The following is a 72,089-nucleotide window of genomic DNA, read 5'->3' as shown; positions in this document are numbered from 1 at the left end:
TATTTACAAATTGGCAGTTGCCAGATGCACAATGGCCTGCCCGCCCTGTGCTTCCAGCCTGCCCCTTCTCCTCGGGGGTGGGCCTATGCTGCACCACACAGTGCTCCCCCCCTGCCCAGCACCCCCCAACTCCCTATGGCCAGAGGCCCCCCGGACCCACTATGTCCAGTGCTCCCCAGAGCCACCCACAGCTGCCCAGCACCCCCCACAGAACCCCCCACTCCCTAGTGCCCCAGCGCACACACAGATCCTCCCTGCCTCTTCACAGCCCAGCACCCCCCCATACTCCCCACAGACCCACTCCCTCAAGCCCTGCCTCCTGGGAATCGCTCCGTCCCCTTGGGAGTGGTGTGATCGGCCAGGACAGGACCTGCCCCGGCCAGGGTCCCTCCAGACGCACTTGCCTGGAGGGGCCCAGCCAAGCCCTCCACACTGTTCCCTGCCACACACACCCGGCTGAGACTGGCCAGGCTTGTGTATCCGCTGCGGGGAGACAGGTGGGGCCCCACAGGTGGTGGGAAGCAGAGACTGCCCAGAGCTGGAGATGCCCTGGGGTCCAGCCAGGGGGCTGAGAGGAGCAGGGGGTGGGGCCAGGGGGTGAAGAGGAGCCCTCAGCCAGTCTTCGGGCTGGCCAAGAGGAGCAAGTGGTGGGCGGGGGGAGCCAGTGCGCTGGCGGGGGTCTCAGAGCACAGTGCAAGTGGAGCAGGCCGGGGCCCCTTCAGAGCATGGGCCCGGCTCCATGAAGCCACTGGCACCATTGTAAACCTGGCACTGCATGCTGAAGTCCATGCTACCACCCCTTCACTGCTTCAGTAACCGAGCTACCTAGCTTGGATACGTCTGCTCAAGCTGCAGTCACACCCTGCGATTGCAGACTAGACATAACCTTAGGTAAATGCACACCGCAGCTGAGAACCTGCTCCCCAGCTCAGGTAGACAGACACCCATTCACTCTGCTCGAGCTGGCCTGCTGAAAATAGCCATGTAACCGGGGTAGCATGGGTGGCAGTTTGGGTTAGTCACCCAAGTACGTACCCAGAGGGTCTGGGTGGGTTTTTGCACAGGCAGGTAGCCCGACCTACTGCCTGTGCTACCCTCTGCTACCTTTAGCATTCTAGCTCAAGCAGATCTAGTGTGCATCTGTTTAGCCAAGCTGGGAAGCCTGCGCACAGTGACATCATAGCAGTATCCTTAGCAAGATTACCACTGAGTTCAGTCCCCATTCCACGGTCACCATTCAGATTGCCACTTCCTGTGCGGCTGGTTTTTGAGGTATGGACACTTGGCCACTGAGATCCCTCAAGAGCCTTTGGTCACTGCCTACATGAGCTGAATTTGCAGTCGCAACTAGAGCCAGGGGACGTTTTTCGACTGAAACTTTCTTTGGTGAAAAATGCGGCGTGAGTGGCACTGAAATATTTTGCAAGTATAAGTCAATGTTGCCAAATTGTTTCAAAATAATTTCCTCCGCAATTTGGCCCCAAATGGTTTTTTTCCTCAAGTTTTCATCGTTATCAGTGAACCACAAAAGCCATCATTCACACAGCTCTAGTAGCAATCTTGGGGTGAAAGCCTGATAGCCCATTACCAATCCCCTGAGCTGGCCTTTGTGGAGACCACACGCAGGAAAAAAATTTTTTAGTCTAATCTATGCATTCGTTGAGAACAGCAGCACAGACATTGTTCAGTGGCCATTAACCTTGATGGGGGAGACAGACTTACACCCGTCCATATCAAGAGGAGCAGCACATGTAATTGGCAACCTCCTGAAGTTAACAAGAGGTCTGAGCATAGATCAAATATAAGCTCAGAGGTATGCCTCAGTCTTGCAAATCTTTACTCGTGTAAGTAATCTCATTACATCAGGATTGGATCAAATCCTTCTCTCAGTCGCCATCCCATTTAAATCAGTCAAGTTGGGCTGATATAACTGAGAACAGAATTTTTATTGGGTAGAAAAAATTGCGAAGGAAAGATCAGCCAATGGTTAAGGCACCAGCCTGAAATGTGGAAGACCTGGGTTAAATTCCCTTCTCTGCCCACGACTTCCTGTGTGACCTTGGGCAAGTCATTTAGCCTCTTAGTTTCCCATCTGTGCAATGGGGGTAATAATGCTTCCCTAACTCAGAGGACCACTTGTGAGGATTAAATACATTAAAGACTGTGGAATAGCTTTGCAACCTATGATAAAAAAGTTCTATATAAGATAGAGACACTATTATTTTATTCACAGAATGAAATGCTGTGTCTGAGACAGTGGGAGAACTGTAAGTGACAATACATTTTGGCCCACAGTCTGCCTTCAGTAACTTAATTAACTAAAGAAACCTTAGCTGACTTCAGTGAGACTGTACACGTGTAAGACGGAGAAGAATTTGGCCCCTGCTTTGTTGTTTGGGGAATTTAGAATGTAATGAATGTTCCTGGAGTAAGGACAAATAGGTCCAGTGTCGATTAGAGGTGAGAGGTCAGGAAAGCAGTGTGCCGTTTTGTATCAAGAGCACTGCTCTGGTTACTGTTAAAATACAGAGGGCCACGTTCATCCCTGGTGTAATTCTGCTGAACCAGTAGAGTTCCACCAAAGATGAGTTTAGCTCGTAGTTTGGAAAGGAACTTAGCTAAGATCTCTGGAGTATAAAGCCACAAGGTGCACTAGCAGAGGCTATAAAGAACCCCGCAGGAGACTTGATTACTGAAAACTCTCTAAAATAGAACAATATAATGTGAGAATATTGGGAGTTTAACATGGGATCCTCCCACTGAACAGAAGGGCTTAATGTGCTGTGTCTTCTCGCATCTATTGCAAAACCAACAACACAGGAATAAAGCTTCAGCTTTGTTGCATGTACGTAAGTGTATATATATTTATTTCCATTGTTTAATTGCTATACTTTCCTACAGTATGTATGTGCACACAAACACACATACTTTCACGCACATGCATATGTACCATAATAATAACTTTTAGCAATACACTTCAGCAGCTGGAGAAGAGAACCATTTCCCATTGCTACTGACACGGAGTGACCAAGCTTTGGATGTAGAAGTCCCCTGGGTTTGAAACTTACAATCCCCCTTGACATAGTCTATCTCAGACTAGCCCTCTCCATTAACTCCATTAAGGTATTTTATATTTTGGCTCGTGGCTTTATTTTGTATCTATTAATCTGAGTGATTTTAAGGGGTCGTACAGCATCCCAGTTGTTTAGCAGGTCTGATTAAGCAACAAATGTACACTAGACATGGATCCACACTGCAAAACTGAGCGTGAGAGCTGGATTTCAAGAACACTGATGTTTGGAGGTTTTCAGATCCAAGGTTTGAAACAGCTAAAAAAACCAAACTAAATCAATCTATTCCCCTGTGTTCTTTCCCAGCCTGAGCCAGTAGACCAGAAACCAATACAGAGACATTCTAAAAGGACCTCAAAACTACTATCCACCCACCAAAAATTTTTCATAGACCCAACCAAGACCATCATTTATTTCTACTACAGGCCAGAGACACCAGAATCTCACTTATCCTCCATATATATACTAAGGATTTGATTCTACCCAATTCCAACTTCCTACTGGGCAACAAAAATGATTAGGGGGCTGGAGCACATGACTTATGAGGAGAGGCTGAGGGAACTGGGATTATTTAAGTCTGCAGAAGAGAAGAATGAGGGAGGATTTGATAGCTGCTTTCAACTACCTGAAAGGGGGTTCCAAAGAGGATGGATCTAGACTGTTCTCAGTGGTAGCAGAGGACAGAACAAGGAGTAATGGTCTCAAGTTGCAGTGGGGAGTTTTAGGTTGGATATTAGGAAAAACTTTTTCACTAGGAAGGTGGTGAAGCACTGGAATGGGTTACCTAGGGAGGTGGTAGAATCTCCTTCCTTAGAGGTTTTTAAGGTCAGGCTTGACAAAGCCCTGGATGGGATGATTTAGTTGGGGATTGGTCCTGCTTTGAGCAGGGGGTTGGACTAGATACCTCCTGAGGTCCCTTGCAACCCTGATCTTCTATGATTCTGCACTTCTATGATGCTGCACCACCCTCCTAGTGAAAAAGTTTTTCCTAATAGCCAATCTAAACCTCCCCCACTGCAACTTGAGACCATTACTCCTTGTTCTGTCCTCTGCTACCACTGAGAACAGTCTAGATCCATCCTCTTTGGAACCCCCTTTCAGGTAGCTGAAAGCAGCTATCAAATCCCCCCTCATTCTTCTCTTCTGCAGACTAAACAATCCCAGTTCCCTCAGCCTCTCCTCATAAGTCATGAGCTCCAGCCCCCTAATCATTTTTGCTGTCCTCCGCTGGACTCTTTCCAATTTTTCCACATCCTTCTTGTAGTGTGGGGCCCAAAACTGGACACAGTACTCCAGATGAGGCCTCACCAATGTCGAATAGAGGGAAATGATCACATCCCTCGATCTGCTGGCTACTTATCTACTTATACAGCCCAAAATGACATTAGCCTTCCTGGCAACAAGGACACACTGTTGACTGTTCTGTTCTGCTCCTTCCGCCCAGTGGGACTGAGAGCAAGTCAGCCTGTCTGGGGCATCAGACGAAGGCTAACTTAAACATTATGACTTTCCAAAGGGCAAAAGGCGGTTGCTGGGATCACTGCCCAGAGAAACCAGTCCACAGCAGTGGAGCAGAGTCATGGATAGCTCTTCCTCCTGATGTCTGATGGGGAAACTGTCCGTAATCCATCAACCATTCCTTATAAAGTGCATGCAGGGGAGTGAAAACAACTATCTAGCTCAGGAAGCCGGGGAGGGGCTACATAGGCAATAACTTTAGTGACCAATATGATTTTTTTTAAGCTGGACCTGAAATAGTAGCAGAAACCAAAGCATGCAGAAAATGATTCAATGAACGTAATTATTATAACCCCCAGCATGCGTTATCAGTGGGGTTTGAACCTCAGAACTTCAGCAAAGTGCAGACCTCTGATTCAGCTAAAAGAATAACACTATTAGCTGGCAGAAGTAGTAGGTTGTTATCCTCCATGAACATCAGTAACTAGAAGGGGACACACTACGCATCATGCAAGCTTGCTACATAACCAGAGCCCTAACCCATTACAAAACTCAGCTGTGTGCAAGAAAACAGGGATACATATATGCAGACAAGCCCACCACACACATTTGTGTTCCTGGCATAGTGACACAAAGGAGGGTGATTTGTGATTTATAAAGAGGATAGAAATTCCTGCCTCTGAACCTTTTTCATATCAATAAACCCATTTCTGAGGGCTAAAAAACTTAGGCTCACAAAGTTCATCAATCGAGAATTTGATCGCTGACAGCTCCTTTCAACATTTTATACTGTAATCAGAAGGACGGAGACCACATTTGAGGACCCTGTTTGTTCAAGCAAATAGACCAGGAAATGTTTGAATCAGAGAGTAGAATGATATTACATACAAAAGCACCTGGAAACTACTGATGGTGGCATCAAATCACATTGATATTATATAAGATCCATTTGGAAAGGAAGGAGGTGAACCACTGAAGCAGCTTATCTTCCACTTTGACCTAAGGTGAAAAATCAATGGCTCACAAACACTCATGAAGATTTTCCACAAAGTGGCTTGCCCACAGTCACATTGGAGGGCAGAAAATTCAGCTCAGTCCCCCCACTTTCTAGGCTAGTGCCTTAACCACTGTACCATCCTTCCTTTAGGAGGGTAGGGGTGCATTAAGGAGCCACTTGTGACTCTAAAAAGTCTGCCATCATGAATCTAGTGGTGTTGAAGCCATGTTGCTCTCAGGATATTAGACAGACAAGGCGGGTGAGGGGATATATTTTACTGAACTAACTGCTGCTGGTGAGAGAGACAAGCTTTTGACCTTACATGGAGCTCATCTTCAGGTCAGACCTAACACGTGCTCTGTGGAAGCTCAAAATCTTGATTCTCTCACCAATAAAAGAGCTCACCTCACCCACCTCCTCTCTGGAATTGAGAATGGCCACCTTTACCAAAACACCAGTAAAGTTATACCACAGAACAGTGCGCCCTGACTAGAAGAGCTGCAGAAAGCAGGACCTTCTGTGGCCCATGCAGAGTAGGTGTTCTCTCATCGGCAAGTTTTAAAACAGATGAGAAAAGAAAAACTTGGCACCGTTTTTCGGTTGAGTCTGGTCCTTGATGCAAAAAGCTGATATTTCAGATGGCTTTGATCTTGGCAAGGCAAAGCAGCATTAACAGGAGGCTACAATGCACGCTGTGTGACCCATGCCAGACCAGCGGCTGAAGGCCGAAAGTGCTCCAGCACGGTGCAGACGTGTTTAAGCTATATTTGATCATGTGCAGCGGAGGGCGGACTGGGGAACGGTTGAAACCGGTTCGCTTCTCTTTGACATCATCGCTCGTCGGAATGAATAGAAAATATTGTTCACTTACCACTTCAATATTGCTCTTGAACATTGTTCAAGAAAGGAAAAGGGCAGCGGGAGGGGCCGGGAGACAGCACTCGCCAGGCCTAGCCCAGGAATTCTGTCAGTGCTGAGAGGATGTCGACAATGATCGCCTTGTGGCTTTTATTTATTTATTTATCTAACCAAAGTAGGCTGACGGGAGGAGGCGGGAGGCCGGGGAATCACAAGTGGGACAAATACAGAAGCCGGCTAACGAGCTGACGTCTCTCACCAGCGTCTAGCTTTGGGCCCCATCCTGCTCCCTGGCAGAGATCCCATTGACTTCAGTGGGAGCAGGATCAGACCCTCCTCGCTAGCAGCCGTGGTATTGCCTTCTCAGGTGGCCCACATCCATTATTTTTAGTACAGCAGAACCTAGACGCTCCCCTCTCCCACACTTAGCAGGAGATAGGCCCTGCCCTGAAACTAGATCAGCCAGACACAGAGGGTTGCAGGGTTTGCAGAGGCACAGAGAGAGGAAGTGTCATAACCAAGGTCAGTGAGAGCAGGGAATAAAACCCAGCTCTTCTGAGTCCCACTCCAGTGGCCTGACTGTACTGCCTCCCAACGACGACAGCTAGCGTTTTTATAGCCCTTTCAACACAGTCACTAATTCATTTTCCCAACCCCCACATGAGGTAGGTAATTACCGTTATCCCCATTTTATAGATGGAAAACTGAGGCAGGAAGGCCACATCCTGGAAGGTGCTGAGGCCCAGATCTTCAAAGGTATTTACACACTGAACTCCCATTGAAATCAAGGGGAGCTAGGCGCCAAACTACCACTGAGGAGTTGGGCCTGAGAACCTAATCTCTATATAAGGACCCAGTGCTTCAGCCTTACTCCACAAGTTCTCCCTTTGACGCCAGGAGGAGCCTTTTGATACTTGCAGCCATTGATTTAGGTGATTAAAGGTGCATTTCAGAGCCTAAATTTAGGAACTTGTTTTTGAAAATGTCAGCCAAACTTTTCAAACGTGGGCCCCTAAAGTGAGGCACTTAAAAGCCATATGGAAACCTTTACATAAGCAGCTTGGTGTTCAGAGGCACGGAGCAGCTATGGCTTCCACTCACTTCTTTTTACCCGAGCCCCCAACATTTTGGAGATGGGAGGGAGAGGGGTTTGGACAAACACTTTTGGTGCCTCTGACCGATGAGCATCTGTCGTGTGCTATTCCTCACTTAACCAAGACTTATGCACCTCCACAAACCTCACCGCTTTGTGTTGCCAGGGCAAGGTCCACTTCTATCTATCTGTTTTAGGGACTTAGATGACCCCCATCACAATAATATCTGAGCTCCTCATGATCCTGGACATATTTCTCCTTGAAACAGCCCTGTGAGGTAGGGAATTGCTATTAAAGCCCCATTTTACAGACGGGGAACTGAGGTGCAGAGAGACTAAGGCCTAGATTCACAAAGGCACTTAGGTGCGGCGATGCTGAGTGTCACATAGAAAACCACAGGCACACACTGTGATTCACAAAGCCTGAAATTCAGGGCCTAGGCTCCCTATACAATGAATGAGGACAGATGTCATCTTAGACTGCGATGCACAAAAGCCAGCGTGCTAGGTGGGAAGCCAGCTCAGATAGCCTATGGGAGACGCCAACAAGGGGGTATGTGCTAAGCCCTCCCCCTGACATAGGTGCCTAAAGCTGAGGTGCAGGGGCGGCTCCAGGCCCCAGCACACCAAGCGCGTGCTTGGGGCAGCAAGCCACTGGGGGCGCTCTGCCAGTCACCGCGAGGGCGGCAGGCAGGCTGCCTTCGGCGGCTTGCCTGCGGATGATCCGCTGGTCCCGCGGCTTCGGTGGACCTCCCGCAGGCGTGCCGCAGGACCAGCGGCCCCTGCGCAGGCAAGCCGCCGAAGGCAGCCAGCCTGCCGTGCTTGGGGCGGCAAAATGCCTAGAGCCGCCCCTGCTGAGGTGCCTATCTCTACTAGCGATTCACAGCCACTTTCTTTGGAGTCAGACACCCTGGTCAAATCCCTTCTCATCAGCTGAAGGGAGGACATGAACTGGGGGTTAGGGGTAGGGTTGGGTGAGTGGCCTAACCATGGGGCTAAAAGTTATAGGGGAACTGATGCTGCTGCCCTACCAGACCGGGCCCCGCACATGACTGAGGCACACAAACATAACTTCCCCTGGCTTGTGAATTGCTCTGGGGCTTAGGCAGGAAACAGATGCCTGGACAGCAGGAGGGAGGCAGCATCACACACACCCAGACGCACAAACATAAGTGTTTAGGGAACTTTTGCTGCAAAAATGTAGCCGCTGAGTGAGTTTAGGCGCTTACAGGGTTCTGTGGGAGTTTTGTGAATGGCAGCGTGGCCTAAAATTGGGATTTAGGCACCTAAATTGGGGGTTTAGGCTCCTAGCACTTTTGTGAACCTTGCCCTGTGTGATTTGCACAAGGTCACCCAGGACGTCTGTGGAAGAGCAGAGCCTTAAACCCAGCTGTCCCAGGCAGGTGCCACTGAATCATCCTTCCTTTCATTTCTCCAGCCTTCCCTTTACTAATGTAATCAAATACCAATAATACCTAGTTCTTCTATAGTGCTTACCGCTAGCAGATCTCAGAACACTCGTAAACACCCAGAACAGCGTGCCTAGAATATCGTTAATCAAACAATCCCCAGACAACCGTCTGCAGCGGAGAGGAAGACCAACCCACATGTGACAGATGCTGGCCATATCACTACGACACAGGAAGGCGCTCAGACACTACAGGCGTGCGCACGCGTGTGTGTGTGTGTGTGTGTGTGTGTGTGTGTGTGTGTGTGAGAACTTGACTAAAGGAGTTATGTAAATAGCTGATGATGAGTGGCTGTTGCACTGTGTTTCTGCCACTTATCAGGCCATTCATAAAGCCAGCACATAAATCTGAAAAATTATTTGTTTCCATGTTAACAAATCTATTATCTACTTTATAATAACGTGATAACCGCTCAGCTAGGATGACTTAAGACTTCTGGCTCCACCTCTTGCTGCACAACAACCCCTGAGTGGGCAGTTATCACGTTACAACCCCACACCCTAGAGTGCCTTATAGGCTTAAATTGAGTGCAGTTAATTTTTTACCAGGTACAGTCATTATGGCCTGTCTTTTACTGCAGTGCGCAGATTGAACTGACTGACCTTGCGTGGAATACATGTATTTTAATAGGAAAAATCTGTTTAGTATTAGAGCTTTTTCAGGCCTTGAGAAGATTATTTTTAACAGATGAAACATGACTTTTAAACCAAAGATTCATATTTGTAGAAAACAAACTGAGGCCGAAAGATCTGACTTGAGGGGAGGAAAATGGACTTGACTTGGGAAAGAGGAAAATATGTACATTCAAATTATATTTAGGCCCATAGGCTTTCATTCCATATGTGCAATTCTTATGCACATCAGCGGGAGTTCCATATGTAAGCTAAGAGCTGTCTGATACCCATGGGGCCAGATCATACTCTCAATTACATGGGTGCACATCAGGGACACCCGGGGGGGGGGCAAGAGGGGCAATTTGCCCCCACAAGAGTTTTTCAGGGCCCTGGAGCAGGGTCCTTCACTTGCTCCGGCGGCCCCAGAAAACTCTCGCAGGGCCCAGGCCCCCAGAGCTTCTTCCGCTCCGGGTCTTCGGCGGCAATTCTGCGGCCGGGGGTCCTTCTGCTCCGGGACCCACCGCCGAAGTGCCCCGCAGACCCGCAGTGGGGAGTCCTTTCGCCCCGGGACCCGCTGCCGAAGTGCCAGGACTTTGGCAGCAATTTGACCGTGGGGGCCCCCTCACTGCCAAAGACCCCAGGCCCCCTGAATCCTCTGGGCAGCCCTGGTGCACAGCCTCTTCTGACGTCAATGGCAATTGCACCGATGTAACTGAGATGAGAATTTGGGCCCTCGATCTGTAAATTACATTGCAACTTTCAGGGTGGAAAAAAAAAAGAGAGAGAGATTATATGAAATATGCAAACCAAAGCGTCAAAAGATAGGCAGGTCCCCTAGGCATTGAATTCAGAAGGGCAGCCTGTGCAGAACAGAAGTCCTATGGCAACTTATTTGACCATGATTAGCTGAAAAGTGAAATGTCAGTTTCATGAAAACATAATGTTCTCTGACTAGCTTACGCTGTACACAGTTAACACAAACAATGGGCTAGTTAGATGCTTGGCTGGTGGAATTTGGCCTGGCTCCAAGGAAGTCAATGGCGCTATGCTGATCTATACCAGCTGAGGCTCTGACCTTAAAGCTCAGTGTGTTTTGACATTGGCGATACTACCTATTTTCCCCTCCCTTTCTTCTCAGAAATGGGTGATGAGCTGTTTTTATAAAACTTTCCAAAGAAAGTTCAGCCTGAGGCAGAGACCCAGCATGGAAAATTAAAACCCGAATAGTTAAAGTTTGGCAAAATTATGAGCAACTGAAAATAGGGTTTATAATGGAAAGTGTGTTCAGCAGCCTTAATTATAGGTGGCACTACAGGCTCCATCTGTAATCCTGATGGGACAATCTCAAGGAGTCAGGCTTGAGTTCACAAAAGGTCAGATGCTTATTGTAACCCACACACCTTCTGGGTGTGGTGGTCTGTCCCATCTAGTGGCACCGAGACCACTTAGAGAAAGAGAGAAAATGAGTCTGCTCTACAGCCCTAGCTAACATCTCGCTGGCTTTTAGCATATGCTGTAGAGGCTCATGCACTAAGCTCCAGAGATCCCAGGTTCAATCCCGCCCGCCGACAACCAGCGTCTGTTGGTGTTACACTTATTAGGAGCTTGTTATCCTTTTCCCAAGTGTCCAAACTTCTCAAGACGCCAAACCCAGGCTGGAAATCTGAGGAGCAACAAGCTGCATCGCAAGATTTCAGGGACTTTTCTGTTTCTGGCAGGGCCAGTAGTATGGCAGGATCGGCCTTTCTTTGGGTATTTTGGCCCTTTTTGCTACCCGTCTTGGCTAGCACTGGAAGTGCAGAACCCTGTGAAGATGACAAACAGTGTTTTTTTAACGGGCAGTTAATTGACTGTTTGTGAAGGGTTTGAGGATTACGTCCTGGATAAGTTGGGGGTGAAAGTTCAAAAGGTTCTTAACTGAGTGGAACTGTTTGGTTTGATTTCCACCCGTACTCACTGCTTTTCCGATTAACATAACCGACATTTCTAAAATCCTGATCTCCTGGCCTGATTCGCCTTTCGCTCATGAACTATTGCGGGGAAATCAGTGGCATCACCCGAGTTTAAAACTGGGGCGGACAGATGAGTCGAGCTTCAGCATGCCCCTGTGAATCAACAGCAGAGACACCAGTGCTGGAAAGAGGATGCACGCTCTATGTAAATGAGTGGCAATATGCTGCTTTTACTGACAGGAGCCACGCTGGGCAGAAGCAGATTGGTAGCAGCAGCACCTTAAGTAAAAGAGCCTTCTTAGCAGCGTGAGGCAGAGTGGCTCAAGCTGGCCAGCTGCATGGGGCAATGGATTCCCCTTTCTTTGAAAAGGAGCAGAGGGAGATTCCAGCTGCAGATGGCAGTATACTTGCTGACCGGCTGTTGTGGTGGACATGCCTCCAGCTGATGGACCATGCCCTCATGAAGCTGTGGACCAAGGCAGCATCTCATGACTTTCCCTTGAGCACAGGTCAGGATTCCCTGTGTGGAGAGGATACTGTTGGGAACCCGGGATAACTGAGAGCAGAGACTACCTAGGAGGGGTTCTACCCTGGGACTCTCAAGATCTAGGTTCAATTCCCATCTTCTGCCACAGACTATGGTCTTCCTCCTCCAATTAGTCTTTCTGTGCCCCTGTTACATGGGGCTAGCAATCTTTCCCTCTAGGGTGGTCAGGGGCAGCTCTAGCTTTTTTGCCACCCCAAGCAAGGCAGGCAGGCTGCCTTCGGTGGCTTGCCTTGGGGAGGTCCCTGGTCATGCAGATTCGGTGGCATACCTGCAGGAGGTCCGCCAGTCCCGCTGCTTCAGCGTACCCGCTACCGAATCCGCGGGACCCGCAGACCTCCTGCAGGCTCGCCGCCAAAGGCGGCCTGACTGCCGCCCTCACAGGGACTGGCAGGGCGCCCCCCACAGCTTGCCACCCCAGGCATGTGCTTGCTGCGCCGGTGCCTGGAGCCGCCACCGAGGGTGGTGTGAAGAGACAGATGGTGAGGCACTCAGATGCTACAGCAATGGAGGCCACTGAAGTACCTTAGATAGACCTATACCAATAGGGGAGTCGTGAGGATAACCATAGATGCCGACTTCCTCTGTTCCCTGGGGGTGCTTGACCCCCACTCTGCCCCAGGCCCCACCCCCACTCCACCCTTGTCCCCAAATCCCCACCCCTGCCCCACCTCTTCCTTCCCCAGCGCCTCCTGCATGCCTCTGAACAGCTGATCGTGGCAGGTGGGAGGCACGGGGGGAGGGGGAGATGCCGACCTGGGGGGCTGCTGGTGAGTGCTGAGCACCCACTGTTTTTTTTCCATGGGTGCTCCAGCCCCAGAGCCGCCGCCTATGAAGATAACGATGTCGAGGTACTTAGATTCTCCAGTAGAGGAGGCTGTATAGATACCACGTGGTACCTTAGACACAGACACCCTTTGCACCAGTCAGTTTACCCACTCAGCACAGATGAGGTAAACTTACATCTGCAGTCTGAAAATTACATTTTTCAAAAGTCTGGCACAGGACCTGCAGCACTGCAAAGGCAGACAAAAGAGCTGGACTTCTTTTTGTTATTATCTCTGCAAACCAGCCGGAATAAATTATTCCAGCTGAGTGTTTGAGTTTTCATATAGCTTTCTGACAGCTGTTCGGCTTGGCGTACGGGCTGATTCCTCTGGCGATGCTTTGGGAGCTTTCCGCCAGACACCAGGCCCCTTTACTTTGCCATTTACACACACACACACAAATGGTCTCCCTTTATTATCCGTTTATTTCGTGCCTCTTAACCTGCAGGAAGGCTCAGATGTGGGACAAAGACCCAAATGAAGGTGATAAACATCTCACAGTGCATCAGGCTTAAAATGAGGTGGCATTAATTGATTTAATAAAATGAAATGTAATAATAGTTTGCAACAATACAACCACATTGATCCAAGGGTCTCCAGACACTTTGCCAACTGAGCCTCATATTTCTGTCCCTGCTGCAGTAAAGTGACATTATATACCTTGTACTGATGGCCAACCAATGGCACAATGTAATCAAGTGACTTATCCAAGGCCTCCCAGCAACTCATGGAAGGCCAGGACAAGAACCCAGCAGCCCCATCTTATAATCATTTGCTTTCTAGACTACACTGTCTTCGTCATTTCCTCTACCCAGGATAGCAAGCCCCAATCATTCAAAAATGATGAACCAGGCCCCTCAAAAATCATGAGATGGGCTTAAAAGTCATGCAAATTAATATATTTTGGGTTCTTTTTATCTGACTCCTTGGTTTCTGAGCCCTTAGGTTACCTTCAGATCACATTTTCAGGGTTTTCTCTGCAACCATGAGGGCTAGACACTTACTTTAAAAAAAAAATGAAAGTTGAGATTTGCATCTCCTGGAACAGTGACATTAAAATAAAAATAATAATTACATATTAAAAGCCTCATGATAAAGTCACGCGAGCTGGCGACACTGTATATCTTACGTTTCAAAAGCCAGTGTTTTGCTCTTGTTAATGTACACTATCTTGCACGACATGCAGTAACATTTAATTTGGATGGGAGAGAAAGAAATAGGAGTTTAAAATGAGAGTGTTTTCCCTTCAGAGGCGCCGTCCTTTTTATTTTCCCTGCAAAGTTCTTTGCCAGTTCTCCTCTCCTGCCTTAATTAGGGTCCTTTAACAAGCTTTGGATCAGGTCCTTGTTCCCTATCCGCTTCTGTCACATCTTTATTAAGAATGACAGGGGTTGCTAACTAAGCACAGGTTCCTTCTCTGTTTGCTGTGCACAAACTTTACTCTCCAGCGCTGAGTCTCAGATCGACCCACCAGCTCCTTCCCCTAGTGGAAGGATGTAGCTGAAGCCTTTGGAGGGCAACAGCCACATGCTTGCAAAGAACAGCCATTTACTTTCAGGCTTGATGATGTGGTTAGATTATGGGCAACAACTAAACAAGAAAGAACAAAAGTAAAGTTTCCATGAGCGAGCACAGTGTGATTTACATCAGCTGAGGTTCTGGCCCTGTAATGCTGAGGTGAATGTTTCATATTTTGGTTATTATCCTCAACCTCTTTCCTCCTTGCTCCCTAAAACCACCAAGGATCTCAGGAAAAAAATGTTTTTGCTATTGATGAAAAAGGATATTATTTTCTGTAGGCGCAGTATATAAGAAAACACTTTGCTCCCCTGGGTAATAATAATAAAAAAATTCTATACCATTTCCTCAGTGATATTATAGCATCAAGCAAGTATCAATGAGACTCCATGGATTCATCAATGGACAACATCTTTACATCATGAAAGTTTCATGGATCCATTCCAGCTTCATGTACAATCCCAGCTACCACAGAGATATTGGCACTGGGCCCACCTGAGGTTTGACTAGGGAAGTTAATTAAGAAAACTTTAAAAAAAAATCTTCCTTGTTACAACTTTCTGTGCATCAAATAATCCCCGCCCCTCCACCACCAGTTTCTGTGCCTTGTTGAGCATAGAAGGTGTTTGCCAGCTGGGGGATAAGTAGCTGATCAATGTACATTCTCATTACTTGAAGGAATGTTTCTTTGTACAATGAGAGTCCCTAATATGTTGCATGTGGTTTCCATTCAGGGCTTTGTGGGATCTCTTCCAGGAAGTTTCAGGTCATTACCTCAAGCCTTCCTCAGCTGAAAAAGGATTGAGGTAATAACCCACAATATCCTGGAGGAGGAGGGGGAAAAGAAGTTCTATAAAGCATTGAAGACAAGAGAATGAAAATTGCATGCAGGGTAGATAGATGGAATGTGCCCTTTGACCCTGTAGGAAAGGTGTAATAAAACGAGCGGTATTGAAGCAATATGTCAAATTCCGAGAGATCGGGTGAGGAGAGCAGCCTGCTCAAAATTGAAACCATTGGTTCCCTCGCCAACTGATGGGCCTGATCTGGTGAGCGGCTGAGCACCTACCCAGGGCCCTCACTTCTCATTGGCTCTCACATACTTCAAAGGGACTCAGCATCTCACAGGGCCAGGCGCTGATTGGGTACGATGTTTCCTGTAAGGTAATGGCTGGCTGCTTAACAAGGAGGGGGACAAGAAAGTGCTGTGTGCTAACAAGCTTCTTCAAAAGCTTACGGCATGACCGAGGTAGCTTGCAGGATAATAAAGATCATAAGGAATCGCTGTAGAGGGAAAGGGTTCTTCGCTAAAGAAGGTCAGATTTAAGTGTAAATCTTATCCCACTTATTGTCAGTGTCAGTTGCCACTATCCTTCACTCCATTATGTTCTCCCATTTCCTCTCTCCCCATCGGAACACTCCTTCCCTGTGACAGAAGTTACCATATACAGACGCTCGATGTTTTCTGGTCACAAGCCAGTTTTCTACTGAGCAAGCTATTTGCCCCATGCCTGAGCCAAGACTCCCCAGGGCTTGCAGCCCATTTCAAAGCAGGGAAGGATTGCCTTCGAGCTGAAGAACAAACCAGGGAATCAGAGCTGGGTTGTCTCCGCAGCTCTGCTACAGACCAGGGGCAAGTCACTTAAGGGGTGATTGTTCAGAAGTGCTGAGGACTCACAGCTCCAATTAACTTCCCTTGTAGTAACAGGTGCTCAGCACTTCTGAAAAGCAGTGGCTTTACTTACTCTGTGACCCAGTTAAAAGCAGGTGTTTTATGGCGCTTTAACAAAAGACGAGATGAGCTAGCTTTCTAAAAGGCGTTCTTTAATCAGGCTTCTGGGAGAAATTCTACAGCCAGGCAGGGAGGGGGAAGAGGAGGAGCTGGGCTGGATGGTTGTAATGACCCCTTCTGACCTTGGAGATTGTGAATCCATTGATTCCCCCGATCATCCCCGTCCTTCCTGGGCCTTGGGGAGAAAAGGATTGCCTGCATTGCCCTCAGCAAGCTCATAACACTGGCAGCTCTGCATGAAGACAATGGTTATAAACAAATCTCATGCTTCAAGGCTTCAGTCGGTCACCTTCAGGGGTCAGGAAGGATTCCCCCCCGCCCCCCGATGCAAAATTGACCAGATAGATCCTCTTATTCCCCACCCCTCCTTTCTCTGAAGCTTAATCTGGAGACAGCACACTAAACAAGGTGGACTAATGATCTGATGTGATACAGAGAATCTTCTTTTTTAGATGCCTGTCTGGTGTGTCTTGCTCTAACTGATGGCCCGATTTGGGCTCAGGAACAAATTCCCCCCCCACCCCCCCAGGATTTTTGGGCTAGTTGTTTGTTTGTTTTTCCTTCCTCTGCACACAGAACATAGATCACTTGCTGGGATCATCTGAGTGTATCTCACCTAATCAATTCCCTGCCACTGCAAGAACCTCAGGCATTGATGCACCTCAGTCTCTCCACACAACTGTTTAGTCTCCTGAGGACTGAAATGCTTTAATTTAACTCAAGTGATTGGGCCCAATATAGGGGTATCTGGGTGAAACTTAATGGCCTGTGACATACAAGTCAGACTGGATGAACTAATGATCCTGCCTGTGAAAGCTCCTGCTGTGGTGTATGGAGCTCTCAGAACTGTGGTGACTGTAGCCTGAAGGCAGGAGCAGTCTGTGAGGCAGATTTCAGCTTGCCAAGGCAGCTGGAATTGCACAACGGCCAGTTTAGCTGGGTAGCTGCCTAGGGCAGCAGAGGGCTGGGTGGTTGCCTAGGATGGCAGATTTGGCCCGGCCACCCCTCCATCATCATGGAGGAGACACTGGGTTAAACCTGAATGGTGCTGTGATCCTGGGCACCAGGTCACGATGCCACGCGCTGAGAGTCGGTTTGGTCACGACAGAGCGACGGCAGGACCATGTTTGAACGACGTGAGGCGCAGTTCACTGAAATGTTGCCTAGGTGACAGATTGGGTTGAGCATCCTCTGAAGGGTGACCAGACAGCAAGTGTGAAAATCAGGACAGGAGGTTGGGGGGTAATAGGAGCCCATATAAAAAAAGCCCCAAATATTGGGACTATCCCTATAAAATCGGGACTCTGGTCACCCTAGTCCTCTGGAATTGCAGCCCACCCCTAAAAAAAAAAATGCAGCATTGGATGTAGTGGGTAAACAAGGACCCTCTCATTGTGCTATTCTTTTGTTGTTACTTCATTTTCTTGTTGTTGATCTGAGACAATTAACCTTCCGGCAGGTAAATGAGAAGGCACGGTCGGCTGATTGCACTTAGAGTGACATCACCAGAACCTTTAGATCTTCTACCGTCCTGCCATAAGTTACGGGGCTCAATACTCTTCATTTGTGCAGCAGAGCAGCAAATCTCCAATTGACTTCAAAGGGGACAGGCTTTAACCCTGTGAATCTACAAACACATTTGCAAAACGGGCTAGTGATTTTGGGTGCCCAAATTACGGTACGTTGGGGACCTTATTTTCAGAAAATTAGGCCCCTTAAAAGGTCTCAAAACGGAAGCACCCACACTCACTAGCCACCTTTGAAAATCCTTGCCACTCGCAGTGAAGAGTAAGCTGATGTACTTGGGTTGTAGCTTATGCTTAACACCTCTACTGCCCAGACTACTGAGTCAGTGTGGACAGTGGGGTAGGCTGTGGCTTTTAAGCTACAGTAAGGGGGAGTACGGAGCTACCCCATCCCAGGAAGAGCAGTGGAGCGATGGTGCCTCAGAGCAGTGGTGCTCCTTGTGGACAGCAGAGGAGCAATCCGCTCCATCCAGTGGGAGGCTCGAAATTGCACTGGCTTTAGCCACCAGCATGGACTGTGGAGCTGCAAAGCTGCCTCTCCCTCCTCCATCCAGTCTGGTGCAAAGTCAGAGGATCTGTCCCCATAACTAATACACTGTAGAAACCTCTAAAAGTGACCGCAAGGAGCTTTCCCGTGCCTAATGCTGTTATTTTAAGGACCAACATCTCAGGACATTCCAGGCCTAGAAACAAGAGCTATGTACATCATTGGAAAGCTGGGAACCTTCTCTTTCCAGTGGGTAAACTATCCCTTTCTAGCTCATGAGACACTGGCCCTTAAACCTCTCAGTATCGCCAAGCCCAAGCATTCAAAAATCATGAGTCGGGCCCCCCAAAATCAAGAGACTGGTTTAAAAAAGTCTCTTGATTTTTTTAAAATAATAAATGCTGGGCTCTGTTTCTTTGCCTTCTCGTGTCTGGGCCTTCAGGATACACTCGCTTCACATTTTAAAGCTGCTCTCTGCAGCCAGGAAGGCTACAAACTTATTTTTATTTTTTGAAATGACAGCTGGGATTTCATGCAATCTCTTTATTCCAGCAGCTGCAGTGGCGTGCCGTGACATTTTTAGTAAGGCATGCAAGGCGTGACCTCACACATACAGTGCATGCGAGGTCATGCTGTGGGGAGGATGCCATTTTGTTCTCCCAAATGGCGTCGTTCATGCGCATTTAGAGACTGGATGGAATCATCCCGTGGGCACAGCCGGCCCTGGAGCATGCGATGCATTCATTGCATATGTAGCCAACGCCCTTGAGCAGCTGGGGCTTCAAAAAAAAACCCACTAAATATCACGAGACTCACAATAAAATCAAGGGAATTGGTGGCATGGGGTCCTTGAGTGAATATTTCCCCTCCCATAGTGTAGTTTTGAGGGGGCAATTCACATTTTGGGGGAAGAGAAGAAACTTTTCTGCTGGTTGCCATATGTGAGTAAAACATACATCCATTCTGAGTGCTAGGAACATCTATATAATATCACTCGAATGCACATATATTGGACTAACAGCCAGCAACTGAAACCCTCCCAAAAAGCTGCAAGGGCAATAGTTTTGGCTACAGAGATTCATATAGACTTTAAGGCCAGAAGGGACCATTACATCATCTAGCCTGACCTCCCGGAGAACACAGGCCATATATTTCACCCAGTTACCTCTGTACTGAGCCCAATAACTTGTGTTCAGCTCGACCAGATCTGCCAGAAAGGTGTCCGCTCTTGATCTGAAAACATCAAGAGACAGAGAATCCACCGCTTCCCCGGGTAATTGGTTCCAACAGTTAATCCCCGACTGTTAAACATTTGTGCCTTATTCCTCATTTGAATTTGTCTAGCTTCAGCATCCAGCCTTTGGTATTTGTTAGGCCTTTTCTGCTAGGTTACAGAGCCCTTTAGTGCCTGGTATTTTCTCCCTATAAAGGCGCCTCTCAATCACTTATTTCTGACACGTTGAAGATTGAGTGCTTTAAGTCTCTCACGATAAGGGATTTTCTCCAGGCCTCAAATAATTTTTGAGGCTCTTTTCTGCCCCCTTGTCAATTTTTCAACGTCGTTTTGAAAACAGGGACACCAGAACTGGACACACTATTCCAGTATCGGTCTCATCAATGCCCTACACAGAAGCAAAGTCACCTCCCTACTCACTACATCCAAGGATTGCATTAGCCCTTTTTGCCACATCACTCTGTGAGGTCATGTTCAGTTGCCTGTCCATTACAAGCCCTAATCCTTTTCAGAGCCACTACTTCTGAGTAGGCATCGCCTGCATTCCTTGTTCCTAGATGTATAATTTTGCACTTGCCTGTATTAAAATACATTTTGTTTGAATGGATCCAGTTTACCAACTGAGCCTCACCTGGATCACATTGCAATGGTCCACTCAGAGTGAGAAAGGCATGGACAGATACGGTGAAGTCTGAATCCAGAAGAAAAGGTCACAGTTATTTTCTTGCCATGTAGAATGGTGGTAAATACTCTTGGCAGCTGCTGCTCCCTGTGACCTGGCGTGGAGATGGAGTCTCAGTTCACTAGCTTTTATCCATTCCCCCGTCTCTATTAGCCACATGCTAAGTATTTGATGACACCAACTGGTATCAAACGAGGTGGCTAGAGAGTGGATGACTGTCCTTTGACCACAGACGCCACTGCAGTCTGTCCCTCCTCATTAAGTCTCCTTGTGGCCCCACAAACACAGTGAACAGGAGGGATGATAACATGGAACCCTGCAGAACCCCATGAGTGAGCCTTTGGAGCAGAAATGCAATTGCTCACTACTGCTTCCTGGGAGCTCTCAGAGGGAAAGGAACAAGACACAGAAGAGAAACTCATCCTATTGCTTCTAGAGTCCCCAGGCCAGCTAGCATTTGACAGTCAATTATATCAGAGATCTCTGCAAGGATAATCATTTTCCCCCTCCATTTTTCAATGACCTGCACTGCTGCCAGATTTAAAAGAAATCACCTCAAAGGCTTGCTCTATCTTCCATCTCCAGGAGATCTTCAGACAAGCCAGGCAGGGCTAAAACCAAACTACCTCGAGTCAAAGACATCTGAGCACTCCAGGTATGGTGGGAGTTGCCTCACTGCAACCTTCTCAGTTGTTTCCTCACCAAAAAGGAAGCTTTGAGCCAAGGTGATATTTGGACAGAGTGTGTCAGAATAAAGAGGTGGTTTATTGAGTGAGAAAGCCCTTGTGCCGGGAGGCACTGACAGTTCTGCTCCAGTAATGGCACTGTTGGCTTTCACCTGCTAAGAGCAGGACAGATCTAACTCACAAACTTCACATCCCCCAGCACCTACAGAACCTCAGCAGGGGACATTAGCTGAAACTCAAGCAGATGAGGGATGAGTGCAGGAGCAGAGCTCAGCATGACCGAGGAGGGGAGATATGGGTGGCTTTCTGCCCTCCACCCTCCCCCACCCCGATCCTGGAGAGTGAGTCAACACACAAGCCTGAGTAGTCCACAGCGGCCAGCACGGCGGCGCGGCGGCGGGCGGGGGGGGCGGGGATTGCGGCGCGGACCTGCGCTGCCCTGCGGAGTCAGCGAGCCAGGAGGGAGGACCAGGGCTGAGGCATGACGCGGACGGCTGCGCTGCGGCCGGCTGGCCCGGCGACCGCACGGCACGACGCGCGCACGCCTCGCTCAAGCAGAGCCACCGGACGACCGCGAACCGTCCGCAGCTGCGGGGAGGAGTCAGCGAGCGCAGCACCGACCCCCTCCCCAGTCATGCCAGCGGGAGGAGTCGCTGGCCCGCGCTCTCGCGGGCCCGCCGCGCTGACTGCTTGGGGCGGCCAAAAAGGTAGAGCCGCCCCTGCTGAGTAGTCTCAGGGTTGGCAGATAAAAACCCTCATGGGGCCTTTGGCTTACCCCTTCCAATGTCGGGACACTGCTTACCCTGTGGGTGGGGGGTGCCTATACCCACCTTCTGCCAGCTTGGGTATGTCTACACTTGTGCTTCCCAGCTCAGGTAGGCAGACATCTGCTAGCTTGAAACAGCAGTGTAGCCCAGGGTAGCCACCCAAGTGCATACCCCGGGGCCTAGGGGGGGTTGGGGCTCAGGAGGCTAGCCCATGCTGCCACCGGTGCTACCCCCGGCCACAGTGTTATTTTTAGCACACTCACTTGAACAGCACTAGTGCGTGCCTGTCTAGACTGAGCTATGAGCCATCCTACCTGCTGTAGATATAACCATAGAAAATCCTCAGCTCCTACTTAAGGCAGCGCTAAGTCTTCTTAAAAAATGTGTTTTCTTCAGTCCTCTGTCTAGGCCGGTATTATTTTTCCTTGGCATTTATTGCTGTCTCGCTCTCTTGTGTATTCCTTTATTTGTTCATCGAATTATCCTTTGAACTTGCTTCTACTCATTTTCAGAAGCCTCCCAACTCTCCTTCCTATGCTAATCTTCCCCTTCCCTTCAGGCCCATGTGGCCATGGTGGCCCTTTAATGCTGCTTAGACTTAACAATGATGAATTTTAATTGCTACCTCACCCAACCGCTCCTGCTCTTTTGCAGTAAAATTCTCTGTAGGTTCTAGGATTCCAATCAGAATTCCTCAGGGTGTTTTACTTTCCCTCAGAGTCAGCGTGGCTGAGGTCAACAACTTCCCGGGCTGCCTCCTCCATGACTTCACTCCTCATATGCTTTGCAAATCTGACAACATTGTGATTCCACTTGATCCTAGACACCCCTCATCTTCAGACCACAGATTGAGTCCAGAATAGGGTGACCAGACAGCAAATGTGAAAAATCGGGACAGGAGGTGGGGGGTGATAGGAGCCTATATAAGAAAAAGACCCAAAAATTGGGACTGTCCGTATAAAATCGGGACATCTGGTCACCCTAGTCCAGAACGTCTGGTGACTACATGAGCTGTTAAATAAGCTGCGCTCCCTTTCCATGTCCTGACATTCCTTCTAGCAACAGGCACCCCCCGCTCCATCCCCATACTAGTTTTTAATCCCAATCAATATGAGTAATTCAACCCCCATCTCCCCCAACTCCTCCACATTATCCTGGCATCTAAAGTCAGCCTTCTTATAAAACAGTTTGCTCAGAAAAACTTGTGATGAGCCATAGACCGTCATTTTGGGCACTTCTGAAGTCCCTTCGACCCAAGGACTGGGCAAATGTGAATCAATTAAGCTTTGCAATGCCCCATCCCCTTAAACAAGGTCCCTTTCGCTGCCATAGCCTCAGAAGTGCAAAGGCACTGCCAATGGAGACCTCAGCCCCCTGTGCTGTGACCACTGCTACACAGGAATTCTGTGTATGCCTGATGTAGGCAATTAGCCGAGCAATTCTTAATACTGCTGCAAAACCCAAAAGTACCTGTTGGGATCGCGGCTCCATTGTACCAGCTGCCAGGCAAACACAGGGCCTGAACCAATACCTCCTGACACCAACAGGGGTCTTGCCATTGATTTCCGTGGGAGATGACTCAGACCCTAAAATGCACAAGCACAGATGATGGTGGGGGACAGGGATATAACCTACAAGTTAATGAGCAGGATGATCAGCACATGTCTTGCTAGCTACATGGTGGAGGGGGTTTAATGGAAGCTGAGGTGGAGGGAGGAGAAACAGTGTGTGTAAATGTGAGCAAGGGAGCAGGAAAAGAAAGGAAGGGGGAAAGGGAGATGAAGTGAGAGGGGGCGATGAGGAGTTGGAGGGAGAGGCAAGGAAAGGAAAATAATGGTGAGGCGCTAGAAGGGCAGGCAGTGTAAGGAAGGAGAAGAGATTATTTCTGTTCTCCAAGCAGCAGTGGTAGGTTTGCATTGTCCCCATCTTAAAGATGGGGAAACCAAAGCACAGAGGCTGCATCTACACACTGAGAATTTTTCTCAAATGCGCCTTCCATTGCTCTAGCACCTGACTGGCTGCTGGCTTTTTAAAGCCCCAGACCTGCTCCGGGCCTAGCTGGCAAGAGAGTAAAATTGCCAGCAGCCAGTTTGCAGTCAGCGTTCACAGGCTCAGAGACGTTCCGGGTCAGATTTTCAAAAAGAGTCCCGGAACCTAAATGGGAGCTGGATAGTTGGACAGAGTTTTCAGAAGAGCTCAGCATGATTTCCTTGTGAAAATCTGGCCGTGAGTGTGACCATCGGAGCTGATTGGGAAACCTAAACCATTTTGAGATGCCTAAATGGGAACTGAATTCATTTGAAAATCTGCCCTGGATGGTGAGTGATGAGCAAGTGAAGTGCTAGCCCTGCAGGACTTGCAGAGCGAGGCAAATCCCCCCAAATGTCCTCAGGAGTCTACGTTCCGATGGACCGATGTCGTTGCTTCGCACGCCCTGGTGCCCTTCTCGTGCATTCATTTTCCACCACTGCTTGAGCAGCTCTCATGCTCAAGTGTTGGCACCAATATGGAACAATGATCCTGTTACTGCCAAGGATCATATGGTGCTTCTCCTTGAGTATGTGTTTCCCTCCAATTCAGCTGCATTGCGGAACTGAGTCTCCTCAGTGCTTATGTGTCAAGTGAAAACTCCCGAATGTGTTGTGGAAAACACCTTTTGTTTTTTGTAGGGAGGCTCTGTGTCTGTGTGTGTGCGCACACACGTGCTAAGTTAAGGGTACTCAGACTAATACCTAGCTCTTAGCTTACCCATGGTAACAAATCAGCCCTACCAAAGGACCCAATCGAATGCCCATGCCAGTGGTCCCCTGGGGAACTGGATCAGCCCCAAAGCCCTTACATAAGCAGTAGTATCCCAAATAAGGAAATGGAGCCATAGGTCCAGAGCCTGCTCTCACATCTGGTTTACCCCAGTGTAACGCCATTGACCGCAGCAGAGTTAAGCCCGACTTACACTGTCTAACTGAGAGCAAACACCAGACCTGGAGTAGTTAGGTGACTGGTCTGAGGCCGCAGTGGGGAAGGGAGCAGTGGAGTAAGAGCTCGGGAAAGCCTGGCTGACAGCCCTCGCAGCCCCCGCGCCTCATGCCCATCACCTCAAGGGATCAGGAAGGTGGTGTTTCTCCACAGCTGGCTGGGTGCATTCTGAGAATGTAGCAACTTGCTCTGAACCATCAGATGCTGGACATTGGGAGGGGTAGGGTACCAGACCGGATGGACAAATGGTACAATCTGCTATGGAAAAAGCCTGTATGCATGGGACAGTCTAACAAAACCAGTAGTACAAGGGCCTCAAGTGGATGTGAAATAGAGTGTAATTGGGGGGCAAAGTAAGTCACTGCAGCTCTGGAAATGGGGGAGGGATAGTTCAGTAGTTTGAGCATTGGCCTGCTAAACCCAGGGTTGTGAGTTCAATCCTTGAGGGGGCCATTTAGGGATCTGGGGCAAAAATCTGTCTGGGGATTGTTCCTGTTTTGAGCAGTGGGTTGGACTAGATGACCTCCTGAGGTCCCTTCCAACCCTGATGATCTATGATTCTCCTCACTGATCCAACCTATTATATCAATGGAGCCAATCTCAGTTGAATATTTAGCAGTGAAAGTAGAATGAGATTTCTGCTGCAGAATTAATGCAAATTACACCAAAGGGAGCAACACTGTAAATAAAAGATTCAAAGCATCAAATGGGGGGAACTTTTGCCTGTGTCATCTGAAACATCAGGCATCAAGCTCTTCTCCAAACTAAAACTTCCAGCCATGAAAAAATCCAAGAGAAACAGAGGAATTTCGCTAAACCTTTGCAAAAATACATTCACCTCTGCCAGTAAAAGCCATTCCTTCATGGCGCCATTGGGCTAATTCACCCTGTGTCTTGTTCATCTGTCACCCCACTGGCTTGGGGGAAGGTGGGGGGAGGAGGATTTGTGTGTGTTTTCAGCACTGGTCTGTATGTGTATATATATATAAAAACGGAGGCCCAGATTTTGGCAGAAGTCCCCAACTGGAATGAAATAAAACTTTGTTTTGTTTAAGTGATCTGGTTGTGAGGGGGAAAGAGAGAGAGAGAGAGAGAGAAGGGAAACAAATAAGGATAGTTAAAAAGTGAGTGTGAAAGAAATACTCAAGGGAGGCAAATAAAGGACTTTTTTATTGCTAATAACACGTGTTCTGGCATGTGCTTTGCACATTGTTAACTCACCTTGAAACCGGTAGATTTTTTTTAAATCTGTCTTCTGGATATTGAGTTATTACAATTGAAATATGAAAAAAATTGCTTTAAAAATCTCTTTTACAGTTTGCATAGAAACCCTGAAGGATGATGGGTGATTTCATTCCTTGCTGTGGTTATATTCATAATTCGCCCCACTGGGTCGGGTTGGCTGCATACATGCTGCTGCCTGTGCATCGGGGTTATACTAATAGGGTGGATGGTTTCAGCAGCTGTCACGCTGATGGTTGCTGTTCATTCCACCAGGCTAGTTCTGCTCTCAGAAACCAAACAGGATGGAATTTTATGGCAGTGGGGGAATAAAACTGCAGAGCGAATAGAGAGTAGAGGTCAGATTCATTCTGGCAGCAGGAACATTCCTGCTTGCAACAAGTAGCAGGTAAGGCCCTAATTCAGAAAAGCATCCCTACACCAGGATGGACTTAAGCACATACTTAAGTATGCCCCTAAACAGCAATGGATTTCAGAAATGCTTAAGTGCTTTCCTTGAATAAGGCCTTAAATATTTGCAAGTCACTGCCACCTGGGATTGAATTTGTGGGGGGTTCTGGACTGTTGTTTTGTGCCTGATACATGCAATCAGCCGATTTATCTGCACTCACAAATAACTGAATGCAAAAGAGGCCAAGGGTGGCTATAGCCCTTGGTAACTCCCTAATTTGCAAGAACAATGGCAATAGGGCCCTGAAATGCTGAAATTCATTTGTCCTGCAGGGAGGTTTCTTTCGCTGTAGGGTGAAATCCCATTGAATAACACTGAGCTCCTGTATTTAAAAAAAGGCATTGCCTTCCTGCAGGACAGGTGCAATTTTAGGGCTGTGATTATGTGCAGTCTGGAATGGAACTCTAGAAAATCTGCCCTGTGGCTGTTTTTCTTTTAAATTTGTGTGTGATTGTAAAAGTAAGGGGACCACTAGTCTCTACCAGAACCAGATATAATGCAGGAATCCACACAGACCAGCCACGCCTGTGTTTCTTCACTTTCTCCTCAATCCCAGACAGAACATCAGTTCCATGGAAATTTCCCCAACGTACTTCTGCCAGTGCACCCCAGACCAGCGTAGGATAGAGCAAACCAACCTGTTATTCTCTTATCTTTTCAGCTGGAAACAAACACACTGAGAAAGACTGTTCTTATGGCATTTGCAGAACAACTGGAAACCTCATGAAAAAGCCAGTTCTTGGAGATTTACAGCCCTGTTTTGCAGACCCAAAGAGTCTTGTATTTATGGCACAGAACAAAAAGGTTCAGATAAGTATGCAAAGCTTTTGGTGCTTCCCTGCAACACACCAAGCCTCTAAATGTTTTGGGCTTCACTCATCACCAGACCCTACTGTGATGTTACTGACATAACCGTATAAATCATTGTCGCAACCACTGTTGTATATTTGCATCAAGTATTGTACAAAGCTTGTCATGTAAGGTGTCTATGGAAAGGTTATGATTTGCTAATTAGGATTATGCTGTGTGTGCGCATCATTTTTGTAGTAGAGGTTATGAATATTGGCTCTGTACTTGTATCTCAATGGGTTTCGATTCAGAAGTAGCCTTAGTAAAGCATTTGGTCAACTTCTTGAGAAAGAAGTTTTCAAGTTAAGTGCTCAATCAAGAAACACATAACTGACAATAGGCCTTGGGAGACTCCAAGCCACATAAGAAGTCTTCCTGGGAACATTCAAGATTACAGGTGGCAGCCATTGCCCACATGCTAAGTACTGAGTCATGCATGGACATGTGACTTGCCCATGTGACTCCAAACTCCATTTTGCTGTAGTTTTCCACAGTCAGAACAAAGAGGTGTTCTTACACCTGGAATAGACTATAAAAGGCAGCTGCCTCCTCTCCATCTTGTCTTCAATCCTGTTTCTAACCTCTGGAGGGACTTTGCTACCAATGGAAGCTCTAAACAAAGGACTAAATGACCCATCCCAGCTGTGGATGTACTCCAGAGACTTGATTTGAACCTGCAGTTTATTCCAGCACTGTTACAAGCCTGAACCAAGAACTTTGCCATTACTGTATGTAATTGATTTCATTTAACCAATTCTAGCTCTCATCTATATCTTTTTCCTTTTATGAATAAACCTTTAGATTTTAGATTCTAAACAGCGTGATTTGTGGGTAAGATTTAATTTGTACATTAACTTGGGTCTGGGGCTTGGTCCTTTGGGATTGGGAGAACCTTTTTCTTTTACTGGGGTATTGGTTTTCATAACCATTCATCCCCATAACAAGTGGCACTGGTGGTGATACTAGGAAACTGGAGTGTCTATGGGAATTGCTTGTGTGACTTGTGGTTAGTCAGTAGGGTAAAACTATAGTCCTCTCTGTTGGGCTGCTTTGGTTTTCTTTAATAGTAAAGGAACTCCAGCCTTGGGCTGTAACTGCCCTGCTTTAAGCAATTTGTCGTGAATTGACACTCTCAGTTGGGTCCCACCAGAACCAGCCTCATTATACCTACTTGAAATCCACCACCGGTTACTCCAAGCATCAGTGTCCCAATGAGTGAACCTGCTTAACTAGAATGATGGTTTCATGATATCGAACAACCTCCTTACCAACCCATCCACCAATTCTTCTGTCCGGTTACCATAACAGACACCCACACAGGGCCTTTCACCCCAGATGCTCGACAAACACTGCAAACTGCATATTACAAGGGTCAAATGATGTTAATGCAAAATTAAGGTTGCATAGTAGAAAATCACAGTTACACAGGCTGTGGCCATGCATCGCTCCCGCAAGCAAAAGCCGCCCCAAGGGAAAGCACAGAGGCTAAGGGGAAGGTGAGCCCTGCCCTGCCTCTCCCACTCCAGCCAGCAATGCTAGCCAGGTGCACAGTCCAGATGGTGCCTACGCCTCCCCCGTTGTATAGCTCCGATCTCTGGGATTCACTGTGCTTCCGGACCTTTATTTATTAATTGACAGTTGCTGGTTGCTAAAGGATTACCAGTACGCTACACAGATGAGCATTTGGGCCAGAGAGGTTAATGAAGCAATGCCAACAGTGGGTGCCAGGGAAACAGGCTGGAGGGGAACTGTGCAAACATTTTTTTTAAATAAACCCTTAACTCAGCCCTGGTTTGCTACCCAGCAGTTCCCCTGGGCCAACCTTTGCGGTCCCTGCCTCAGTCATTCTCCAGGTGCGCTAGTGAAGCATTTGTGATTGGCTGCTTCACCCAAGTTTTGCTTTGGGGATTCATTCAAGCCTGAAATTCAGCACAAAATTCAGGGGATGTGAACTCCCCATGAAATAAAGTTCCCCAAGGTCCAGGCACACCTGACCCACTGAACTTTGCCCAGCTCCAGCCTGCAGTTTGCCCTCTCATCTGAATGACGCACAGCGCCTGCTGACACCAGGCTGGGGCACTGATTTGTAGCTGACTCACCAACAGCCATAATTTTCCCCTTGAGGTTTCCTTTCAGGTACCGACCCTGTCTAGCAGCAAAGGTCACATCCCTGGCTGTAATGTGTTTCAATGCATACCTCTTCCGGGAAGCATCTGATCACGCCTGGTGAAGTCCCATCTCACAAAGGAACCTTGGGCTAGAAGCAGGCAGAGAGAGTATTTCAGACACGTCCTACCGTGGAACATGTTAATCGTGGACTAGATGAAAATCGCAGTGTTGTTTGGCCGAAGCGAAGTCATTCACTGATGTGGTGCTTTGCACCCTTCATCTCCAATTTGGCCATTTGTTCAGGTGCCAGATGATGGCTCGTGGCATTCTGCCCCCCGAGCTGTTTGCAAGCGGCTGGCTGGTGTGGAGAAAGTCAGACAGAATCATTATTCTCCATCGTTCATTGAGCTCTGCGAGGAAAAACAGCCACAATCAATGGACTAATCTCAGCAGTGGTTTGTCAGTTTGGCTGGGAGTCAGCAGCCCCAGTGGAAGTAGCACAGCTACCGTATTACTGGGTCTTAGCTTTCTCCTTCCAGTCAAAGGGAGACAAAACGCAGGGCTCTTAGAGCTGACAGCAAACCGAAGTGCTGCTTCTTCCGCGCTCAGAAACACTCGCTGTTAAAGTGAAAGCCAGAGATGGGCATGAGACGCAGCACATGGACCCCACAGCTCAAGTGGTTTCAGGTCCAGGGTTATGGTTTGACCCTCCCAGAGCTATGGGCCAGCCACAGAGTTCAGATCCAGGTCGAGATATGAACTTTCTCCACACTCAGGGGTACTCAGACCTAGTTCTTGTATTAGTTCTTATGTTCTTATGTTCAGTGACGCTGTCCTGCTATAAAGGCCTAGTGGATAAGGTACTGGACTGAGACTCAGGAGACTGGGATTCAATTTCCAGCTCAACCACTGGTTTCCAGTGTGACCTTGGGCAGAAGACAATCTGCTCTGTGCCTCAGTTCCCCATCTATAAAATGGGACAATGCTTCCCTATCCTACCAGGGGTTTGCGGAGGATAAAAATCCATTCACGAAGGGGAGGCAGTGTTGCCAAGTGGTTACAGCACTGGCCTGAGACCTGGGTTCTATTCCTGGCTCAGTCACTGGCCTGCTGGGTGACCTTGGGCAAGTCACTTTACCTTCATGCTCCTTAGTTTCCCCATCTGTAAAATGCAGACAAAGATATTGATCTCCTTTGTAAAGTGGTCTAAGATCTATGCAGAAAAAGCAATCTTTAAGAGCTAGCTATTAAGTAACTTACCCAAAGCTACAGCGTAAATCAGTGTCAGAGCTAGGGTTAGACTGAAGGCATCCCTGACTCCCAGTTTGATGCTTAGTAGACGCTGCTTCTGTCATGGTCTTGCCCATACTCTGGCCTGAAAATAGAGGATAGATCAGCAACTGATGCTAACACTGATCCCTAGTCTCTACTGGGAACGTGCCATCTTCTGTTCTCAACTAGCAAGAGAGATGTAGCTCAGTCTAGTTTCGATAAGCTGTGAAAAATTTGGATGCTTATCCAGACTGCAAATCTTAGACACACACCCAAGTGTAAAATCTCCCTCTGGGTGGTGGTTTGTGATTCCAGCCCAGCCCCGGAAGTAGGGAGTTTAGAATTGCTTAAAGTTGACAAAAAATGGGGAGGCGACACTTCTCTGAACCGTGCGCTCTTCAGAAAAGATTCCGAGCGAGGGCATGGGTCAGCCAGGACCAGTCACTGACGGTGGGCCTTGCATCTTGGATGTGGCACAGCAAGCTGCTGTTGTGGCATCTTCCTCTTCCTGCCCCCTCGCTGTAACACTGCTGCTGAATTACTGGCCGTCACCCCTCCCTTCCCCAGCGAACGGCGGGTAACTGAGGCAGACAAAAAACTCTTCCAACAATCTATAGCGAAGATGCCAGAGACAGTGAAGCGGAATAGGAAGAGGACTGACTATAACCCAATTCCTCACAGGGACATTAACTCAGCTCACAGCCCGTGATCTCTTTTATATGCCGGTGACACGCCGTTGTATTTCTCCCTTCCCCTGGATATCCATAACCCTGTCTTGTCCCCGTTTCCTCTTGGCTGAAAGCCGATTACCTCCTATTAAATACTCACTTCTTTTCAGACCCCTCCCAAATGCCTTCGTTTTCTCTGCCCTCTTTCCTAGTTTGATTGTCACAACTGTAGTGGTCACCTTTACGAACGGTGCCTACGGGACATCACTCCAGGATTTGCAGTATTCCCAGGTAGCCCCAGTGCTAAGTATTTATGGGATTTGGGGCAATACTGACATACAGTAAGTTAATTTAATACAACACTGGCAAGTTTTTAAAGGGTCCCTTATGTTTAGAGTTGAATATCAGCTTTCTTCCTCCTGCCCCATTCCCCATGTGCAGACCTCGCCTCATAAACATCGCACAGGGCCCCAAGTTTAACTTTGATACAGCAAGATTTCTGGAACATGCTTGTGACCTCACACCTTGACTTCTGCAATGATATTCACAGTACAGCGTTTCCAAGAGAACTGAGGCCAGCTTCAAGGTAATGCATACTCAGCTAAACAAGAAACAGCATCTGAAGTCAACCCGGTCCCGGTGCCCTGCTTAGCTAGCTTGGCTGCATTCTTTGTCCCAGGATACGTCTACATTGCAGTCAGAGGGGTGGCTGCAGTTCAGGGAAGCAAACCCGTGCTAGCTTTAAATCGAGCTTGTATGGCTAAAAATAGCAGTGATGAAGTAGTGGCATGTGTGGGGGCTGTGTCGGAATTGCAAGCTCTCACTTTAAGAATGTGAAGGGGGGGAAGGGGGGTTCCCCCTGCTCCTGTTTGCAGGCTAAAGGGGCTCTGCAGGGACATATACAGAGTCAGACGGCAAAAAAAACCGTCTAAAACAAGGGGGTGTGTCAAGCTGTCTGGAGTGGCTCACGCTCATAAGAGCCGACTGTTAAGAAGCAGGGCACAACCCCCACATTGGGTGTGTTCTACACTGAGATCTCACCAACCTAGTGAGAAGTGTGAACTCGTCAAACACTACAACAGCCTTACCATGGTGTGACAGCAGAGGTGAAAGTAAGCCGGTCCGCCGTGCTGGACCGCACCGGCTTCCGTGACGGGGATTGAAAGGGCTCTGGGCTGCCCGCAGCTGCTCAGAGTTCCCCTCAGCAGCAGGAGCTCTGGGCCCTTTAAATCCCTGCCCCAGCCCCGCAAAGCTTGGGGTTCCCCCCAGCGGCCAGAGCCCCGGGCCCTTTAATTTGCCCCTGAGCCCGGGGGGTGGGGGCTCCCAGCCACCTCTGCAGCTGGGATCCCCTGGCTGATTTAAAGGCCCTGGGTCTTCCAGCCACAGCTGGTGCCCCAGGGCCTTTAAAGCTTAAGATGCTACGCCTCTTCCGGATGAGGCCACGCCCCCTCAGGACTCCAGCAGAACCGGTAAGTCCTGTAAGTTACTTTCACCCCTGTGCGACAGGCAGTCCCCTTGGGCATGCACTCTGTCCTGTCCCCCAGGCAAGCCTGCCTTTGTGATAGATGGCTCCTTACACCAGTGGCTCTCAACCAGGAGTACACATACCCATGGGGGTACGCACAGGTCTTCCAGGGGGTACATCAACTCATCTAGATATTTGCCTAGTTTTACCACAGCCTACATAAAAAGTACTAGCGAAGTCAGTACAAACTAAAATTTCATACAGAGACTTCTAGTGCTCTATATACTATACACTGAAATGTGAGAATATTTATATTCCTAGTGATTTATTTTACAACTATATGATAAAAATGAGAAAGTCAGCAATTCTTCGGTAGTGGTGTGCTGTGACACTTCTGTATTTTTATGTCTGATTTTGTAAGCAAGTAGTTTTTTTAAATGAGGTGAAACTGGGGGTACGCAAGACAAATCAGCCTCCTGAAAGGGGTACAGTACTCTGGAAAGGTTGAGAGCCACTGCCTTACACCAATAATCACAGGAGTATTCAGGTTACTCCCAGTCCCAAAGGCCCAGTCACTTACCCCAGGTCAATTGCACCTCAGATCTCAAACCAAAAACAACACTTGTTGCCAGTCATATAAAGATTTATTCACTAAGGAAAGAAATGAGGTATTTACAAGGTTAAAGCAGGTAAACAGACACACACAAATGAGTTCAGTATTAGGTTTCAAAAAGTGCTAGAAGCTGCTGTAATGAGCAAACTCTGTGTCCCTTAGGGCTAACCCAAGCTAAGCAGCTGAGGATCCCATGCTTATGCTTAGAAGTCTTGGCCTCTCCCTGAGATCAAGTAGCATAGGGACACAGTTCCTTCTAGCCAGGGATTTTTATTTCCTTCCTCCAGAGTTCAAACTTATGGGACAAGTGTTGGCGCCTGTCTCCTCTTTATCAGTATGGGGTGGGGGAAGGGGCAATCAGTAAAGTCTTCGTCCTTTGATGTTTCACAATGGCTCATTTGGTTTCAGGGGGCCTTCTTGTGCACAGGATCAGCTCTTTGCATTGATTAATGCTTCTTTAATATACGGAGATATACCTCTCTCCTAGAACTGGAAGGGACCCTGAAAGGTCATTGAGTCCAGCCCCCTGCCTTCACTAGCAGGACCAAGTGCTGATTTTGCCCCAGATCCCTAAGTGGTCCCCTCAAGGATTGAACTCACAACCCTGGGTTTAACAGGCCAATGCTCTTTCCTTTTCGGTGAGTTACCCAGTTACAGAAGTTTACACTGCAAACACTCACTTTATACCATGGAAAGCAGATGTGATGCGATCAATACATACAGCTACAAGCATTCATCAAGTCTAAACCCTAAACACATTCTTATAAACTTAACATCTGTTTTAATAGTGCTAACACACAGGTAAGCCAGACTGGTTTCCAGCTATGCATTGTTCAGTGAGGTGCAAGGGCCTTGGCATGAGCTGGCATCTCTTCTGCAAGTGGGGATGGGCTCTGGCTTGTGGCTGGGGTGTGGGCTTGTGGCTTGTGTGCCAGTCTAGTGAAGTGCTACCCCAGAAAAGATCCTCCTCCTCGGCCCCCTTCCCTCCTCCTCCAGAGCCTCCCCCCTGAGCCCTCAGGCCCTGTTCTCCTCCCTTCTCACCCTCCCAAGGCCACCCCCAAGGGGCCCTGGGGGCTGGGGGACAGGACAGGACCTGTCCCACCCCTCACCAGGGATAGGGACCCTCAACCACCCTCCCCCTCTGATTACTCATTTACTCCATACAATTTAATTATTTACACATACAATTTAAAAATAAAAAAAAATATTTAATTAAAAATAATAGAAAAGAAAGAATAAGAACAGGAATACACTCTCTGGCACAAACACATCACAAACAGCTCTGGAACATCACACATCAACAATCTCTGTCTCTGTCACTCTTGCAGTCCTTTCCAGTTCCCCTCAGTGCCCCAGGCCTCTGCTTGCAGGCCCTGGCTGACACTTCTGCAATGGTGACCGCACACCTCCAGGCTTTGGGTGGTCTTCAGGCTCTGGCCACCCCCAGCCCCCCCCCCCAGCCAGCCCCGGCCTGCCTGGACCCCCCAGCCCTGGGCTTGGCTGGTGTGCTGCTGTTTTGGTCTTTCTCCCCCCCCCCCCTGGCCCCCCCCCCACACCACCCTCTGCTGCTCTCTGGCCTGGCTCTCTGCCTGCACCTGGCTCTCTCTCTCTGGCTCTTCTCTCTCTGCTCTGGCTCTGGCTCTCTGGGCTCTCTGGCCCCTCTGGCTCCTCCTGGCCTGGCTCTGCTCCTCTCTCCCCCCCTCCTAGCTCCTCCCCGCCCCTCCTGCTCCTCCTGCTCCATTCTCCACCTCACACGGACCCTCCCTGGCCCTGCCCCTTCTTCTGTCTCCCCTGCCTCCTGCTGCAGGCTGGCTCAGGCTGTCCTGCCTGGGCCCCTGGGCCTCCCAGTCTCAGGGTCCTGATTTGCCCCATCGATCTCCCCCTAGCTAGCTGCCAGGGCAACCCCACACCCACCTGACACTGAATGTTAGTGTGTTGTTGGGCCGGAGGGAGGCGGAGCAAAGCGGGGGGGCAGCACACAGGGCGGCACACACACTACACAACACACCAGGGTGAAAACATTAATTTGATCACATTTATTTGAGCCCAAGAGAAAAGAAAAAAAAAAAAAAGCTCAACACGCACTGCGGGTCCCCCCAGCATTTATACCCCTTTTGTTGTGTTTTGTGTGTTTTTTTTTTTTTTTTCCCCCCCCCCTCCCCCCCCCCAACAGCAGTTACTTTAAAAATTTCTGTGCAAAGTCGTTTTTCGTTCCCATTAGCTTCTCCTTTGGGGCCTTGTCGGCCATTTTTCTTTTTTTTTTTTCTCCCTCCCCTCCTCTCCTCCCCGCCTGTTTCAAACTCCCTGCATCTGCATCTGCTGACAGAGACAGCTGACACATTTTTTGCTTGCTGTCTGTTAGCATCTTAGGCTGGTTAAAGTTCACAGCATGGAAGACCTCTGGTTCACTCAGGCCTGCGGTCACAACTTTGGTTTACTTAGGCCTAGTGACACCAACAGGGGCAACAGTCCCCTTACACAAGCATCACAGGGTAAATTGGACATCACTGCCTTAGGGAGCAGCCTGCTCTGTCTCTCTCTGGTTTTGGTTACTGTGTATTATTGTTGTGGATTATAAGAATAAAGTAGTGTTAAATTGCAAAAAAGAACTAGATATAACCCTGGAAGATAGCTAATAGCCATTGATGGACCTATTAGATTGGCAGGAATGGTGTCCCTAGCCTCTGTTTGCTGGAAGTTGGGAATGGGCGACAGGGAATGGATCACTTGATGATTACCTGTTCTGTTCATTCCCTCTGGGGCACCTGGCATTGGCCATGGTTGGAAGACAGGATACTGGGCTAGATGGACCTGTGGTCTAACCCAATATGGCCGTTCTTATGCTCTTAACCTTCCAGCAAGAGTGTTTTATGTTTTTATCCAGTTTCTCTAGGTGTATACTGTGAACATAACAGCACACAATGCAGCATGAGTTGTACAAACCCACCGAGGAGTCTGGCTACTTATTCATGTTGCTAGCCCAGACTAGGATTTCTGCTGCCGCATCCTCACTGCTGACTGAGCTGCAATCATACATCTGATTGCAATGTAGACAGACCTTCAATCTCTGCAACTCTGCGTGCACGAGACAACAGGAAGCACGGCACTGAAAAGTGACCTCCAGGCTGTGCGGCAACTTTGAAGTTCCTGCTGATGCTTAACACTTGATGGCACATGCACTAGGCTTTCAAAATCTTCACCTCAGCCGCACTAGTCAGCCCAATCCCTGCTCTTGGCCTTTTTTATTTTTAAGACTAGAAATGACATCCGAATGTTTGGGTGCAAACATCAGATCCAAGACATGGATATGTTCTAGTTCAAACTAGAATTAATTCACACAAGCCTTAGGGCCTGCTTTCAGGTGTGAATGTAACTTTCAACACTTACCGGTACGGGGGCTGGCTCTGGCCGCCAGAAGGGGCGGGGCCTCAGGTGGAAGGGGCGGGGTTGGGGGTCAGCATCCCCCAGCCAGCCCATCCGCACTGCCTGGCCCACGCCACCCGGAGCTCCAGTGGCTAAAGGGCCCAGGGCTCCAGCCAGAGCCCCGGGCCCTTTTAAATCGCAGCCCCGGGGCAGCTGCTCCTTTTGCACTTCCCCGTCAGCGTCAGTGTGGGTGGGCAAGGCAGCACTAAGCAAGCAAGCCTTTGCCGCGACACTTTGCGCCGTAGCGGGCCCCTTTTGCGCCCCTCCGTCGGCAGCCCTGCTGCTAGGGACCCGGCGGGGCCGCCGGTGGGGGTGCGCAAAAGGGGCAGCGTCACGACGTCAGCTGAGTACGGGCCGGTACCGACGGCCACTTTTTACCGGTATGCCGCACCGGCTTACTTTCACCCGACTGCTTTGTACAACCTAGAGCATCACAAAGGTCCATTGTGGCCTTGTAATCTATGAAAAGTCAGCCTCCTGGACCTTCAGTCTTTTCACAGAACAGCTCAAATTGCTGCTGATTGGCCACGGCTGCTGTTGATTTCCCTCTCACTAAACTGAATGGACATCGTTTGCCATGACTTACAGTGAGAGGGTCAAATTCATCTTCAAAAATCAATGGACTTGTGCCTGCTTACACAGGGGCTGGATTTGGCCCCAAGGGTTGAAAATATGCAAGGAAAGCTTGCTGATGACAACTAAAATGCTCTCCGGAGAACATGTGGTGCCCTCCCCCTTTCCTCATTAGTTCCTTTCGTTCCTTTTTTCGTTAGCAATGTAGCCTCCCCATTTGCTTTGTCCCCTGTAACCGGTGCTCCATTTACCATGATCATTCTTTTCCCTGGAGCCACATTAAGCCACTCTCAGAGGCACCATCTCAGCATTTTTATATCCCGCCTTTTAGCACTGTAATGCAAGCAGCGGGTTTTTACATCCCGGCTCTTCTGTCACATGCAGCTTCGCTGATCCAAGCGAGGGATGGAGGCGTGTCATTGATGTCAAGCTTTTTGTTCAGAAGGGGAAAGCCAATAAACTCTGCAGCAGCCGGTCTTGCTCTTCAAGGATTTTTCATCCCTGTTTGAAATCTCAGCCACTTTTCCAGCCCCATTGGAGTCAGACAATGATTTCTTCCCTGCTGCTCTTGCTTTGTTCCTTTCGTGTTTTTCACTGGCGAAAAAACAATGCCACCGTCCCTGCCACGAGAATATGGAGGTTGGTCATTTTACCAACTGAAAATGACTTCATTCATGCATTCTCTGCAAAACAAATACAAATCAGCAGTGACCCTTATAAAAAAAAAAATCGGATCGGCCAGATAAATCAGCAAAGTTCCACATCAACTGAGTATCTGGCCCATCCACACTGGGTCTTCTTTCCCTTCACACAACAATAATAGTATGAAATAAACCAGTGATTCTCAACCAAGGGTACACGTACCCCGGGGGTACACACAGGTCTTCCGGGGGTACACCAACTCCTCTAGCTATTTGCCTAGGTTTACAACAGGCTACATAAAAAGCACTAGTCAAGTTGGTACAAACTAAAATTTCATACAACAATGACTAGTTTATACTGCTCTATATACTATACATTGAAATGTCAGTACAATATTTATATGCCAATTGATTATATGGTAAAACGAGAAAGTTAGCAATTTTTCGGTAATAGTGTGGCTGTGACACTTTTGCATTTTTAGGCCTGATTTTGTAAGCAAGTAGAGTTTTTACATGAGGTGAAACTTGGGGGTACGCAAGACAAATCAGACTCCTGAAAGGGGCACAATAGTCTGGAAAGGTTGAGAGCCGCTGAAATGAAATCACACAGGCACAGTGACCATGTTTACTAACTATATACAACATGCAAGGCCTATTTATGTATGTACGTTGCTGCTCTAGCCGGTTACTAAAACATGGTACATAGTGACTACCACGAGCGCTCTCACAAACTATTTAAACAGATCTTACTCAATTCCTGTACACTACACTCCTGTACTCCCTCTTTACTGTAAAAGGACATTACAAATTACTAACATATTATCATTCAGTTTAATAGCCAATTTTTGTATACTATAGATGGGGTTAATATTACACATTTGAAGGTAGATACGAGTTCATTTTTTTCCAACTCAAAGGAACCTGGGGTTATTTCCTTTTTGCCTCTGGAATGGTTTCTTTGTTAACAGAGATTTTCGCATTTTAAAAAAGGGACACTATCTTGATAGAAATCACATTTTAAAATGGAGTCCTACTTATACTACCAGTTATACCACAGACAATTGAAACAGAAACACAATTAGAAGTGGAATTGTCTCCTTCCCTATGTGTGCTGTTTAATTTTTGCATTTCAGCCCAGACAATGAAAAGATTGGAAATTGACAATTTCCAGTCTCTCATTTTTTGTTTATACAATTTCTAGTCATTTTCACCTTCAGGTTCTTAGGCACCAGCACGATGCTGCAATATCTGAGTTGTGAGCACTGCAGGGAAAGGAGCATTTGTTGTGTTAATTAGAATATTACAGGTTTTCCAATGGCTCTGATTACTGTAGAATATGAGCACCTGGCAACATTCCATGATGTGGTGGACTATTAGCCTGATTTTACAAAAGGAAACTGAGGCAGAGCGTGTGGGTCAGATGCGGACAATGTTACTCATTGATAAATACCTCAAATCCACAAGTTAATGGGGTCACTCAGCATGGGAAAGGGAATCAGAATCTGGTGCTAAGTGACACTAATTATTTTTCAGATTAGCTGCTCTTGTGCCTTATGACACGCAGTAACCCACTGTTTCCACCACTATAATGTGACCTGTCTTGCTTCACTATAGTCTGTTTCCACGACAACGCCATCTTTCTCAATGGTTTGCTGCTAGATCATCTGTTGTCCTTGTCTTTTCCATCTTCCACCAAGTAGTGTCTAGTCAAGGGCTTGTCTAGGAATACAGTTTTTTGGACATCTGTACAACATACCCAAACCACTACAGCCTTCTTTCTCAGATCACGGTCAGATCAAATGACTTGCCCAAAGTCATACAGGGAGTCTGGGGCAGCTCTGGAAACAGAGCCCAGACTGCCCGAGCCCCAATCCAGGCCCTTAACCACAAGATCACCTATCAGTCCTTGGATTTTTTTTTTTAAAAGGTTTACACAAGCCCTAAATATGAGCTGGTCGTGCCCCGTCCCATGACATCCTTGTCCCCTCATTGGGGACTACCAACAAGGATGCAAGTTCGATCAGTTGTGGATACCTGGGTTCAGCCCACAACTCATTTAACAAAAAATTATTTGAAAAAGAAAAAACAACCGGTGTGAACATGGTGGTGCACCCTCCCCTTCCAAGCCTTAGCTGGAATCGGTGACAGAACTGGACGTAAACCTCAGGAGTTCATTGCTCCCAGCGCTGTGCTTAATCCACTAGACCACACTGCCGATGTGTTTGGTACCCGACCAACAAAGAATATGTTGGGGATTGACCTTGCACACATCTCCAAACTGCTCATGTCTAAGGCTACGTTTTAGCCATGGGCGTTTTTAGTAAAAGTCACGGACAGGTCACGGGCCATGAATTTTTGTTTATGGCCTGTGATCGATTCATGACTTTTATTCTATATCCCTAACTAAAACTTGTTCCGGGGGCTAGGGGGTGCTCTGGGGAGGAGGGATGATGGCCCGGGACCCTGCTGGTGCTGGGGGGACAGGGCAGACCACAGCGTGTGGGCCAGGACCCTCGCTGGTGCGGGGGTTGGAGGGGGGAGGGTTGGTGGGTCTGGCAAGGGCTCCCTACCCGGCTCCGTGTGTCCCTGCAGCTCCTAGGCAGTGGAGGGGCCAGGGGGCACCATTTGATGCTCCCACCACAAGTGCTGGCTGCACAGCTCCCATTGGCTGGGAACTGCAGTCAATGGGAGGTGTGGGGGTGGGCAGTGCATGGTGCGGAGCATCCTGGCCCCTCCACCACCTAGGAGCTGCAGAGCCATGCCAGTGGGAGCCAGGGGAGACCGCCAACCCCAAGGTAAATGCTCCTCCCCACCCTCCAACCCCTCACCCCTAGCCTTGAGCCCTCTCGCACACACTCAAACTGCTGCTGCTGGCCCAAGGGGGCAGCCGCTGCAGAAGTCACAGAATCCGTGACTTCCGTGACCTCTGTGACAAACTCGCAGCCTTGCTCATGTCACATCAATGAGAAATTCCATATCACCTGTCTGAAGCCAGCAAGCTTCTCATGAACTGGTTAAACCTAAGGATGATTCATAATCCAACCCCCCTCCCCAGATTTACTAAAACCCAGTGGTCATTCTTCATTGCAAACAGTGCAGCTGGATAGACTCACAGACCTCACAGGTCTTTTCCATTTAGAAGTCCCCCCTGAACCTCCACCTGTACTGTGATGCCTGCGAATAGCTGGCTGACTAATAGTGGCCGTGCAGAGTGGTAATTAAGGATAGTTTTATATTTCTAAAGTTGGATTCACAGGACACTGTTTTATCAGGACACCACCCTGACCCCTCTACCCTTTGTCTGCCTAGAAGTTGTAGGCTTCCTTCCAGAATTACTGGGTGAAATTACATGGCCTGTGTTATACACATCAGACTGGGCTACGTAATAGACCTTCTGGTCTTAAAATATATATGAATGAAAAAGGCTTGGGACAGGAGTCATGCCCTCCTTTAGGTTTGGGAAGCACCTAGCATATTGTGGGTACTACAGAAAACAATAACTTATATGCTGCTGCTCCATGCTACTTCCTTTATTTTTTAGCCCAAAGGAGGCCAACACCTAAAATGCTGGAAGCAGGAGCTGGCGCATTTCATCAGCAGATGCCTTTGCTGCTCCTTTTTTACAGGATTTATGGAAATCATTGCAATGCCCCCTGTAAGCAGGCTACTGACTTCATTACAGCTCTCTTGCCCTGATGCAAGGGTAACCCACTCAGTGTGGTGCTCTGTCCCCCCCTAGTGGTGATGGCAGGGTCACAGGGAGAGGTTTGTGGGTTTACATGCAGATGTCTCAGAGCAAGCAGGAAAGTCAGGCTGTTCACATACACACAGGCTTGGGCAAGAGCAAATCCGGACTCATCAGGCATCGTGTATGTGTAACCCACTGGCCAGGGTCAGTGCATGCTACACCCACCAGTGGGTTACACATGTGCAAGTCAGGTACATGCTAAAGCCACATCTTAGCATGCAGGGGTTTGGAAGTCTGGACCATGGTACTCTCAGTTCCATAAAACATCTGAGCAGCCTGGATGGGTTTCTCCCACTGCCCGGCTCTACTTGTAAGCACAATCAGAGTGACTGTCTCCTCAAACTGGGAATCTGTCCCTAGTAATAAAAATGGAAGGCAGAAAGCTTCCCCAACAACAAAAAAGCCAAAATCTAGAGGCCACAGTGGGTTTTTTTTAGTGTAGTGGGTGCCATGACCCCTGGGTCTCAACCCAGATCCACAGAGTTCCTGGGGAAACACAGAGTCATCACACTCCAACCCACCACCCAATGGCGGACTAGAACTAGGCCTCCTTGAAACCCAGCTCAGAGAGAAGGCTCCATCTCTGGGCCCTGATTGGTGGAACACCAGAGCTCCCGACTGACCTGCTCCTCTGACCTAAGCAATGAGGAAGAACAGGAAATCGTCTGTACAGCTGGGTTCCACCCTGCTTTGGACTGCTCACCTGGCACTACCTGCTTCTGACCTCCCCTCTCCTGCTGGTTTCTTCCATCAGCCTGGTTACTGGTATCTGACTTGTGGTTCCTGATTTCCAGATCATCTCCTGGCCCTCACCCCTGGTTTCCTGACTTGGCCTGATTCCTGGTATCTGACTATGTCCCTGACCTCAGCTCCTGTCCTCAACTCTGGCTGGCATAGGAACCCAGCTCTCGCCCCGTGCTAGCCACTAGAGCTGGCCATCCTCTCTTGGGCTTGATAGTAGGTACTTGAAATGAATTTAGTGCTGGCAAAAGGTGCCAAGTCTACAGAGGCCTTCAATCCCTTCAATTATTTAGCCACGGAATAGGCAACATGGGCAGCTGATGTATATGTCTGGCCTATGTTTCCTCAGCAACCAGCCTCAATCCTGACCAGCCGGGCCCCACTGAGTAGAACAATCTGCATGGCTATTTACTGCTCGGCCTCCTTGGACTGAAATTGCTAACAGGGGCCATTGAGTGCCTTTGTGATGGTCATTGCTGCATCGTGGATATTTGTGCAGTGGTCTAAGCCAAAGCCCATTGAAGTCAATGGAAGTGTTTACAGTACATTGACTTCAGGTCTTAGGAACATGCAGGCTTTCAGCATGAAAAAACACAAACACACCACCTCTGAATGCAGATAAATCAGGTGCTAGAAGATTAACTTTTCACCAGCTGAATGCAAACAGCTTTGCTCTCATATGGTAACTGCAAAACATTTATTGCAATGACTGAGGCTCCTACACTGACAATTATTTAAATGGATGTGAGCGTGGAGGGCATCAGTTAAAGATATTTGCCAGAATCAGCCTATGTTTAAGTTATGCTGACAGCAACTGCATAATGACAGCACAGAATCCAGATGTTACAAAGGAAGGAATACCTCAGATGGGTCTCTGCTTTCTTTTCTTCCTGGGACCTAGCTATTTAAACAATGGACCAGATTCTCAGCTGGTTTAAATCAGCATAGCTCCACTGAAGTCAATGGAACTATGCCACTCTATGCCACCTGAAGATCTGGCCCCTTAACTTTAAAAACCTGGAGGGAAATCTTGGCTTCACTGAAGGGAATGGCAAAATTCCCCATACACTTCCCTGGAGCCAGGATTTCACTCCTGGGGAAAACAAACATACTACATGGGGAAGTCCCATCAGCTATCGCTCTTTCCCTCCCTATTACTATCTCCACAGCTTTTGTGTCATCTCTGCAGTTTCTCTCCTTTCTTGCCAGTCTTTTCTGGTCTGCGGTATTTGCCTCAGAGCACAAGACTCTCTAAAACCAGTGCTACAACTTCAATACAATCCAAGCATCCCCATAAAGAGCTTAACAACATAGTAGATTGTGACTGAAAGCACCCCTGTAGTCACGCCCAACATGCAATTGTAATAAACTGTTCAAAATATGCCTTCTGAGGCATCATTTGAAAACTAATGCACTGGTCAATCATAGCATGATGAACCACATGTAGCAACATTCTCTGTCAAGTTCTAAACACAAGCTGAAATTAGGTCTGTTTACCCTGACTTGTCTGGTAAACCAGTTTTTCAGAGCCATGGCCTGTAGGCAGGTGCCTTCAAAGTTGATGGGCACTCACGTGGCCATTTTTTGGCAAGGAAGGGGAGCAGGAACAAACAGATCTGCATCTTACTAAACAACAACATGGAACCTCTTTCACCATAAGATGCCATGACTCAAATTCATTCCCACTGTGAGGTTAATCTAGGGGTAACCCTTAGGGCAATGCATTTTCAAAAGGAGACAATTATAAAAAATGAGGGTGCAAAAACAGCCCAAGTTCTCTCTCCCTATCCATCTCTCTCCCTTTCGCCTAAGACGACAAAAGAAACAGACTTCGGGAACAGATCCTGGCCTGAGCATTTGGTCAGCAAGGCTACTGGGAACATGTGGTAGAGGACTTCTCCTTGAACCAAGTCTAGTTTGTGTTTTCTCTTTGTTTCTCTTGTAACCATTTCTAACTTTAATGCCTTGTACTTACTTAAAACCTCTCCTTGTAGTTAAATAAACTTGTTTTAGTCTTTAATCAAAAATAATCCAGTGTTGTGTTTAAACTGAACTGTGTGAGTAACTCCATTTAAAGTAGCAAACTGTTGTATATTGATCCCCTTGAGGGGCAATGGACCTAATATAGCTGGACTGTGCAGAACACACATTCTGGGGGGAAATCTGGGACAGAGAGTGTTTTGAAGTCACCCTGCAAGCGATAACCAAGGCTGGTGGAAGCCAAAGTGTAACTGGCAGGCTGCAGCTATACACAGACACTCTGGGTGTTACCTGTGTAACCCTTCTGCCGGGCCGAAACGATAGCAGCAAGGGCCAGGTTCAATACATAGGGGTCCCTTCCCCACAACATAATGCAAAACCAGCTCGAGCCCCCACCCAGTGACCTGGGAAAATCTTACACACACCCCTGGGCGCCTCGAGGAGGCAATACTTCCCCTCTCGCAAGCACAGACTCTTGGTGTAGCAGAAAAGGTTTAATACATGATAAACACCAAGCATTACATTGGGAAAATACCTCAGCTAGAGTTCATAGGTCAAACCGTGAGCAAAGACCCATCCCAGCAAATTGGGCCGTGTCCTTCTCTTGAGTCCAGCAACCCCCAAATCACCCACAGTCCCAAAAGTCCCACAATCCAAGTCTCTGTCCTGGGTCAGTGCAGGCCCAGAGTTCAAGAGTCTCTCTGCAGAGGTCCCCCTCCCCAGCCTGGGTAGAAAGGGGCACCTTACGTGGTTTGGGGCCAACTGCCCTGCCTCTTCGTGGGGTTCTGCTTCCACTAGTCGTCCCCGCAAACAGCTCAGCTTGCTCTGTGGGCTGCTTTGCTCTGCCAGCTGCTCTGGTCCACCAGCTGTCCTGTGAGCCACTCCAGCCGTCCTCGCGAGCTGCTTGGCTCCACTCACCCAGTGGCTGCACAAACTGCTCCACTCCGCTCTGCCAGCTGCTCTGCTCCACGGTATTGCTTCAGGCTCCCCCACTCATTAGCACAGTACTCAGTGCTCTCAGCTCAGCAAGTCCAGCTCTTCAGTGATTTCAGCTCTTAGTGATTCCAGCTCATAGTAGGGGAGCCCCAGTGAGTTCAGCTCAGTAACCTGTATCTAGATTCTTAAGGGAATCAAAAATTAACTGACATTCCACAGTGGAGAGAGGCACAGGTGGAACTGATGCTTCTGGCTCACAAAAGAAGCCTGCACCACCCAGTACAGATATCTGTCCCCAGCCTCTCTCCTGTCAATGGGTTTTGGAACCCATGTGCCCCATCTAGCGAGCGCTATCCAGCTGACAATGAAACCCCCCATCACAAGACAATTTTGTAGTTCCCCATTTACCCAATCAGGGTGACAACATTTCATTCCTCCTGCCCCAATAACAACGAAATTGGGGCTCTCACAGCTGTGAAAATAACCATCCCATGCTGCTTTGTGGTATGCTAAGTGGGGTGGGAGTGCCCATGCAAATAACTGAAATGCTAATGCGAATACTTGAAACTTCCACTCTGCACTCCCCATAATCTACCACCAGATGTCAGGGTAGAGCTCATCCTGACTCTGCTTACACCTGCATGCTAGAAGGCTGTTTGCGAACAGCTCAGGTGGGAGCTACAGCAGCTAAGCAACATGAGGCACCCAAGTTTGCAGGGCAGAGGTGAGACACAGCCCTTCACTGGTGTGGATTGCACAATGGAATGTCAGAGATGAAATGCTGATCACACTCATTCTGGATAGTCACTGCCCATCTCAGATTTATGCAGCTGTGTCATCTTGTTGTTGTCATAGCTGAAGCTAAACAGGCTAGGACAGGTGACGGTCAGTACCTGGATGAGAGACCTACAGGCTCTGCTTAGGTGCTGATGGTGGGGGGTAGTGGCACTCAACCGATGTCCTACCATGTTATTAGAGGACAGAGCTGCTGAAGGTGCCATTTCTGGCGAGATATGGAGCTAATGGCATTTGATGGAAGAGTAACAGGGTATGAAAAAGATTAGCCTGTGGGGTTTTTTTGACCAAATTTCAGCAAGGGTAATTACATACTACAGTAACTCCTCACTTAACGCTGTAATTCTGTTCCTGAAAAAGATGCGACTTTAAGCAAAATGATGTTAAGTGAATCCAATTGCCCCATAAGAATTAATGTAAGTGGTGGGGGGTAGGTTCCAGGGAATTTTTTTTCCCCTCCAGACAAAAAAAGCTAATTTATATATATACACATATATACACATACACACACACACACACACAGTATATATTTTAAACAAACAATTTAATACTGTTCACAGCTATGATTGTGAAGCTTGGTTGAGGTGGTGAAGTTAGAGGGTGGGATATTTCCCAGGGAATGCCTTGCTGCTAAATCAGTGGTTCTCAAACTTTTGTACTGGTGATCCCTTTAACATAGCAAGCCTCTGAGTGCGACCCCACCACATATAAGTTAAAAATACTTTAAAAAATATATTTAACACCATTATAAATGCTGGAGGCAAAGCAGGGTTTGGGATGGAGGCTGACAGCTTGTGACCCCCCCCGCCCATGTAATAACCTCATGACCCCCTGAGGGGTCCCGACCCCCAGTTTGAGAACCCCTGTGCTAAATGATGAACTAGCACTTGGCTGAGCCCTCAAGGGTTAATACATTGTTGTTAATGTAGCCTCTCACTCTACAAGGCAGCAGGAATGGAGGGGAGGGGAGATAGTATAGCAGACAGAGACACACAACTTGCGTGTGGGAGACAGAGAGAGAGAAAGAAATGCACATTGCCCCTTTAAGTAAGCTGGCCCACTCTTAAGTGCATTGTCTTGGATCAGGAAGTTGGGACAGCAGCTGCTGTCCCAGGCTGTGTCCCCACCCTACTCTATATGGAGAAGGGGTAAGTGGGGTGTAGGAGAAGGGGGGAGGGGGACACCCTCACATTAGCCCCCCTTCCTCCCCCCCGCACAGCGAGCAGAAGGCTCAGGAGCAGCACATGGCAGTTGGGGGAGGGATAGCCGCAATTGATAGCCTGTTGGGTGGCTGCAGCACAAGGAACTTAGGGGAGCGGGGAGCTGATAGGGGGGCTGCCGGTCCACCCTGGATCCAAGCCCCCACCAGCTAGCTGCAACAGGCTGCTCTTCCTGCAAGCAGTGGACAAAGCAGGCAGCTGCCAAAGACGTTAGAAGAGAGCATTGCACAACTTTAAACGAGCATGTTCCTCAATTCACCAGCAGCGTAACAACGTTAACTGAGACGACTGTAAGTGAGGAGTTACTGTACAGATTCTTCTCGAAGTTTTGACTGGACTCTGTGGTCCCTGTGTAGCTTTTATATATTAATTTAAGCTTGTAATGAGCTTTGGGAACCTTCGGGATGAAGATTCATGTAAAGTATCATTGCAATCAGTCTGCTAAAGATGCTCAGCCTAAATATTTATAGTGCATTGGTTCTAGCTCTGATCTCATGGTACCATGGGCTCTGATGCTGGCAATGGTTTGCTGTGAAATCCAAGACCATTCCGGCAGGCACTTATATTTTGATCCTTATACTAAGGATACCAACAAAAACAAGAAACTATGAATTAACAAGGGCCAAATCATAAGCTAATGGTAAATTCCAACTGACCTCAATGGAGCTGCATGGGTTTATAGCAGCTGAGGATCTGGTCCTGCATAGTTACATTTACTTAAATATAGAGATTTAATTTTTGTTGTTGTTTACAACATTACTATGTAGCCAGGAAGTAGTCAGCTGAGGCCATTATAATTATTTGCATTGCGGTAGCACTTTGGAGCCCCAGTCATGGATCAGGACCCATTGTGCTATGTACTGTACAAACACAGAACCAAAAGATGGTCCCTTCTTCAAAGAACTTACAATCTAGGTACTTCGTCGACAAGTGTGGGCAAAGGAAAACCTGCCGCCCAGCCTTCTGCCATCTTCCCACCGCCGTCAAAATGGATTCCGTCGAATTTCGGAGGAAGATGCTATGAAAGCAGCTACAATTTCCAACACTGTGAATGTGACAAACGACTCACTAGCTCAGAGGAGAAGTAGCAGCAGGAGGGGTGGTGGTACCACTGACCCCTGAGCCACGGAGGTGACGGGCAAGTGCCTCCAAGCCCATCAAAGCAGGGAAAAGTAACCACATTAATTTGACCAAATGCCTATGCAGTGCGCATTAACGGGTAACAAGATCCAGCACAATGTCAACCACCACTGTGCAAAGAATGCACAGGCAGAGGGAGGGAGAAAAAGAGGCCCAAGAAGAAAGAAAATCCAGACTGAACCATTCCCTGGATGGTAGGATCAAGAGTGAGAGCAGCCAAGTAGGTAAACATGAAAAAAATCCATATTAGCCCCACAATAAGGGCAATGGCCCTTTCCTTACCTAACACTCACCCTACAGAGCTGCTGGAAGTGGATACAGACGCTCCCTGACTTACGCGAGCGTTCCAGAACACCTCGCATAAGTTGAATTTTGCATAAGTTGGGAACGTATACCCGACAATTACACACACAAAAAAAAGCTATGGAACTTTTTCCATAAGTGCGGATTTTCATAAGTCGGGTTTGTGTAATGCAGGGAGCATCTGTACAATAGTCTTATCAGTGCTCCCTGTCTCAGGGTATGTCCACACCTCAGTAAAAGACTTGTGGCTGGCTTGGGTCATCTGACTCGGTCCCAGAGCGCAGGCTCCAGCCCCGAGTCCCAATATCTACACTGAAATTTTATAAACCTGCAACCCAAAGCCTGGGCCAGCAGTGGCCCTGCCGTGGGTCTTTTAGCACAGTTGTGTAGATACATAATCTCTGTGCTTGGGCATCATAGGACTGCACTGACCTAGTTCTCCTGTTAGAGATTAGATAGCAAATTGAAGTAACTCCTCTCAGTGGAACCACCCCTGTTAGGGGATGACAAGGGTGAGAAGAAGTGGAGGAAGATCTACCCAGGGGATTCTCAGTGCTCCTAACAGGAAAGGCACCAGTTTCTGAGACTCATGACAGAAGTCAACAAGCCATGCTGGGTGTGGCTCCAGGGACACCAGTGGAATTGGCCACCATTTAGGAATTCAGAGGGTTGGGTTCAATCCCAGACTCTGAGTGGCTGGTCAAGTCACCTCATTCTCCCTTTTGTAAAATGGGGATACTCCCCTGCCTCACAAGGTTCTTGTCAGGATAAAATCCATTCATGACCATGAAGCGCTCAGATACCATGCCCTTGAGGGCCATATAAGCACCTAGATATATTTTCACAAGCAGAGGGATTCCCTCCCCCACCCAGTATTTTGTTTCAATGAAGCCAAAGGCAATGCCTGGTCCTCTGTTTACACTTTACATTATCCCCTTGGAAATGGATTTTAGCTTGGTGGTTTGCTTCATTCTTACATTCTTTTAGCCCCATCCTCCCACCCAGACTCTTGTGTAAACAGACAATGACAAACTTCCACGAAAACCTTTGTCAAACCCTCTCAAATGGTGGTTTGTCACATTCTTCCATGAAGCACGCAGGACATACCAACAAAGAAGCCAAAACCTGCCGCTGAGCAGTTAAAACCCAGTCAAAATTGCCAAGACGAGTCTGAACTATCCGATCCGGTTTGAGAATGATCCTCACAGTGACAGACCCACCACTGCCAAGTAAATATCATGCAGATGGAAAACTGGCAAGTCCTCTCTGTTAGTCAGGGACATCTGAAAAAACTTGAAATGACGAGAGAATGGATGGTCTTGTGCTTAAGGAGCTAGGACTGGTTCTTGTGACACAGGCTTCCAGTGTGATCTTGCACAACTCATTTCATCCCGCTGTGCCTCAGTTCCCCATTCATAAAATGGAGATAATGCTATTTTGATTGTGTTGTGTGTTGTTTGTTGCACTTTGTGGGTGAGGTAGTGACTGTTTCTTATATATTTTTAAACTTCGCAAACTGGGGCCCGCATCTTGGTTGCGGCCCCCAGACACTATGGCAACAACTTACTGGACTCACCTCTGAGCAGCACTGCTACATGGAATTTCCCCGAATGTGGAAATCCTGCAGTGTTAAAGACATAGGAACCAAGTCCTGCTGCATTTAAATGCCTGCCCCCCAACTTTCCATTTCTATTCAACCTCCGTTCGAAAAAGACAAGTAAAATGGAGGGGGGAACCCTCACCCATAAAAAGCATTCCTAGTCGTTTACTTTTTAGATCTCTGTTCTTTCATCATTTGCTCATGAATCATTCTGACATGTGGCAAACCTATTGGTGTATTTGGAATCTTCTCGGTTTTTGGTTGTTTACATCAGAACTGTAGGCAGTTTATAAGTAGCATGTTACCCTTGGCACCAAAGTGGCCCATTAGTTACTGGGGTTTTCATTTAGCATCAGACATAAAAAGCAGAGAGCTGAATTTTGAAGTCAATAATCTTAGCTGAACTATCACTGAATACAACAGAGCACAAGGTAAGATTTACACTGACTTTGCGCACGCACACCAAGGTTCAGGAACTAGTTCATGCCTTCTCACTCATACATTTAGGAACCAGCAGTTACTGCCAGTAATCACATCACCACCGGATTTGGCCTTGCTAGGTTTCAAGCTATGCAGCGATAGGTGTGGCTAGTAGCTGGATGGGAGAACCTCCATTGATTCAGCAGGTGGCACTTTGAGTCAGACCTGAACCAATACCGCAACATGCTTTTAAAGTGTTGTAGGAGCTTCAGTCTTCCAGATGAGAAGTCAGGGCCTAGTAGTTATTAGCTATCCCCCGGCACTCCTTACAAGAACATGGGTGTTGGCCACAAGACCTCACTGTGGTTAATTCCACTTTGGCTCCTTGCATTACCTCTGCAGTTTCTACCCTCACCTTCTTGTACAGAGTTGCTGCAAGTTGGTAAATAGCTGCTGCATTTCAGTGGTGGGTGAAGGGGTTCCTAAAGGTGCGAGCCAACAAACGCATGTGCTTGCAAGTCCCTGGCTCAACTGGGATGAGTAGAGTTATTTGTGGGTGTGTTTGCAGATTGAGTGCTCACTTTCCAAGATGTGCAAAGACAGACACTAGGATGCAAGATGCCATATGGGTACTGGGATGAGCACTATACAAAACCCCGCTTAGTTTCTCCTACAGAGAGATGACAGTAGCCATTTATTTGGGGAATCTTGGCCCGATGCTCTTCCAGGGCAGGTTGGCAGGTCAGTCTAACAAAGACATTTTCATCAGAGCTGCTGACCGGAAATCCCAGCTGGGGAATGGCAGGAGTAGCAGATACAGTTTAGTTGTGTCACATGGTGGCTGATCCAAGCCAAGATGTCTATAAGACAGCATCAGTAGACAGACGAGCCATGACTAATGCTCACTGTGCCAAAATATGCTTGTCTTGTTACCTTGTTCTCCACCTCTTCTTTTCCATCCACTATTGTAACCTAGAGTGTAAGCTCTATGGGGCAGGGACCATCTTTTTAATAATTGTTTGTACAACAATCATAGGGCTTTGAGTGGGACTGTAACACAAATGGTAATTATTAAATTGATTGGCGGTTCCCAAGCTTCTACATAGAATAGATACATTTTAATACAGAGATTGTCTCCTGGGTGACCTTGTCTCCTGGGTGACCTCCCATCCCATCACATAAGGCCCCCTCGGGGAATGATTGCAGTTGCTTTACATGTTAAAATAATATTAGGAAAGTATTTTAAAGTATATTTTAGCTTAATTTATTGGAATTTAGCAGCTGGAAATACAGAGGAGGAGCCAGCTCTCCTCAGACCACCAGCAAGTGATCTGCAGACCAGATTAGACAGATGTAAGTGATTATTTTGTTTTGCACAAAATACCATCTTTGAGACCAGCTTCTGCTGTCAGTTACACCACATAAATCCAGCAAAACTCCATGTACGGCAATATTATTAATATTACGGTAGCATCCAAAGTCCCCAACCATGATCAGGGTGCTATTCTGCTCGGTGCTGCACAAACACATAACAAGAGACAGTCACTACTGCCAAGAGTTAGTCCAGATTAAACACTGATGTAACAGAGATCAGAATTAAGCTACCAATAGTCTTCTTCTAATGGCCAGGTCCTTAGCTTGTGTAGACTGGCATAGCGCCATCAGACTAAAAGGAGTTATGCTGATGATCAACAACTGCGGATCTGACCCCAAATCTTTTACAATATGTTATAAGAACAAACAGTATTAACTATAATGGTGAGTACATGTTGGCCACTTTACACCAACAACAGGCTTTTGGACATCACAAGACTTCCTACACTCAGTATAGACAATGACCACCAAGCATTAAGAATTAAACCTAGCAAAACAATTCAACATCTGGATTTTTATTAGCCCAACAACACAGAAAAAAAGACCACCCCCTTTGAGGGATAGGGATGTGATGCTGGTAGACCAGTTGCCAGCTCATGCCAAGACCCCTACCTCCAGCTGAACACTGACAAATACGTACCTGGAAAATAATGCTAACCCACAGGCGAGCCAAATTCAAATAGGTATTGATTTATAAACGGGTTTAGTCTTTATGAAATTCTTGTAGGATGCTGTATGTATCTCATTTAACAACTGTACCCCATGTTATAAGGTTATATTAAGTATTCACACTGTAAACTTTTGTAACTGTGTAACAAACAGGAAAGAAGCATTAATTAATGTAAAGGCTGGCTTCCTATAAAGCTCTTCGGTTCTGCACCCAAGAAGGCCCATTGAAACCAAATGAACCATTGTGAAACAAAGGACAAAGACTCTGTTGATTTCTCCCCATAACACCCATGAAGAGGAGACTTCATGCCCTAGGACTCATCCCATCAATGTGCACTCTGGAGGAAGGGAATAAAAATCCCTGACAAGAAGAAACTGGATCTCTATGATTAGACTTTGGGAGGGAAAGATTTCTAAGCATAAGCAAGGGATCCCCAACTGCTTAGCTTGGGTTAGCCCTAGAGGACATATAGAACTTGCATATTACAGCAGCTTCTATTACCTTTCAGAACCTAAGACTAGAACTCATTTGTGTGTATGTTTACTTGCTTTAACCTTGTAAATAACTCATTTCTTTCTTAGTTAATAAATCTTTAGTTAATTATAGGATTGGATACAAGCATTGTCTTTGGTGTACGATCTAAGGTGCAAGGACTTGGGGTAAGTGACTTAATATTGTTGTGATTTTTGGTAAGGGACCATCTTTCACTAAGGCAAGCTTACCTGGGTGGCAAGATAGACTGGAGTTCCCAAGGGGACTGTCTTGGACTCCAAGTTAAGGCTGTTATAGTATCTGAGGAGTTCAGTTTTGTGCCCTGCTTCTTAACAATCTGCCCTGAGGTTGGTACTCATGCTCCTGAGCCCACTCCAGACAGCCAAGGGCCAGAGCCTCAGCTGGTATAAATTGGTGGAATCATTGGAGCTACACTGATTTACACTGGCTGAGGATCTGGACCATCATGTGACTATGAAAGATGCCTGAGCTTTTTATATTAAAAACACACACACACACACACACTCTCTCTCTCTCTCTCTCTCTCTCTCTCCCCAGTGTCCCTGTAGCAAAGAGTTTGATTCTGCTCTTCACTTATACCCGTGCAACGTCACTGACATCACTGGAACTACTCCCGGTTCACACCAGGATGGAAAGAGAATCAGCCCTAGCAATTAAGATATTAAATGGAAAGTGAATTCTTTTGCTCCAAAAGCCCTTTGCCACACATCAGATAATGTTATGAAAAAGGAGATAAAGCATCTACAATCCATTAATATCATATTAGAACCGTATAACACTATCATTCTTTAAGATCTCCTGAGTGGTAGATGGGCCTGTATGTTTCCTTGGAAGTCCTGTGTTATCTTTAGAGATTGGCTACTCAGAGCTGATGCATCGTAGACAGTTGGGAGTGCCAGGAAATGGCTAATTCACACTGATTTTGAAACAAGAGACATGATAGTTTAACGGAAATGAAGAGGAGGAAGCATCGTTACATGCAGGATCTGGGCTTGGGAAATGAAGCAGCATCAGTGCCCTCTCACTCCACAGGACTGGACGGGACCTCCTGGGTGAGAGGCCAATTCCCTGCTATCACAAACAACCCCATCATATGCTCCTGGTCAAACCTATCAAGCTCCGTCTTAAAACTAGTTAAGTTCTTGCCCCCTCTGCTCCTATTTGGTGACTGTTCCAGAACCTCACTGCTCCGATAGTTAGAAACTTTCTAATTTCCATCTTAAATGTGCTAATGGTAATTTATCCCCATTTGTTCGTGTGCTATCATTGTCCTTGAGCTCCAGGAGCTCTTCTCCCTTCCTCATGTATACACAGGGGCATAAAATTAGGCTCCTAAACTACATTAGCAGTTGTATTACAGTAATGTCTAAAAGCACCAGCCAGGATCTGGGCTCCATTGTGCTAGGCTCTGTACCTATATGTCTGTCATACCTCTAACCATGGTTGTCAGTTTTCTCTGGGCTTTTCAACCTCAGCCACAGGCAGTGGTTAGTTCAACTCTAGCCCATCACTACTGATATGTACATTGGATCACGGTACTACAATTTTGGGGGTGAAGAGGGGAGTAAAGTCACTAATCAACAAGATGATGATCAAGCTGCATATCAGAGAAATTCTTCTGGTTTTCCAATACCAGAGTCCAGCATTTTAACCTTGGAACCTTGTTTCCCTTCAGCTTTATCATTAACTTGATCAGGAGTGTTTATTTTCTGCAGTTGTTCCCTGTTTATAACTCCCCCCACCCCTCCAGTGGGAAAGAGAATTATTAGCATATGCATTAGAAAAAACAAGTATGTATGAAAGTGATCCACATGTACTAAAGAAAATGGTTAATATATGCTATTGCATGTCATCCTCTTTGACTATTCTGTGATCCCTGCCTCTAGCTGTCAGGAAAATGTTGCATAAGGTTCTGCTGAGAGTCAGGGACAATTATTTTAAGCCAACAATTCATTAGGAGAATTTAGCCTCTTTCTCTGGCAAGGGACTATGAGCTAGATCCTCAACTGAGCAGGAGCAGAACTTGGCACTGCGGGGAGACAACAGTGGTTTTGTGTCACCTTTTTTGCCCTCCCCTACAACCTAGAGTGGAATCAGCCTCCAACACAAATGAGAGCATCTTCAAGGCTGCTTTCTACTCCGTATGGCTGCAACAGCCCCAAAGGGCCAGTTCTGCAGGTGGGGACAGCCAGAGTGCAGTGATGATTGTTCAGCACATGCTGACACCCTCTATTCTGGATTGGAGAGGTAAGGCCAGCCGTACCAACCAACTCTGTATCACAACGAGAATCCCTTCGTAGGTGCTTCAGTGGGCTGCTTTGCACTGCTAGAGAAAGGCTAGAATGTTGTCAGCCTTCTGGGTCAAGGCGGCCCAATAATCTTAAGTCTAGGAGAATCCTAAAGACCATGGGCAGCAGGTGAACCCCCACTTTCGGAGGCTAGCCCACCAGCCCTACCCCTTCTGTCCAAAGCCCAGAACCTCCCCCCAAAGGAAAAGCCCAGAGGGCCCCCATGAACGGAGGAGCCCTGCCCCCCCCAGCCATTGCTGCCCCCAACTCACTGTGCCCCCCTAACCCCAGCACCAGACCGAGCCTCAGGTCCTGCCCCCTCCCCCCCCCGCTTGCCAGGCCAGCCCCAGCACTGCCAGAGTCGGGCCGGCAGCCTATCTAAGCGCCATGCCAGCCCCATGCTGAGCCACCCTTCCTCCTCCCCCCACCCCCACCAGAGTCGGGCAGAGCTAAGCCACTGGCAGCCTCCCTGAGCGCCAGCTCCTCCCACCCCTGAAGGCCCCACACCGAGCCACCAGCCCCAGCATCGCCCAGCTGAGCCTCCTCCCTCCGCCAGCCCGTCCCGAGGAGGAGGGGGGACCTTTGGGGATGGAGTGTAGGAGGCGGTGGGGGTCTTGGGGAAGGAGCAGGCACCCCAGTCCAGTTGTCTTGTGGTGGGTTGGCAGCAACACCAGGGAAGGCAAAGTGTTCCCTGGCCTAATGTACCCGCCGTCCGTGCTGAAGACATCTCACAAATCACCACACAAACCCCCTTTGCCAGGTAACTATGTGGCTTTGTAGCAGACTACAGAGCCTGTGGATCCCCACTTTGAATCCAGCCTAGGTGAATGGCAGGTACTATTTGTCACCAGTGATTACTATTTGGTGACCAATGTGGAATGACTTCCTATTAGAGAAAACTGCCCCGAACTTGGCACTCCTATCAGAGAAGCCAAATCAATGAACCATGGAAGCTACTCCTTCCCCCCTAGAGGTTGTGTACTGTATTTTCAGATTGTAATCTCTAGGTCAAGAATCTTCTGATCATAAACCACCTTGCAAGCTTACGGTGGCATCTAGATCATCATAGGGGTGGTCTTGCCAGGGCAAATCTTCTGCCACACTGGTGGTCCAAGGGGAGCGTGCACTGCAGCTACCCAATGCTATAGCTATGCTGTGCACAGCCGAAGAACTGCAAGCTCCAGGGTGGTTGTTACAGCATCCACCACAAGTGCTACACTCGGCTTTAAAATACCAAAAAGAATCCATGTATAACTAGTGTGGTTGGAGCATTGGCCTGCTAAACCCAGGGTTGTGAGCTCAATCCTTGAGGGGGCCATTTAGGGAACTGCGGTAAAAATCTGTCCGGGGATTGGTCCTGTTTTGAGCAGGGGGTGGGACTAGATGACCTCCTGAGGTCCCTTCCAACCCTAATCTTCTATGATTATTAGTGCCTGGGTTAAAAACAACATTCACAATTACATCCAGTATCGGACTGGAAAGGATTAGCTTGTTTCTGATGACTTATTGCACTACTCTGTGTTACACAACGTAGCCTCCAACCAGCTTTCAGAAGCAGGTTTAAACTTTCCATACCAATAACTCGTGTCCAACCCAAATATATTTAGCACAAATGAGAAGCAGAGGGAGCCAATTAGCGGGCACGGTACACTGCCTTCCCACATGTTCCTTTGAGCGGTTAGACAAGTTCCCAACAGCCACTGTCTCCAAGGACACTGCGTTGCAGTGGAATGTGCTTTGTAAGCCGTGGCGAGGGAAAATTGACTTGTTGCCTCTAGGAAGGGGAACAGGTTGTTTTCCAGCCCAAAAGGAGACAGCGCAGATGTGAACAAAGTGGCAGGGACAGGTCAAAGGCTCATATTTGAGCTGCAACCAAGCAGAGCCCAACCCAGCTCAGGAGGGGTGTCTTGGTATCTCTCCAGTGCTGGGGCTCTTCAATTATCAGGCCCAAAAGCAGAAGCCTCAGGGCTGCTCTACTTTACCCCAGCTGCTCCTGGTCCCCAACAGACCGTTCCAGCAGTCAGGACATCCTGGCCACACCTCCTAGACCGGGGAATAGTGTCGGAGCCACTATAATGACTCTTTGCCACCTAAACTTTCTCCTAGGCAAGGAGGGTCCTTGAGTAGCTGGTTAAGTAGGTTTTACAGACACTGTCTGCAAGGAGAGTGGTAGGAAGCAAAGGGGGCATATCCAAGACCCTGAACCAAAGTCTTATCCCCCTTGAACAAACAGCTCTACCTCAATCTTCCCAAAGTGCAGGGATAGGAAAGAGGTAGAAAACAAGTAACCATAAAACCATAGGGGATGCCATTAGCACAGCTTGGACCCCAACAGTATCTGGGGGCTAGGCATGCAGCCACAGCAACTCCTGTTCATAGCACAAGGTAAAAATTGCTTGCCACATTTGTCGTTGGCAAGACATTTCCCCCAGTGCATGGATTTTATACTTTTACACCTTAAAGTGGAATTTAACAGTGTGATCTAGGAGGCCTTGAGACAGACTTTCAATGGATCGGAGGGAAGCCACAATCACTTGGTACATTTAAAATAAATCACTCACTCACACTGGATGTTAGTATATAGGTCTATTTGTTAGCCTGGGATAGAATTTTGGGTTTAAGTATCAGAGGGGTAGCCGTGTTAGTCTGGTTCTGTAGAAGCAGCAAAGAATCCTGTGGCACCTTATAGACTAACAGACGTTTTGCAGCATGAGCTTTCGTGGGTGAATACCCACTTCTTCGGATGCAAGCAGTGGAAATTTCCAGGGGCAGGTGTATATATATGCAAGCAAGAAGCAAGCTAGAGATAACGAGGTTAGATCAATCAGGGAGGATGAGGCCCTGTTCCAGCAGCTGAGGTGTGAAAACCAAGGGAGGAGAAACTGGTTCTGTAATTGGCAAGCCATTCACAGTCTTTGTTTAGTCCTGAGCTCAGCAGTTTCTCTTTGAAGTCTGGTCCTAAAGTTTTTTTGCTGTAGGATGGCCACCTTAAAATCTGCTATTGTGTGGCCAGGGAGGTTGAAGTGTTCTCCTACAGGTTTTTGTATATTGCCATTCCTAATGTCTGATTTGTGTCCATTTATCCTTTTCCTTAGAGACTGTCCAGTTTGGCCGATGTACATAGCAGAGGGGCATTGCTGGCATATGATGGCATATATTACATTGGTGGACGTGCAGGTGAATGAACTGGTGATGGTGTGGCTGATCTGGTTAGGTCCTGTGATGGTGTTACTGGTGTAGATATGTGGGCAGAGTTGGCATCGAGGTTTGTTGGATGGGTTGGTTCCTGAGCTAGAGTTACTATGGTGCGGTGTGCAGTTGCTGGTGAGAATATGCTTCAGGTTGGCAGGTTGTCTGTGGGCGAGGACTGGCCTGCCACCCAAGGCCTGTGAAAGTGTGGGATCATTGTCCAGGATGAGTTGTAGATCCCTGATGATGCATTGGAGGGGTTTGAGCTGGGGACTGTATGTGATGGCCAGTGGAGTCCTGTTGGTTTCTTTCTTGGGTTTGTCTTGCAGTAGGAGGCTTCTGGGTACACATCTGGCTCTGTTGATCTGTTTCCTTATTTCCTCGTGTGGGTACTGTAGTCTTGAGAATGCTTGGTGGAGATTTTCTAGGTATTGGTCTCTGTCTGAGGGGTTGGAGCAGATGCAGTTGTACCTCAGTGCTTGGCTGTAGACAATGGATCTTGTGGTGTGCCCAGGATGGAAGCTGGAGGCATGAAGGTAGGCATAGCGGTCGGTAGGTTTTCGGTATAGGGTGGTGTTAATGTGATCACCACTTATTTGCACCGTGGTGTCTAGGAAGTGGACCTCCCATGTAGATAGGTCCAGGCTGAGGTTGATGGAGGGGTGGAAGCTGTTGAAATCATGGTGGAATTTTTCCAGAGTCTCCTTCCCATGGGTCCAGATGATGAAGATGTCATCAATGTAGCGTAGGTAGAGAAGGGGCGTGAGTGGACGGGAGCTGAGGAAGCGTTGTTCCAGGTCGGCCATAAAAATATTGGCATATTGTGGGGCCATGCGGGTGCCCATAGCGGTGCCACTGATCTGGAGATATATATTGTCATTAAATTTGAAATAGTTGTGTGTGAGGATAAAGGCACAGAGCTCAGCAACCAATTTTGGGTTTGACTTTTTGATACTCATATCTTATACTAATATGTGTAAACAAAGGACAAAGACAATGTGTATTGCTTCTGCCTAGCCAGATAGGGTTGTTAGTAAACAGGATGTTAGGAATCATTAAAAAGGGGATAGAGAATAAGACAGAATATATTATTGTCCTTATATAAATTGACAGTACACCCACATCTTGAATACTGCGTACAGATGTGGTCGCCTCATCTCAAAAGATATACTGGCATTAGGAAAGGTTCAGAGAAGGGCAACTAAAATGATTAGGGGTTTGGAGAGGGTCCCATATGAGGAGAGATTAAAGAGGCTAGGACGCTTCAGATTGGAAAAGAGGAGACTACAGGGGAATATGATAGAGGTATATAAAATCATGAGTGATGTGGAGAAAGTGGATAAGGAAAAGTTATTTACTTATTCCCATAATACAAGAACTAGGGGCCACCAAATGAAATTAATGGGCAGCAGGTTTAAAACAAATAAAAGGAAGTTCTTCTCCACACAGCGCACAGTCAACTTGTGGAACTCCTTGCCTGAGGAGGTTGTGAAGGCTAGGACTATAACAGCGTTTAAAAGAGATCTGGATAAATTCATGGAGGTTAAGTCCATTAATGGCTATTAGCCAGGATGGGTAAGGAATGGTGTCCCTAGCCTCTGTTTGTCAGAGGATGGAGATGGATGGCAGGAGAGAGATCACTTGATCATTGCCTGTTAGGTTCACTCCCTCTGGGGCACCTGGCATTGGCCACTGTCGGTAGACAGGATACTGGGCTGGATGGACCTTTGGTCTGACCCAGGATGCCCGTTCTTATGTTAGTAGAATGGGAACAGATAAAAGTGGTTAAAGTGTTACTGGAGAGCAGGCGTTAAGACGGCCTCAACCCCAATTTCAAGGCAAGGTCAAGCAACCAGTTGGGAGGGGCAAAAGGGGCTTGGGGAGGAAGGTATAAAATACTAAGACCAAAGAAATGCCTGTCCCTGACCAGCACCACCTCACTCCTCACCCCTCCCATGGGATACATAAGGGGTGGGACTGCGGGCATGAAAAGCAGGTATATTTGGCCTTCTAAGGAGGAGGATGGGGGGAAATGAGAATGGAGACACAGGCAAGGCTCTGCAGTGTCAGAGCGGGGGAGGGGGACACCGGGAAACCGACTCTGCCGACGTGTAGAGCTATGGATATGTTCGCTTGGAACGAACCCCAACAATCACCACATTGCCTGAACATCGGACTTCTGCTTTCTGTCTGTGTGACAAGAACCAGGGGAGGGGTGAAGGGAATGGCCTCTAACATTGGACAAAGCATTACTACATTACTACATAGCTCAGTGGTTTGAGCATTGGCCTGCTAAACCCAGGGTTATGAGTTCAATCCTTGAGGAGGCCACTTTGGGATATGGGGCAAAAGTTGGTCCTACTAGTGAAGGCAGGGGGCTGGACTCAATGACCTTTCCAGTTCTAGGAGATTGGTATATCTCCAATTATTACCTCTATTTTATTACCTTTATCCCCATACAATACTCCTCTACTGGCAAGGAGATAGACTTCTTAAGCCATCCAGTCTATTCTAACCTTAATTTCCACAAAGAAGGCTCATCTGTTAAAATCAGGTGGGGATCTCTTACTAGATAATTTTCCTGTTATTGCACAAGATAGGAATAGGCATTGACAAACCTTAGCCTTCCCTCTTTCTCCTCCAAGGTTTTATGCTGTTGCTTTCCTTTTGTCCTACAAACTGTCACTTGCTACCAGAGAAGTGACTAAAACCAGCTTCGGTAAGCCTGGAAGACATGGTCACTCACACTCCTCTCCACTGAGCGCAGAGCATCCTGTTGTTGATGGAGGAATGAATGGGCCAGAGGGCTGATGTGAAGCAGATCATTTTTGCTGAGCCCTAAAATCCCTCTGCAAGCCTTGATGACAACTTGTGGTTTATTTTTCATAATTTGACTTCCCAGAGAGTGCCGAGGGAGCCACACAGATTTGTACCAGTTGAGGATCAGATCCTAGCTATTTAATGTACATGTTTGTATGTCTGGCCAGTCATGTTTTATCTTACAGACATGACCATCCATATTTTTCAGAATGAGGCTAGACGCTATACTGAGCGCAAATCTGAATGGCAACATGAAGGGCCAACAAGCAAGAAGAGAGGGTGGTGAGGTACCTAGTTCTAGTAGGGGTGGAGGACAGGAATCTGGCTTGGAAGAGTAAAAGGGTGGGCACAAGCTATCCAGCTTCAGAGAGGGAACCAAAACCTGGCACAGGAATTGAATGTTAAGGCCCTATTGCAGAGTCTCGGCATTAACTCTGAATGTCCTTGCTTTCTGCAGCTTCACCAGATGTTTGGGATTACTGCAAACCAGATTCTGGTGTGCATTAAATCCTGCATTAATCTGGTGTTGATTAAATCCTGAGCTTTCTCTGAAAGCTAAGCAGAGCTGCCAAGCACCCTTCCTAAAAAAAAAAAAAAATGCCCCGACACAGCATACAGAATTCTACTAGTGCTGCTGGCCCGTTGCCTATTGACACTAAGCCCCAGTTAAGGGGAAGAACTGTATCCCTTGAACCAAATTATGATGGGGGCTAATTTAGCTACAACAAATCAGGAAAAAGATCTTGGAGTCATCGTGGATAGTTCTCTGAAGATGTCCACGCAGTGTGCAGAGGCGGTCAAAAAAGCAAACAGGATGTTAGGAATCATTAAAAAGGGGATAGAGAATAAGACTGAGAATATATTATTGCCCTTATATAAATCCATGGTACGCCCACATCTCAAATACTGCGTACAGATATGGTCGCTTCATCTCAAAAAAGATATACTGGCACGAGAAAAGGTTCAGAGAAGGGCAACTAAAATGATTAGGGGTTTTGAACGGGGCCCATACGAGGAGAGATTAAAGAGGCTAGGACTCTTCATCTTGGAAAAGAGGAAACTAAGGGGGGATATGATAGAGGTATATAAAATCATGAGTGATGTGGAGAAAGTGGATAAGGAAAAGTTATTTACTTATTCCCATAATATAAGAACTAGGGGCCACCAAATGAAATTAATGGGCAGCAGGTTTAAAACAAATACAAGGAAGTTCTTCATGCAGCACACAGTCAACTTGTGGAACTCCTTGCCTGAGGAGGTTGTGAAGGTTGGGACTATAACAGGGTTTAAAAGAGAACTGGATAAATTCATGGAGGTTAAGTCCATTAATGGCTATTAGCCAGGATGGGTAAGGAATGGTGTCCCTAGCCTCTGTTTGTCAGAGGGTGGAGATGGATGGCAGGAGAGAGATCACTTGATCATTGCCTGTTAGGTTCACTCCCTCTGGTGCACCTGGCATTGGCCACTGTCGGTAGACAGATACTGGGCTAGATGGACCTTTGGTCTGACCCAGCACGGCTGTTCTTACGTAATGTCATTTTTTGATTCAAACCCTTACCCGCTCAATGATTTATTTTGACATGTTTAAATAATAAATTTTAAAATTTATTGTGGACCCGCCTGTGCCGGACACTGAATTTACAAATACAGACAACTGGGGAGAGTAAGTTCTATATTACTTTTGCCATCCATACAGTGGGTGACCCCAAAGCACTGAAGCAAATGACCCTTTTAAATAACTGCTACCCACCTTTCTCCTTACTGGGTGTGTGGCACAGTCAACCAAGGAGAAGATCCGCATGCAATGCCACCTGACAAGCTTAGCCGCACCTCCCAGCAGCTTGATCATCTGCAAAAAGGAACAAACTAAGCTAATGTCTAGAAATAAACCGTAACGGGGTTATACCCACCTCTCATGAGTGACTCCTGGTCGAGTGCATGTGCCTGCACTCTCTCTCTCTTTGTTGTGGGTCTTCGCTGACTCAGCCCTCCAGCCAAGTCATACACAGTCTGTCTGTGAGATCAAAGCAAACCCCTTTCAGGGTACAAGTCCAACAGGGGCCTTGCTCAGTGCCCTCTGTCATGGCTCTGTTTGTTCCTGCTCCAGAATAGAGCAGTGCCCCAGGGCTCCTTCCCTGGAGGCAATGCCTTTGCTGGCCACAGCTCTTCAGCTTGGCCACTACAGTTCAGTCCCCATTTTGGAGTGTCTCAAAGTTCAGGCCATGTTCCCAGTAGCTAAGGGGCAGTGGGGAGACCTAGGCTCACCTTCTAGTCCAGGTTCCAGCCCAGGGACCCTAGAGATAGCAGCCATCTGCAATGTCCCTGTAAATAAACTGCATTGCTGCTATAATTCCCTGGGCCACTTCCCCATGGCTCCAGCACTTTCTTCACTCTTACCTCAGGACCTTGTCCTGGTGGAGTCCCAGCACCATCCACTCTCCTCCAGCTCCAGCAAGGAACTGAACTCACATTGGCCCTGCAGATCTTCTTATACTAGCCTGCTGGGTCCTGATTGGCTGCTTCCCACACAGCCACTCTCGGCATCTTGGAGGACCTCTCTGCTGCCCTTTTCTGGGGCAAGGTGTGGCAGGACCACAAGGCCTCCAGTAGGGGGCCTCAGGGCACAGTCCATCCCATCATAAATCCATACAGGTGTGTTTTGTCTTGTTAGTGCCATTCTGCATTTTACACTCTCATATTAGTTGCTTTACCTGCTATGCCTTTCTGTTCTGTCCTCTGGGTGTAAGTTACACCCACTTGTAACTGTTTATTCTGACGTAGCTATGTGTAACCATCATTTACTTCAACACTGAATTTGGCCCACCTAAGATGAGGAAAGGCCTTTTATAACAGTGCAGGGAACACATCCCATCACAGCTGCACATCTCTAGCTTGGCCAAGTGCCGATTTCACAGTGCACGAAATTTTACCTCCATGCAGGGGGCTAACAGAAGGCCTATGCCTCTTTCACATGTCTCAAAATGAAGCTTAAGTGGGACTTAAATGGTGCATAGGCCTGTGCTGCCCCTCTGCACATGGGTGAAATATCAACCCCCCTATATGCATATATATGTGGCTATATATATATATTTGCACAACTCTAAGAGCCTCACTTCTGAACTTCATCTGATTCCCACTGGACTGTGCAGAGGTGGGTATCATGATGGGGGATATAAGGGGTCAGGCCTAATGACTACGGCCAGAGTCAGGAGCTACTGGTCAGAGCCAGAGTCAGAAGCCAGGGTCATGCCAAGGATTAGAGGCAGACTTGGGAACCAAGAGTCAAGCCAGAGATTAGAGCCGGAGTCAGGATCAAGCAGGGCTGGAGCAGACTGAATCAGGGCAGGAACAAGGCTGGAGGGAGGCCGAGAATAAGGCAAGTCTAAGCTGGAGCAAGGCTGGGAACAAGGCAGGCACAGGAGCAGCTGTGGACATAAATGTTGAGCAGCCAGCTACCTACTGCGGGGCTGAAAGGCAGGACTGCAAGCTCCCTTCAGCCAGCCAGGTGGTCCGGGCAATCAGGCAATCCTATTGCAACCCAGCTGAGCTCATTCATCTGCCTGCAGGCTGAGCCGGTTAGTTATCAGCCTCAGCTGAAGGTTTTCAGTCCTGACAATGGGGATTCCAAGTCTCTGACACAGCAGCATCTTACCACCCAGCCACTGAATCACCCCTAAAGCAATACAGCTTTTCTAAGCACCATCCCTTTCAATTTTCTTGCTAATATATAATGGGTATAATACGGAAGTGTCATCAATTACTGATAAACTGTTAACTTATAGAAGGAGTTGCGTATCCTGATATCACTATTCATTTAGAAGACTTGACTTAAGTTGAGAGTTTTATTGTGCTGAAATAATGCAATACTGGAGACGGCCTGTAGATGGTGCTATGGTTTGAGAAAGTATTATGTGTAGGGAAGGGCTTGCTAGGAAAAGTTTAGAGTAAAAGAGAAAAAGAATACAGCTTGGACAGGTAAAACCCTTCAGAGGCCAGTGGTATCTGCAGCCTGTCTGTGCAACTATCCATCCGCTGTTCATAAACATTTAAGCCCAGAAACAGACCTCTGTCTCACAGCCCCTTTGTTCTATCAACACAGCCTGCTCCATGCCATCAGCGGTAGAAGAACGTAGCACTGGGTTTGCTCAGCTGATCACAGGGTGGGAAATATTTCTTCCCTGCTCCAGTCTGACATATATTTCAAATAAAGCTTTATGGGAGCCCAACTGTGCATTGTTTTCTATCTGGCTTCCTATACTATAGTGACAGGGCTGAGTTGGAATCCCAGATCTCAGCACTGGGGGAAATTCACATCCAAGCATCATGGCTGAGAAGCCTCTCTGAAATATGAGTGTAAGAACCCGGAGCAGAGAAAACTGACTGTGCAATATTCCAACACATTAAATAAAGAGGATCAGACCCTCAGCTGGTTGTAAATTAGGATTGGCTTCCATGGGGCTAGGCTCATTTGCACCAGCTGAAGTTTTAGCCTTCTATGTACACACTCAACACCTCTGCTGGTCAAGAGCTATGGATGTTCCTTCACAGCCTCTGCACAGGAGCATACACGCTCCATGTGAAGCAGCCTGTTGGGTTCAGAGCAGTTCTTCCACCCATGCTCTAATTCCCTGACCTCCTACTTCATCTCCTACTTCATCCTTCATAGCTCCACAGCTCCCCAGGCCTCTTTGGAATCCTCAGTGCTACCAGTGCCCACATAGCATGGAGGCAAAACACACCCACTTCCGTCGGTGCCTGGCCAGAAGATTTTGCCCCATCCTCTTAGACACAAACCTGGCCCTGGTGAGCCATGCATTCATGACCTCCAGGCTTTATCGTTTCCACTCATTATGTCCAAGAACAGAGCCATACACTTTGAAAAGCTTCAGTGGGTACAGAACAGCTGGCTTAGCAACACAGATTGCCTGACGACTTCAAGAGGATTGTCTCTAGCTACCTGATAGATCTTGTCTCCCTCTGTGACCATAGCCTCTCACTCAGCGACATTCTGCTGGAGCCAGGACATTGACAGCTGGTAGCAGATGGAACTTCCCCAGGAGCCGGGCCTAAACTATAGAACTCCAGTTTTGCCAGCTTCACACATACAAAAGCCACAGAAATCATAGAAACGTTGGGCTGGAAGTGGAAGGATCCTCGAGAGGTCATCAAACCCAGCCCCTTGCACTAAGGCAGGACTTAGACCATCTCTGACAAGTGTCTGTCTAATCTGCTCTGAAACACCTCCAATGATGGGGATTCCACAGTCTTCCTTGGAAGCCTATTCCAGTGCTGAACTACACTTATAATTAGAATTTTTTCCCTAGTATCTAACCTAAATCTCTCTTGCTGCAGATTAAGCCCATCACTTCTTGTCTTACCTTCGGTGAACATGGAGAACAATTGATCCCCATCCTCTTCATAACAGCCCTTGACATATTTGAAGACTATCAGGTCTTCTCTTAGTTTCCTTTCCTCGACACTAAACATAACCAGTTTTTTAACCTTTCCTCACAAGTCCCACCCAAAATCATGGAATTGGCTTAAAAAATCATTTGCTTAAAAAAAATAAAACTGGGTTCTTTTTCTTTACCCTCAGGTTTTGAACCTTTAGGGTGCATTATGGTCACCTTTTCAAGCCTCTCTCTGCAACCATGAGAACTAGAAAGTTACTTTTAAAAAAAATGAAGTCTGAGATTTTCCACAAGACTCCAGAAGCTGAGGCTTTAAGAAATACACTAAATATCATCAGAGCTGGTAACCCTGGGACTCACTCCTGAAAGCAGGAACAACAATCACAGACCTCACTGCTTTCAGACCCAAATGCAAATCTAATTTATTAAACCTAGCTGTCCCTCTGAAGAATCAGACTTTTAGTGTCTAATGTCGGACACCTAAAAATTGAGGCATCTGAAACCAAAAGCCACTTTTGAAAACGTTGGCCTTAATCTTCAATAAAGTGTCATATTAAAAACTAGCTTATCTGCTTAATTAATAAAATAAAAATCTTACATCCCCCCTCCCCTCAGACTCACTCTCTTCCTTCCAAGCTGAAAGCAAAACTTTCTGTCATTATTACTGCCAAACCCTGAAAACTTAAAAAAAATCTAGTCTGGCATGAAAGGTGTCTTCATTTTCTGTCTATGTCTTTCATTGCCCTCCCCCCCACACACCCACCCTTTAAAACGCAGCTGTATGAATTTCTCCTGAATGCCAGTGACTGAAAAGGAAGGTTGGAAAATTCTTCATGATTATGAGTTTGAGCAGATACAACCTGGGAAATGTAGATGATGAAAGATAGATCTATAGTTTTAAGTTCAGCCATCCAGTCAAAATAAGGTTACTCACCGGAGATGCCTTCTAATAACTTATATTTATGTGGTGTTTTTCATCCCAAAGTGCTTTAAAGACTCTGCATAAGAGGGATCATTCACCAATCCCCACTAATACAGTTTGGGTGGAATGAATTAGCTGCTCTGTGTCAGTTACACAACACTTTTTAGAAAGGAAATTGAAAAACACAGAGCCAGTTGAATATAAAGAAGACAGAACATGCTGGGAGCTGGAATTTTTCCAGACACTCCAGCACATCCAAAAGTGCTATAGGCTGCTTCACGGAACATGTATGGTCAGGGCATTGATTTTACATCCATTTGAAAGTTGGCATCCCCAAGAGCACAGCTCCCCCAAGCACCGTGTTAGGATGCCTTGGTTTACCTCAGCTCAGAAGGAAGAGCTCCAAGATCCTGCAGAATCTGGATTTTCCTTGGAGACCTGGAGACCAGTCAGAGCTCTGGGTGTGAAACACTTTTCAGGAACAAGTCTGCAAGTGGTCATCAAGCCCATGTTTGATTAGCATCAGCCATGCAATGAAATCACAGGTGGGGGGTGGCATGAGTGATGAAATGCTGCCCGAGGCCAATTTTTATAAGAGAAAATCACATGATTCCATTTGACAATGTTATCTACAAACTAATCAGAATAATATGGGGACTGTTGTACTTTTTTCCTCCTATTTCAGTCATGGTGAATAAGAGGCCAGTGATTGATATTTTGGATTTCTGTAGAATCGTTCACCTCAAACGGTGCCAAAGTTCTCCACAAACTATATGCATTGCATCATACTAAAAAGAGTATTTCTTTCAAATAGCAGTTCTGTTAGTGGTTGTGGGGGAAAGCCAGCCAATTAGCTCAGAGTGCATTATTTGTATGATGGCAGAACCTCCGAGCCCAGAATATTAGGAGCTGTACATACATGGTAAAATACGGTCCTTTCTCCCAAGAGCATACAAGGCAGAAACGGGGAGAAGATAGGAAGCATCCCTATTTTACAGATGGAGAACTGTAGCAGAGAGAGGTTAAGTGACTCATCTCAGGCCACATTAGAAGTCGGTGGCAGAGGATAGAATAGAACTCAGCTCTCCTGAGTCCCAGACAAATGCCTTATCTGCGGTGCATGCATAGGCGCCAACTCCATGGGTGCTCCAGGGCTGGAGCACTCAATGGGAAAAATTAGTGGGTGCTCTGCACCCACCAAGAGCCAAGCTCCCCTCCCTGCCCCGCCTCATCTCACCTCTGCTCCGCCTCCTCCCCTGAGCATGCCATGTCCCCACTCCTCTGCCTACCTCCCAGTGCTTGCTGCCGCCAAACAGCTGTTTGGCAGTGTAGCAAGCTCTGAGAGGGAAGGGGAGGAGCAGGAACGTGGTGCGCTCAGGGGAGGAGGAGGGGAAGAGGCGGGGACAGGGCGAGGTTTTGGGGAAGGAGTCGGAATAGGGGCAGGGAGGGAGCGGAGTGCGGGCAGGGACTTTAGGGAAGGGGTTGGAATGGAAGCAGGGCAGGGGTAGGAGGGGGCGGGACAGGGGTGGAGGTGGGGCAGGGCCAGGGGCAGAGGGGGTCGAGCCCCACTGGCACGAGTAGAAGTCGGCACCTATGCACACATGCATAATAGTGAGAGGTTTGGGGAAAGGACGCGGGGGGGTGCCCACATTCATACCAGAAGTGACATGGGATCTTTATTTTCCACACAGAAGCTCAGTCAGCAAAGTCTTTTCATGAGGTCACACTGAGCAAATAGCATAGCACTGAAGGGACCTACCGCAGGAGGACGAAGGGCTTGGGACTTGAACACGTGATTTGAGGTATTTCACAACTGATGCTCAGGTCACAGGCCACCCTCTCCTAATCCACAACTGTATTACCTCGTAATCAGACTGTTATGAAGGTAGCTCAGTCAGGATACACCTACACGGCAATAAAAGACTCACGGCACAGCCGCAGCCGGCCCGGGTCAGCTGACTCAGGCTCTCGGGGCTTGGACTGCGGGGCTGAAAATTGCAGTGTAGACATTTGGGCTCAGGCTGGAGCCCGGGCTCTGAAACCCTGTGAGAGGGGTTGAGACTGACAAATGGGGGAGTCCTATAGAGAGACAGAACGACCAGCGGAAAGCTACATGTGTACAGCTGATTCGGCAATACCAAAAACTCCCCATTCTGTATGTCAGAGAAAAAGGTGCTTTGCTCCAGGCCCAGAGCGGAATGCGGCAGATGATGACAGAAAGACTTAAAACATCTGTAAAACATCAGTTAGATCATATCCCTATTGCTTAATCCCCAGCTTTGTTCAGTGGAGTATTAGCAACAACTCAGCTTCCTTACCTGTAACTGGGCCGCCCAGAGGATTCAGGGGGCCTGGGGCAAAGTGGGGGAGCTGCAGCGCTTGTACTCACCCGGCAAGAGTCCGGGTCTTCGGTGGCATTTCAGCAGCAGGAGGCCCTTCAGCCGCTCCGCGTCTTCGGCAGCACTGAAGGGCCCCCGCTGCTGAAATGCTGCCGAAGACCCAGAGCGATTGAAGGGCCCCCCGCCGCTGAAGACCCAGACCACCGCAGGGCCAGGGCTCGCAGGGCATTTCGGCGGTGGGGGGGCCCTTCAGTCGCTCCGCGTCTTCGGCAGCACTGAAGGGACCCCATCGCCGAAATGCCGCCGAAGACCCAGACCGCCGCCGGGCCAGGGCTCGCGGGGCCCCTGCAGGGCCCGGGGCAAATTGCCCCACTTGCCCCCCCCCCATCCCCAGGCGGCCCTGACCTGTAATGCTGGTTTACTTTAAGAAAGCATTAGAGTAAAGTTGTCTCAGCCAGGCCTTTCCTGCCTGTCACTGAGGGGATAAACAGCCCAGAGACTAGTAGTTACAAAATCTGACTGCGACTGTCAAAGGCTTCCCACTCCAGGAGAGGTTTTCACATTTTTAAACAATAAATGTGAGGTGGCAACTCACCAAAAGGGCAGGGGGAGATTGGGCCAGTGTTTCTCCTGTCGACCAAGGCTGATGTGCTTAGATGATCCGTAGGGTAGTTGTCGTGCTGAAAGCTGCCAGCACTGCAGGTGAGTGTTGGATCCAAAGACAATGCCAGTCCTCATTAAAGCCCATGAGTGTGCTGGCCGTGCTCTTTCAGGTTCAACAGAAAGCGCAGTCAAGCCCCTTTATGTAGTGAAAATAGTGGGGCTATTGCCCAGGACGCTAGGCCACATGGAAGGTCAGAACTAAGCTGTGTGAACTGAGGGGTTTCCCTGGGTGCAAGCTCTTTGTGTTGGAGGCAGAAAGCCAAGCCAAGGAGTTTTATGGTGAGCAAACCGACAGGGATTGTTTGGGCACAGAGTGGCTGATGAGGGGATTTCTGAACAAGGAGACTACATGCTGCTTGTTTCTGCTGCATTCAGGGGAAACAAGACCTGGTGTCTTTTTTCCCCTAAAGAAAGAAATAAAGTTACACCAAGAATACACTGACTCATATAATAAATTTCTCCTCCTAACAGAAACAGAATCCTGCAAGCCTTCGAATGTTGTCTCACCGCTTGGGCCAAAGGGACAACAGTTGTGATCAGCAAATGTTGCTGTTCAGCATCAAAGCGCTACACTACAGTCAACGCACTGAGGAGTAGAGTCTCAGAACTCTGTGAGTGGGAACGGACATTTGGGGATCCCCGTTCTTCAATGTAGTGCTGGAGAAAGGTGCCAGTCAGTGAGAGTGCTGCTGAGAGAGGCAAGGGCCCTTCAGCACAGATGACAATGGCCCACCCACAGAGAAGAGCAGCTAAATAAGACTGGGGTCAACTGGTGGCTTGGGGACAATTCAGGAAGGGAAGGGATGGGAGCTCAGCAGGAGGATGTCAGAGGGTGAAACTGAGCAGAGAATTCCAGACAAGGGAAAGGAGCCAGACTGACAGCTCTTGAAGCTGAAGTCCTCCATTCACCCACAGAGAGCACAAAACCAACCTGCCAATGGGCCTCGATTCTGAACTGGAATACTTCACATCTAGGAGATATGAGGATCTTCTATTTCTGTGCCTTTTCACAGTGCTCACTGCCATAGCAGCCGAGAACCCCTCAATGTTAATCAATGAAGCTTCATAACATTCTTGGGAGGTGGATAAAAGATGATTATCCCCATTTTACAGATTGGGAGACTGAGGCATGGGGAGACTAAATTATTTCACCCACGGTC

The 72,089-nt window shown here is 47.7% G+C and overlaps 1 long non-coding RNA gene across 1 annotated transcript; it reads right to left on the bottom strand.

The window, feature by feature from the left end:
- Positions 1 to 28,610: 28,610 nt before the first annotated feature.
- LOC120405334 lies at positions 28,611 to 64,041 on the bottom strand. Its single transcript, XR_005598679.1, has 4 exons — positions 63,992 to 64,041; positions 63,345 to 63,443; positions 30,463 to 30,577; positions 28,611 to 29,612 (listed from the first exon to the last, which is right to left on the bottom strand). It is a non-coding gene; the product is annotated as an uncharacterized LOC120405334 (long non-coding RNA).
- Between the last annotated feature and the right edge of the window lie 8,048 nt (positions 64,042 to 72,089).

Source organism: Mauremys reevesii, linkage group 1 (assembly GCF_016161935.1).
Source record: "Mauremys reevesii isolate NIE-2019 linkage group 1, ASM1616193v1, whole genome shotgun sequence".
Lineage (NCBI taxonomy): Eukaryota > Metazoa > Chordata > Testudines > Geoemydidae > Mauremys > Mauremys reevesii.
Note: the sequence above shows the minus strand (reverse complement) of the source record. Positions and strands in the feature narration are given on the sequence as shown.